Source organism: Peromyscus eremicus, chromosome 7 (assembly GCF_949786415.1).
Source record: "Peromyscus eremicus chromosome 7, PerEre_H2_v1, whole genome shotgun sequence".
NCBI lineage: Eukaryota > Metazoa > Chordata > Mammalia > Rodentia > Cricetidae > Peromyscus > Peromyscus eremicus.
The window spans coordinates 43,467,776-43,539,520 of NC_081422.1; the positions used below are offsets into that span (position 1 = coordinate 43,467,776).

A 71,745-nucleotide genomic window follows, 5' to 3' on the forward strand; every position below is an offset into this window, starting at 1 on the left:
TGCATATGTGTGACAGTTATGTAGCTTGGTCTATATGTGGGACTCCTGGCAATGGGAGCAGGGGGTGTCCCTGGTGCTTTGGCTGGCTCTTGGGAACTATCCTCACGCTGGATTGCCTTGCCCAGTCTGAGTACAGGGGGAAGTGCTTGGTCTTATGGCAGCTTGATATGTCACGCTTTGCTGATGCCCATGGGAAGCCTGCCCCTTTCTGAGCGATTATGGAGGAGGGGTAGATGGGAGGGGTGGAGTGGGGAGGGAGTGGGAGGAGAAGCTGTGGTCAGGATATAAAATAAATAAATTAATTAATAAAAAAATAAGAAAACTGTAAAAGAAAGAAAGAAAAGAAAAGCAGAGGAAAGAGATTTTGTAGTTCTGGGATCCTCAGAGGAGGCTGTACAGACCATCGTTTTATGTTCTGTATGCTTGTGTTTTGATCCCATCTAGGATCCTTCTGATGCTGGAGAGTCTGCCCCCCACCCCAATAAGCCACTCTTTAGATAGGGTGAGTGGCTAAGCCTGCAAACATATTGTCTGAATACAGACCAACTGATCCAAAGCCCACACCCTGCCCTGCAACCTTCTTATGAGTTCTTAGGCTGCTTACACTGGCTCTATTCATCCCAAAGTTGAGCATCTGACCACTAGGCATAGCCTTCCTGCCACAGAGCCACGGGAACCATTCAAAGCTAGTGCTGTCTATGTCCTCTGACTCCTCTGTTCCTTCTTGCAGAAAACACAGTTAAAGTTCTTGCTCCTTCCTTTGCCTCTGATCCCTGAGATGAAACTGAGCACTTTCTGGAATACACACCACTCCCTCTCCACTATGATGTGGTATGGCTCCCACCCATGGGAACCATGCACAATAAAATATCATCCCTGGTAGTCGGTTCCCGATCTACAGATCACACTAGCTTAGATTTTTGACTAATCCACTGTAGTATTTATTCAACAAATATTTACTTATCTATTTTATACACACATGTGTGTGTCTGAATAGATGTATGTACATCATATGCATATGGGAGCCTGCAGAGGTCAGAAGAGAGAGTCAGATCCCTGGCACTGGAGTTATAAGTAGTTATGTAGTTATGAGTGTCATGGTTACCTGCATGGAGGTCCTCTGCAAGAGCATAAGTACTCTTAACCTTTGAACCATCTCTCTAGCCTCTACGGCACTTATTTTTAAGATAGGATATCACCATGTAGCCCAGATCAGCCTCACCAGCCTCTTGCTTTTGCCTCCTCCTGGGTGCTGGGATTATATACGTGCATTACCGTGTCCAACGTAATACGTAAAACGTTATGTTTTGTTTTGCTTCTTCTTCTTCCTCTTCTTCTCCTTCTCCTTTTTTCTTTTTTCGAGACAGGGTTTCTCTGTGTAGCCCTGGCTGTTCTGGAACTCCCTCTGTAGACCAGGTTGGCCTCAAATTCACAGAAATCCACCTGCCTCTGCCTCCTGAGTGCTGGGATGAAAGGCATGTGCCACTACCACCCAGCATAATACACTGTGCTTTAAAGAGAAGGAAGGGTCTGGCTACGTGGCACAATGGCTAAGGAGCCTGATGCCGAGTCTGACAGCCTGAGTTTAATTCTTGTGACACACACATACACACACAAACAAAATATGTCTAAACCCAAGACATCCCCTCCCATTTCACGAAGTCTGCATTTTTTTATCAATACACCATTGAGTAAAATGAATGTTCTAGAAAGGGACCACACTAGCTCTGGTTCTGAGTGCACCTGGCATACTGCTCAGCTCCTCCTGGGATGTAGCCTCTCTAGACTGAAAGTTTGGTGTGAATTTGTTCTGTAGCATTTGTGCTCCATGATGGGTTAACTTTAAAGGACCATGAAGGAATTGATCCAGCTAGAAAGAACCTGATGTGTTTGGGTGTACAACCTTCAGGAAGGTGGCCTCAGGAAGGAAGACCTCAATGGGGAAGGGTCCTCGGGACGGTGTGATGGTGTAAGTGAGGAGGAGGAAGGAACAAGGGGCAACTTAGACAAACTTCGGCTGGTGTGCCATCTACCAAATTCCATCTTGTTGCTCAAAGGCTGAGTGAGGGGCTGGGGCTGTAGCAAGACACACCTAGGAAGAAGAAGGCATCTACCTAGAGCTGAGAAGCCAAGACTCGCCAAGGGAGCAGGGAAAGAAAACCTGCCTGTAGCACCTGCTCTTCCTGGCTCTCAGCCTGGAGCTCTGAAAAAAAGGATGAGCGGGTAACTAGGGACACCAAGAGCAGAGTGGTCCCTGGTGATACCCAGGGTGGCCAATAACCCCATGTAGCTCAGGTGAGCCCTAGGTCTTTGGAACTGAATGCTAGGCTGCAGGAAAAGTAAGAAAACAAGGTAAAGGTGAGCAAGTGGCTCCCTCCACCCAGCAGTGTCTTCCAGCCCCTGCAGAAAGCTGCTCTGTGATTCCCGTTTTATGGCCTCTGCCAAATGAAGCACAAATTTAACTACATCACTTCCCCAACAGGACAGGGGAGAGGATGGGAGTGTCGTGCTGGGCTCCTTCAGCCCCCTAATCTAATCACTGGTGTGGGTCATTTCAATTACGGACAGCAGAGAGCAGTAGGGGACGTGGCTGCTCATAAAAGCTTCATGCTGGGGCTCAGCTAATTATGAAGTTTCCACCATCTCTGCAGGTAAATAACTCAGAACTGAGCAGTGGCAACATCTAAGGAGTCAGAGCCGGGAGGACTGAACAGGACATAGACAAGACAGGAATAGACATAGACAAGGTGACAAGGAGAGTGAGGTGGGGTTCTTGGACAGAGGGTGGGGATTCAGAGGATAGAAGGAGGCCCGTCCTTCCCAGAGTAAACATATATAAGAACTTGAGTCTGTCCTGGGCTGACTGTGCACCATCGAAGGACTCTGTCTTGAAGCCGCACACTCCTTTCACGGCTACTCTGTGTCACCTTGTACTCTCCTTACCCTGGGAGTGAGGCCACAGGAGACTTGCTATGTAAGGAGATTTCAATGCTAAAAGGCTCAGCTTCTTTTTCTACCCGCCTCTAGAATGACTGTGAAAGGTGGTAGGGGTATCCCTTGTGTCCAGAGATACCCTCTGTCACCTCGTTATTTGCAACACAAAAGGCTGGGGAGTAGCTCAGTTGGTAGAGTGTTTCTCTAGAATGCACAGGGCCCTGGTTTATTCCACAGTACCATAAGAAACCAGGTGTGGTGGTGCATGCCTATAATCCCAGTATTTTGGAGATAGAGGCAGGAGGATCAGAAGATGAATGACATCTTCAGATGAATAGCAAGCTAGAGGTGAGTCTGGGCTGCATGAGACCCCATCTTTAAAAAAATCGAGACAACAAAACAAACCAAACAAGAACAAAACAAACAACAAACAAACCAGGCTACTAAGCTCAGGAAGGTTAGCACAGCCAGCAGCTCTCTGAAAGTTATCTTGAGATGTTAGGATGAAATAGAGGCCTCTTGGCTAGCCTGGGACCTGTGCTTCTCTCTTTGTATTCTAGACATCACCCTGGAGCTGTGATTTCTTAGATGGTGGGGACAGCAGATGGCAGGAGCAGTCACAGCTGGGAGAATCCCATTTTTGTTCTGTTCCTCAGTTTCCTTCCTCTCTGAAACAAAACTTATGAAGAGGATGAGCATGTGGAAGGGCTAAGCTAAAACTGTTCTGTAAGCCAGGGCTGCTGGCAATCCTGTTCCTTCCAGGGCAGAGCACACCCTCCCAAGACCTCTGTAGAGTCATGTACTCATAATGCTACTGCTTTGGGCTGCAGATCTGGCCCTGGGGGAGCTGCCAGTTGATATCAGGGCCATGGGACTCTAGACAGAGGTAGTCTAGTTAGTGCTCAGGTTGCACCGAGGAAGGACTGCTTCTGAAAAAAATGTTATAAACAGCCTGGGTAACTGGGATTGCAGTAAAGTGAGCCAGGCAGGATGTGGGATGGGAAGTCTCTTCCAGGGCCCTTCACTACAAAGGGGGCAGTTGATGGCATCAGCCCTTGATCTTTAGATTCCATAATAAAGCCACTCCTTGGGAGAAGCAGAGTCCATACTTAAGTCCTGATAGAGACTGCTGGAAATCAGACCCTACACCGCGAAGACTCCCGACCAGAACCTCACTCTGCTGATAGCAGGCAGACCCCTGTTCATTTTGTCATCTATTATTGACTTTTTTAAATGTCATTAAGTTGCCTCATTTTGCTCTCAGAACTCTGTGACATGGAGATAGTAAATATTTATAGCATCAATTTCAAGTAAGTCTAATTGTAGTCTGAGAAATGAAGTTCAAGCTCCCCTGAGTAAACAATGATGGAACCAGGACCAGAATCAAACCTCCTGGTTCTGACTCTGGCACTTTCTCCAGCATGCAGTGAGAGAGGAGGAGGAGGCCCCACAGCCATGCCTTCCTTACCTTCCTCTCTGTTGACAGAGGGAGAAAGTAGAGAAGGCCAGGATCAGTGTAGAGGCTAACACAGAGTACCGTTGAGGCAGAAGAGGCCAGTGGTAGAAAGTAGGAAGTGAAGAAGGAAACAGGTGGAGTTGGCATGGACACTTCCTGTTCACAAACTTTTTTGCGTTCTCCATTTCATTAACAGCAGCAGTGGAATTTCATGGACAATTGGCGTCGAGCACTAACTGGGAGGTAATGAAAGAGGGAGGCTGTTGGAATTTAAATTCTTTTTCCTCAGGGTGGGGATGGGAGGGCAGATTTTTTTTTGAAGGCAATTTTAGTCCTGGAATAGGTTCCTAGAAAACAGCTTTGGACTTTCATGGCCTGTGCTGGCAGCATCCGGGTGGATGACTGTCTCTAAACCTTGCTCTGTCTTTCTGCCCACCAGCCTTCTGAAGACTACCCTCAGTGAGGGGTAGAGATGTGAATGCCCGGGGACTGGATAGCTGACCTTGGGTAGATTTTTGTCCCTCTGACTTGGGAAAGCACATCAGATATGAGTCCATCAAGCAGTGAGCTAGAATGAAGTGCTTTGCAATTATTACTGCAGAACCCCAACATATAGAACTCTATGGACTGGGATGGGCTAGCTATGGGAGAAAAGAGAAAGATCAAACAGAAAGCCAGAAGCCCACACTCACACCAAAGACTCAGACCGGAATCCATCTCTGTCAATTGATAGCAGGCAAGTCTCAGATTTATTTTTGTCATTGATGATTTACTTTTCAAAATGTTGTTATTTTGCTCTCATTATTCTATGGTATGGAGAGAGTAAATATTAACAGCCCCTACTTTAAATAAGACATTTTAAATAATAAAATGAAGTCTGAGAAGTGAAGTTTAAGGTCTCCTGTGTGAACAGTGACAGAACCAGGCTCATCGTCAGGTCTGGAAGCATGTGGTCTACTGGGTAATCTCTGTCTGTCTGTCTGTCTGTCTGTACCTCTTCCTCCTCATATATACACATGCATTAAAGAGGATATCAAATATTTAAAGGAAGAAGGACATAAGGTAATATGAGACCAAAGACAGAATGGAGGAGACAGAGCCATAGGTTGATGATCCTGGAGGAATGAAGCTGTTTTTAGCAGGGCTCGAGGTTAAGTTGACACATAGACTGTTAAAGCAGAATATATCAAATGGAGCTGGGCATGGTGGCACAGTATGTACAATCTCAGCACTTGGAAGGTAGAGGCAGGAGTATCAAGAGTCATCCTTGGCTGCATAGTGTTCAAGGTTAGCCTAGACTACAAGAGACGTCGCTTCAAAAATCTAAAACCGAACTTTTTTGCTTAAGCCTAAGTATGAATGGTCACTAATGGTGGTTCAGGGAAAGTGAGAGCTTGCTTGTTACTGTATACTCTATTTTCTTTATACATCTTTATTATGAATATGTATGTTTACTGGTTCTGTCAATAACCAATAAGATGCTCCTCTGTGTAGTCACTGAAAAGAGACAATGGAGTCTGGGAGACATTTTTTAAACCAACTCACTCTTTCCCTTTCAACCCCTCTCCAAACACTGTTCAGCTTGCCCTAAGTGTTGTGACCCCATAGTGAGACCAGCAGTCTCCATTGTCATATGCTCCACAATGCCCAGAGAGTGCACAAGGTGACAGTATAGAGCCCCAGCACAGCAAGGTAGATTCGGAAGAGCAGCTGATCGAAGTGGTACAGGATGGCCAGCCACTCCACATCCTTCTGGTAAACCTGATCCCGAGTTCGGAGGGAGTTGTTGATGGATTGGAGCTGGAGCCAAACTTCCTTCAGGGTATCCGGCTGAACCTGGTGCTCCTGACGGACTGGGGGCTCTGTGAGATGGAGGAAAATGCTCTAGATGAACTGGAGCTACTTGTTCTTACTCTTTAAGGAAGGGTCTTTGCTAGAGTTGGGGACTCTCATCCTATCTGCTTAGGAGAGGCACAGCTGTGCTGAGGGAAGGCCCAGAGAACATGGCAGAGCTGTACTGTGTTGAGATGGGTGGGTGTAGGCTAAATCTATCTAGGAGATTTCCTGAGCTAGGATGGTTCTTAAACTCCTTTATATAAAGCAGACAGAACCCAACTCTTCATATTCCTCCACGCTTTTGTATTTGTAGCATGTGTGTAATGTGATGTGTGTGTGTAGTGGGATATGGGGTGTGTGTGTGTGTGTGTGTGTGTGTGTGTTATGATGTGTGTGTATAGTGGAATATGTGGTATGTGTGATGTGTGTGTGGTATGATGTATGTATGTATAGTGGAATGTGTGGGATGTGTGTGTGTGTATGTGTGTGTAATGTGATGTGTGTGTGTAGTGGGATGTGGTATGTGTGTGTGTGTTATGATGTCTGTGTATAGTGGAATGTGTGGGATGTGGGGTGTATGTTGTGGGATGTGTGTGTATAGTTGGATGTGTAGGATGTGTAGTGTGTGTGTGGTGTGACCTGTGTGTATGTAGTGGGATGTGTGGTGTGTGTGTATAGTGGGAATTGTGGGATGGGGTTTGTGTGTGTGTGAGTGTGTGCACATTTGCTTGTATGCCAGAATTCTACAATTTTTGAGTTTGAGGCTCAGTCACTATGGTAGAAATGAAGCAAACTAGAGGTGACTGAAGACCTGACCTTCAAGCTAAAATGATCTCCAGCAGGAAGTTGCCTTCAATCTGCAAAAGAAAGATCAAACACAGAACAAGGGCTGAAAAGCAGGTGTTTGCCATTATCCACACAGTCCAGCCATGGCCTGCTGCCCCAGTGGACCCAGGTACCGACAAAGCAAACAGGATGGGGATCTCAAGGCTTCTCACAAACCTGTTGTCTCAGCACTCGGAGCCCTGGGGTACAAGCCAGGCTCATCAGCATCAGCGTCTCCTCGAAGGCAAAGAAGAGGCCGTTCGTGCCCACTGTGTCGCTCCTCGTGGAGGAATTTGATCAACAAGATGGACTTGGATAAGCTGAGAACCAAAAGGGCCATGCAGACTGTAAAGAAGACCCCTGGGAACGGACCGGAGCAGAGAAAAGGGATTTAGCAGTAGTCTACCATCTACATGCAACATCAGATCTTGGTCATGAGAGGTCTAGGAGGGTGTCCGGTGGCACTGGGGTTGCTTACCAATGAGAGACGTGCACCCTGCACTCCTTGGCACCTCATCAGACATGTTGACCCTGAAGACTGTGTAGCCCACCAGCACATTGGTCTTGAACACAATTCTTGCACGGCAGTTGGGGGGCAGATAGAAGCTCCCCAGGTCCACGAGCATCAGGAAGATGCTGGGAATCAAGAGGCTCACAACATAGGCCAACGGGCATCTGCGAATCACCACCTGGCAGAAGACAGGGAAGCTGATCAGTCTAAGCAAACGGTCTAACACTTGGCTGAGTCCATAGTCCTGAAATCCCAGCCCTGTGTGTAATGCAAAATGGCTACATAGTTTATAGTAGAAATGTATTTGAGGCAGCTGGGTGTGCTGGTAAATGCCTGTAATCTCAGAATGTGGGGAGCTGAAACAGGAGGATTGCTATGAGTGGGAAGCCAGCTTGGACTACAAAACAAGACTCTGTCTCAAACAACACACACACACACACACACACACACACACACACACACACACACACGGCTATTTTGTGGTTCAAAAAGATGGAAAGTTTTCACATAGACTAATAATGTTTTTGTGTGTGTGTGTGTGTGTGGTTGTACAAAGTTGTAGATATATTAAAAGACAGGAAGAGTGCTCTAAGACCAAGGATTTCTGGCCCAAGCACAGAGTGTCTGTCTGACTTTTGCGCACAGACGCATGTCCATTTATATGCATGCAAAAACCAGAGCAGGATGCCAGGTGTCTTCCTTTCTCATTCTTTGCCTCATTGCCTGCTACAGGGTATCTTTCTAAACCAGAAGCTCAGTGCTTTGGCTAGGTTGGCTTGCTTGTGAGTTCTCTGGATCTGCCCATCTTTGTCCACCAATGCTGGGCTTATAACTTGGGGTTGTAGCTCAGTTGATAAAGTGCCTGCCTAACATATACAAAGCCCTGGATTCTATCCCCAAAACCGCATAAACTGGGTGTGCTGGTACACACCTGTAATCCCAGCATTTGGGAGGTAGAGGCAAGATCAAGGTCCCATCTCCAAAGTGGTGATTTCCCCTCAGGGTTGATAATAAGACCTCTCTTGTGGTGTACATTCAATAAAGCCTGATGGAGCAAACTGGTATCCTGCTCCCTTTACTGTTGGATTTACACCAGCACACTGCTTAAGATCTCCCATTCCTTGGATTTGCCAGACAATGTGACACTTGACTACTTGCTATGTGTTAGACCCTGTGCTGGATGCTTTTACATCTATCATACCATTTATCTTATTCTCATTATCAACTAGTTGGATAGATAACATCCTCCATCTCACAGACTTTCAAAGCACTGCACCCTTAAGTAAGTTGAGTCAGTGGCCGAGCTGTGAGGTAGCCCCGCATCTTCTGATCCCTGGTGCTCTTCTGCTACAGCCTAACTACAAGTCTGGATCTGCCTAGATGGGAGAGAGGAGACATTCATTTTTTTCTTTTTCACCTCCATCTCTTGCTCTGGGAGAAAAGTACAAAGAAATGAGCACACAGGGGAGGTATAGAGGCCAGTGATGGAGTGGGGCGGGGCAGCTTGGCTGGGGAAAATCACACACCTTGTTGATGAGAGCTGAGGCTCCCTAGCTATCAGATCTGGGAACTTGTCCCGACTCAGTGGAGCTTGGCACACCAGAGCTGTTTGGTGGATTGTAGTATGGCTGTTGTCTTCCACATTAAACAAAATTGGCTGCAAATATCTACACCAGATTCGGTTAGAACACATTTCTACCAAAGTGCAGCCAACAAGAGAAAAAAAACAACACATTGAACTATCTTCAATCTGCATCGCTGTTGGGCTGTGATGGAGATAGTTGTGGGAGGTGGTGGTAGGAGGAAGGGCATTGAGTGGCCAGAGCCCCTGGGAGGTTTATGTTGTGATCCAGCTTGGGATGCTGGTGATCTGGTTTCTTAGAGTAGAGGATGGAGGGATCATCCATCCTGATCAGGTGGGAGGAAGAAATGGGATCACCCTTGGAGACTTCATGACAAAAATTGCATGAGATGGGGGTATGGAGGAGTCTATGAGAATCACCCTAAAGAAAAGCACAAGGCATGTTGGTTAAGGGGGAAGGGCCCAGATCTGTAGTCAAGGAGATAGAGCCTATGTATGTAAATCTATGTGATCCTGTGTGGGGCAGCCAACCTCTCCCTGCCTCAATTCCTTCTTCCTTTCTTTTGTATGTGTGTGTGTAATGCATGTATATATGTGTGTATGGGGGGGGGTTGTGTGTACATATGAATGTGTGCATGTGGAGGCCAGAGAGAAACTTTAGGTGTCATTCCAGAGGAACCATCCTCATTTTTTTTAGACAGTGTCTGTCATTGGCTTGAAACTTACTAAATAGACTAAGCTGACTAGCTAGGGAGCCCCAGGGCTCTGCCTGTCTCTACCTCCCCCGTGATGGGATTACAAGCACATGGCCACACCAGCTTTTCATGTTCTTGGGACCGAACTCAGGTCCTTCTGTTTGCAAGTCAAGCACTCTACCAACCGAACTATCTCCTCAGCTCCTCTCCACTTCTTTTAAAGAAGCAGTATGCTTGTGCTTTGCCAAACATCCCAGGTACAATCAAGCTGTTGTGCTTCAAAATAGAGTTCTGGTGTAACAGCACAGGTAGAGATGATTCCTCTCCACCCAGATGCAGACCTGAAACATAAATCTAGGCTGAAACCAAACGTGAGTGGTGTGGTTCCTCAATGATCCTGATTTCCAAGGAAGTATAGATTTATCAGGTCAAAGGTTCCAAAGGTTTCAGGGGTTGAAAGAGGTCTGAGAAGAATTATGAGGTTCATTGGCTTTTGACCTGTGCATCTATACATGGTCCTGAACTTGGAAGGACCTTCACTGGATCTCAGTAGATGCTGCAAGCAGAAGGCAAAGACACAGGTAGCCCGTTAGGTAGTTAGCTTCTGCTGTGACATAAAACACAGAAACTCCCCTAGTCCATCTGTCTTACAAAACTGGAAAGCTGACTACGCCTTCTAAAACTACCTCACGTATATTCTCCTGTCTTTAGTAAAGATGTTACCATTCTTAAGAGACGCCAAGTAGTAGCACAGTTTGGGGTTTCTTCTAGAATAAAGGACCCGCCGGGCGGTGGTGGCGCACGCCTTTAATCCCAGCACTCGGGAGGCAGAGCCAGGCGGATCTCTGAGTTCGAGGCCAGCCTGGGCTACCAAGTAAGTTCCAAGAGAGGCGCAAAGCCACACAGAGAAACCCTGTCTTGAAAAAACAAAAAAACAAAAAAAACAAAAAAAAAAAAAGAATAAAGGACCCACATTTTTCTTTATTGTAGAGGCAATGCCTTCTAAGGATTAAATTAATGTTCTCTACAAGCCTGGCACAGCCAAAAACAAAAACAACAACAAAAAAATGAGCTAAAAACAAAACAAACCTCTAATTTTATTTTTGCTTTCTGAAACTTTTATTGTTATCTCAGCCAATCTTCAGCTTTCTTTTTCTTTGTTCAACAGACATGGAGCAGGAAGAGGCTGCTGACACACTACTGTAAATACTAGGGGCCTAGTGCCATGAGTAGGGCAAGTCCCTGTCCTTGCCTGGTCTTAGGAGTTCAGGAGCCAGACTCTGGTGGCTGATGTTTGATAAGTCTATGGGGCAGAAAGAAACCTTGCTCCAGAATGAACCAAAACCAGAGTCCCTATCTCATTTACATGATGCCACTAAAGACTTCCTAAGCTTAGCTGCTATTCTATGCAGAGATTGAACCTAGGGCTTCCTGTATGCTAGACAAATGCCCTACCAACTGAGCTACAGCTCCTTGTGCAGATTTTAATGTCTATGAAAGATACCAAGAGCCTTTCTTTCTTTTTTTTTTTTTTTTTTTTCAAGACAGAGGCCGGCCTGGTCTACAGAGCGAGATCCAAGAGCATTTCTTATTCATCTTTGTACTTTATATGTCTGTCATTGTCCTTGTTAGCTTAAATAGTCAATTTGACACAGCCTAGAGTCATCTGAGTGGAAAACCTTGACTGAGGAATTGTCTAGATCAGATTGGTCTATGGGAATGTCTGTGGGGGATTGTCTTGATTATACTTGATGCAGGAGGGCCCTGCCCATTGTGGGTGGCACCATCCCTAGGCAGGTGGTCCTGGGCTGTATAAGAAAACTAAGCATGAGCCTGGGATTGAACAAACCAGAGAGCAAGCCAGCAAGCAGAGTTCCTCTATGGTTTCTGCTTTAGTTTCCTGCCTTGAGTTCCTACCCTGACTTCCTTTGATGATAGATTGTAACCTGGAAGTATGAGCCAAATAAACCCTTTCCTTCCCAGGAGGCTTTTGGTCATAGTACTTTGCCCCAGCAACAGAGATCAAACTCTAACAATCATTGATGCTTAGAAGATGTTCACTGAGCTACATCAGAATCTGTTAATAATGCTACTTTTAGCTTCAATAGACTGGAGATGTGAGATTAGCCCAAATTGGGGGGAGGCATGCCATTGGGTCAGTCTTCATATGGGCCTCCTCTCATAGATCACATGAGAGCTAATGACTCCTGCTTCTGCTCAGGGGAATGTGTCACCTGCTCAGTGTGACACTGTTCTCTGTAAGCCTGCCCTACCCAGAGCCCATCATTCCTAATGGACTAGAGGAGCTGGTGCCTTTAAATTCCACAGAAAAGGAAGAAAAAGCACTTTAGTTTCAGCCCGTGTTCTCCATTAGACACCCTTCAGGTGTTAGCAATATTATGCCACAATTTCATTATCCATTAAAGCCAGGTAATAATAAGTACACAAAGGTATTTGGAGCCTATTGATGTTAATGAAAGAGATCAATCTAATTCAGAATGTGTGTGTGGAGAGCTCCTTGGAGATGGAATAGGCCCCAAGGTTAGCCTCTAATTGCCTCCTTGATGGTAGACCCCACCAGTACTCAATTTTGCATGACCGTCTTTATGACATACTTGGAATTTTGACGCCCAGACTCATGCTCCATACAGAAGCCCATTTTCCTCCCCTCCCAAGTCCCTCCTAACACCCCTGGTTCAGAAGGAATGGGAAAGTTGTTGCCATTTAAGTGAGAGCCTTATACCAGAGTGAGGGCTTTGGGGATGTAGATTGTAGGTTGGGCTGGATTAACAGAAAGTTTGTGACTCCTATATTCCTTGAGCAACCCTAGGATGATTCTAGAGTTTAAGATTTCCCCCCTCCCTCCCTCCCTCCTTCCCTCTCCTTCCCTTCTCCTCCTTGGAAGGCTATCCTGTCAAGTATGAGCTGCATTCACATTATTGATCAAGAGTTTTTGAAGGACATCAGAATGGATTCAATGGAAACCTCAATAAATTGCCCTAATCTAGAAAAGACATAAGAATCATGATAGAAAAGAGATTGAGCAAGGCGTCTCTCTTTCTCAAATCTCCTTTTCATTTCCCCAGTACTCTGTGAGTTTCCAGTGCCTGGTGAGTCCCTCACTCCTTGTCAGAGTATCTTGATTGGCCCTTTCCATTCAAAATGACTTCTAGATTTTCTCCCTACCTCTGCCCACTCCTGCAAGGTCATACAGAAACTGAATGTCCATCCTGCTGTTTTCTGGGAACCAGCACCTCCAATAATGTTTTGGAAGAAATCTCCCCTCCTATGGCTGTTGGATTGGGTCCCAGGCTGTACACAAACATCCTTGCAGAGAGAAGAGCTTTGTCTAGGCCCCCTATGGAATGTAGTTGGATTGTAAACCATCAATGGTACCCTGTGATAAGCAGCATGTGTCCAAGCACCAGTGGCTGTGATTGTGTTAGCTGGAGCTAATGGTATCCCAAGCATTTGATGCCAGATAAATGGTAGCCGTGTGTGTTAGCATGGGATGATGCTGTGTTTTGAAGAGAATGTTGTCTCTCTTGCCTGCTCCAACTATCCCAGCTTGGTCTAGGACACAGCAGGTGATTAGATTAAGAGGAAGATGGTCCTTTACCATCAGGACACCAGCAAGCACACTGTTGGCACAGAGTTGGACTCCAAATGATACAACACTGACCAAGGGCTTTTGAATGACACCAGGATACCTTGGGTGCTAAATGCAGAATGTCTCCTATGGTATGAAACAATGAAGCCAGGCATGGGGCACGTGGCAGCCACGGGGAAGATGTGGAGGTTGGGAGATGGAAACCAGTGAGTGTTCTGGAACATGAGAGTCTTTCCAGCGTGCCTCTGTAGAAACACCGTAACAGAGAGGAATGTGGTGATGAAGAGGGCAAAGGAACTGGACCATGGTTCCTACATGGAGGGATGCCTCCCATGAAGCAGTGCTTACCATCTCTCCTATTCCAAATGGACCCAGCTGCTCTCAAGAAGACAAGCTAATATTTAGGAGAAGGGATGACACGCAATTGCAGAGGGAGAGAGAGGAGCGAGCACACACAGGGGTATAGCCACGCTCACACTAACGTTTCCCGCCACCTCTTGCCTTTGTCTGTCTCCGTGCAGTGTAGGTAATGATGTGTGCAGCACTCCATGGAGCGCTTGGTAGGTGACTGGTTCCACCTTGCACGTGCCGTTCTCTCACGTTTCCCTTTAATGCTCTCCATTATTTGGGCTGCATTAATATGTTTGCAGGCTGATATCTTTAAAATTAATGAGGTGTTTACTCTTAGCCAAGAAACTCATTGAAATTTAAAAAAAAAAAAAAAAAAAGCTTTCTTCCCCCCCCTACTCTCTTTCTCTTACTGAAAACAAGTGGACAAGAACTAGGAATGTGGCTCAAGGGTAGAGTGCCTGCCTAGTACGAGCAAGGTCCCTGTCTGAGCCCTAGGATCACAAAACAAAGAAGAAAGAGTGGGCAGGCAGGCCACAGGCCACAGTGAACACCTCGCTGAATTCTAAGTTAGAAAGAATTCCAGTCCCAAATCCCCTGCTTCACAGGCATGTTTTCTGATGGGCTGCTAACAAACAGGTAGCTGTGAGGGAGGCTCCAACCCCATTGCTTAAGGCTCTGGTTTAATGAGAGTTCTTCTAGAAAACACACACCTTTCAGCCAATGGAGGCCACTCATGCCCCTCAAGAACAGCTAATCTCACTCTTTGCACCAGCCCTCAATCTTGTCTGCAAGGATCTCATTCCCAAGGCCTGATTCTGGAGGAATCCATGTCACCTGCACTCCTGACCTGTTTGCAGTCTCTAATTTTCAACTGGATTCATTCTTTGTCATGAATACCACCTTCACGCTGTGGAGTAAAGCAGGGCTCTCTGCCGAATTCTAGCACTGAGAGTCTATTGCTGATGTAAACCTTCCCGTGACCACGGCAGAGTGGCTTGCCAGGAAAGCCAGAGGAGCAGAAGCTGGGCAGGAAACATGGTGAGCACCACTGTCCTTCTCCCAGAGCCCCCGCAAGCCAGATAAATTTCTCTGGGCACAGTTTGGCCAAGAGCACTCCCAGGGGTGTATCAGAGCATCATGGGTTCCACCATGCCCTGGTTAGCAGTTGTTCCCTCTGACCCTGAAGCCACTAGTACCTTGCTTATTCTGTGTCTGTCAGTTTGTCTGTCTTCCTTCCTTCCTTCTTTCCTTCTTTCCTTCCTCCCTCCTTCCCTTCCTTCCTTCCTTCCTTCTTTCCTCCCTCCCTCCCTCCCTTCCTATTTCCTTCCTTCTTTCCTTCCTTCCTACCTTTTTCCTTCTTTCCTACCTTCCTCCTTCCCTCCCTTCCTTTCTCTCCTCTTTCTTTCTCTTTTTTTCTCCCTCCTTACCTCCCTCCCTCCCTCTCCTTTCTTTTTTTTTTTTTCTTTTTATGAAATAGGATCTCATGTAGCCCAGACAGGCCTCCATCCTCCTAGTGCTGGTATCACAGGTATGAGCTGTCATGCTTGGTGTATGTGTGCCAGTGATCAACCCCAGGGATCCATGTAAGTTTCCAACTCAGCTACATCCCCAGTCCTACTCGTTGTTTCTGTGGGTCATGCAGATGACTATCGGCTCATCCCTTCAGATATTCGAGTTAATAATATGATCATTTTATGCATCTGCATCTGAAATTAATTGATAATTTTCTCAATTAAAAATGGGATAATTATATTGATGAGACATTTTTGTTTTGTTTTGTGTCCAATTCGTTGTAATGCTGATGGTGTGTACATCGCTTTGGGCTTTATTCTCAGTGGCAATTAGAAGTGATAACGTTTGTGTAAGCCAAAAGGTTTGAAGACTCTGCTGTGAGGTGAGCCAGATCTCTGGAGTTCTCCACTCTCTCTGGTTGCCCTGTAAATTATGGTGGTAGCTCGGTAGCTCAGGATCTCTGCTCTCAAATACTGCAGCACAGGGGAATGGGCAGAGCCATATCCACACACTGTTCTCAGGTGACAATGAGAGTATGTAATAGAGCAGATTCCACGGCTCAATAGTGAAGGCCACGGACTGCAGAGACGTGGGTAACAGGTAGGAAGGGAGAACCTACGTTAAACCGAATCTGAGCGAAGTTTCCAACGCTGCTCCGCAGGATGTGGTATGTGGAGGACACTGACAGAAGTTGCCACTCACTGTCATTCAGAAACACCCTTTTGTCATTCTCGATGTCTTCTCTGTTCCTCAGGAAGCCCAGGTCTATGTCTTCCACTAAAAAATAACAGTAACAATGAACTTCTAGGGGGGAGAAACAGCATCCAGCATCCCCCCACTTTCCCAACCCCCAGTTTGAGCCCTTCCTTCTATCCTGACTCTCACACACAGTATTATCAGTATTTTGAGTTAGAGAGTAGAGGTGGGGGACAAAAATATTTCTAATCTTTTATTAGACTATAAATTTAGAATTGGAGCCAGCTCTCCACAGTGTATGAAGAGTGTCCTGTAGCTTTTAGAACATTCTCAGTGGTGATAGAATCCTGATATCATAATGACAAATTAACAGCTCTGGTGGGTTATAGCATTGTACCTTGTCTGAGTTCTAGAAACACCCACTACCACAAGACATTTTTCTTTTGAGGCCGAGTCTCATGTGTTCCAGCTAAACTAAAGCTCTCTCTATAACCAAGAATGATCTTGAATTTCTGATCCTCCTGCCTCCACCTCCAAAGTGCTGCTGGGATTTCAAGCATGTACTACCACATCCATCTAAAGTTTAGATTTTTTAAATAATCATGTGTAAGAGTAAAATAGATCTGAAGTTAATATCATTTCACCTATGTATGCCCACACAGCATAGTATTCCCAGCAGACTGTGTCTCTTGTGGTTTATTTACCTGTATGCAGCATGCTATTGAAGGTGAGACTGCAATTCTGGATATCAAGGGAAAAGCATACGTCTGCAAACTGCATGCAGAGACCACCTGGATGGGCTTGTGGTTACTAATGGTTCCAGAGGAGTTCACATATACATAGGGAAGGTCAGGAGATCTTTCAAGGTCCACACTATATGAAACACAAGAGAACCTGTTATGGAGAGGACCTTAGTTATTTCCAAACACACACAGAACTGACTACGAGGTGGTAGTGGCCATGAGACTCAAAGCTAGACTTAAGAAAAAAAGGATAGAGTATTTCCCATGAGATGATTCTCCTTGACACATACTCTCAGAAATGACAAGTCTCATCAATTAACTCACCTGCTACAGCTACAACATAAACAGTAACTCCAAGCACCAGTAATCAAATATGTATCTTTTTCTAAAGTATTTTATCTTAAATTATATGCATATAGGGATAGTGTGCTCACGTGAGTGCAGGTGCCCACAGAGACTAGAAAAGGGTATCAGATCCCCAGGAGCTGAGTTACAGGAGGTGATGAGCTACCCAATGTAGGTGCTGGGAACTGAACCCCTGGTCCTCTGGAAAAGCAGTCTCTCCAGCCTTCAAATCTGTATCTTAAATGGTATCAACTCATGGCAATCCATCCTGAATATTCCCAGTAGTATGACCCCAGTAACCAGAGAAAACGAAAGTATAACAACAATGACTGGAATTAAATGGCATTTTGGCCCTGAACAGGTGAACAATCCAAAGGTCACAGAAATACACCCCAGAACACTTACAACTCATAATGATGATATCAGGGGCCCAGATGGCACTGAGAGGGAGAGAGATTTCTTGAATCTCATCAAATTGGCTAGAGTTCCAGGACAAAAACTCATCATTCCAAACTGTTAGGAGTAGCCAAGTGGGAAACAACATGAGAAAGCTTAAGTGCTCTGATGTAACTGAGTCCTGATCCAATTCATCAGCCTCGTGACGCACTCTACTGGGGGAAGGAAATCCCGTCTATGGCTCCGACCTTGCATGGATTCTGATAAACTAGGCCTGCTCTAAGCTAAAGGACTATGCCTAAAGGCAGTACCTCCACCTTAGAATAACCACGTTTTGCAGTAGATCCCCATCAGGAACCCAGCATGCAGAGAGGGAAGGAGAATCAGTTACCTCTCGGTACCACACACTTGTCTTTAATTTTTGATTCTGTACATCCTGCAGAGAGAAAAAAAATAGAACATCCACACAGAATCTGAGCACATGAGCAAGCAAAGGCAAGTTCAAGAGCATCCCCATGAAATCTCAGCACATCAATTATCAGAGGCAAGCACAACCATCTGACAATTTAAGAGGGAGGAAAATCAAACGCAACCAACAAATGCTGATTTTAAAAACATTGCCTAGCTTCCTTGATACCCGAGTATTCTCAGTTCCCGCTTATCATGCACACCTGTGGCTTTGAATGTTGCTCTATTATCCAGGACAAAATAGCACTCTAACTGCACTTAACATTTTGAGTGATTTTCTAATCTCTTTTCCTGCTCTAATTAGTTACTCTGTCATTAATCAAAGTAAAAAAAAAATGATATGTATGTCTTAGCCAATATTGAGCTGAAAAGATGAGACCAAACTTCTACTTCTAATCAAGATATTATTCATAATCTTTCAATGAAATCTATCTGCACTGACACATGCAGCCATTTCTGTTAAGTTACTTTGTGTTTAAATTTATCTGCTTATGAAACAGACTGATGAGCTCAATATAGGTGAGGTGTACTTCCTTGGCAACAGATGTGATTTTCCACGTCTGCAATAACATGGTGAATATTTTTTTAATTAAAGAAAGTATTTTATGCGTATGAGACTTACACCTTCACGTATATCTGTGCACCATGTTCATGCCTGATGCCCATGGAAGCCAGAAAAGGACATTGGACTCCCTGAAATTGGAGTTACAGACGACTGTGACCTACCATGTGGGTGATGGGAATCGAATCTAGATCCTCTGGAAGAGCAGCCAGTGTTCTTAACCATTGAGTAACCTCCCAAGACCCTTGGTGATTTTTTTTATTAAGGATCCTCCCCAAACACCAGATGATGTGGAATATTAGCTGAAGATGTGTTATATTTGTTTCTGCTGTGGAACAGTTGTTTAATGATAAAAAGATGTGTTGCATTCTTTTATGTCATATTTGTTTAACTCCGTGAAGCTGTGTTACTTTGCCTGCTTACAACACCTGATTGGTCTGATAAAGAGCTAACTGGCCAATAACTAGGTAGAGAGGAATAGGCAGGGCTGGATACAGAGAGAATAAATAGAAGGGGAAATCTGGAAAGAAGGTTTGGTTCAAGAAACAAGAAAAGGAGGAGAGGAGAATTCCAGGGGCCAGCCACTCAGCTACACAGCAAGTCATGGAGTAAGAAGTAAAGAAAGGTGTATAGACTAGAGAGAGAAAAATAAAAGTCTAGAGGCAAAAGATAGATGGGATAACTTAAGTTAAGAGAAGCTGATTAGAAATAAGTCAAGCTCAGGCTGGGCATTCATAAGAAAGAATAAGACTCTGTGTGGTTATTTGGGAGCTGGGTGGTGGGCCCCTCTAAGAGTAAAGAGTAAAAATAACCAACGACAAGCAACAGCAGTAACAACAAAACCGTCTTTACCAAGATTTTTCATATCTAACCTAGTAGAGGACATTCCAAAAATAAGATGTTCTCGGGGATTAAAAGAGAAGGATTATTTCATCCATATAGTATCTAACAACTATTAACTATAAAAATGAATCACTGCTGTGGATATCACTCTGTATAAATAAAATGCTGATTGGCTAGTAGCCAGGCAGGAAGTATAGGTGGGACAAGCAGAGAAGAGAATTCTGGGAAGTGGAAGGATGAGGCGGAGAGACACTGCCAGCTGCCACCTGCCACCATGAGTACCAACATGTAAGATACTGGTAAGCCACGAGCCATGTGGCAAGGTATAGATTTATAGAAATGGGTTAATTTAAGATATAAGAACAGCTAGCTAGAAGCCTGAGCCATTAGGCCAAACAGTTTAAATAATATAAGCGTCTGTGTGTTTATTTTATAAGTGGGCTTTGGGACTGCAGGGGTTTGGCGGAACCTGGAGAGAAGCTCTCCAGCTACAAATCACAAGCCTGAATGTTGGAGCTAAGACTAAAAAACTCAGACTCTTGGGGCTTTGAATTAAGCAATGTTTTCTTAGATATGAGAGCAGAAGCAACAAATGAAAAAAGTGGGATTTTTATCAAAATTAAAAACTTTTGTGTGGGATAGAGAGATAGTTCAGCAGTTAAGAGCACTTGCTGTTCTTGCAGAGGACCTGAGTTTGGTTCCCATATCTACATCTGGCAGCTCACAACCACCTGTGACTACAGTTTCTAGAGCTCTGATGGCCTTTTCTGGCCTGCATAAATACCTGCACACATGCAGATGTGCAGGCACACACACATACATAAAAATAAAAATAAATAGGACTGGAGGGATGGCTCAACAGTTAAGAGAGCTTGTTGTCTTCCAGAAGACCCAGTTCCAGGATCTAACACCCACTTCTGGATTCTGAGGGCACCGTGTACGTGTGGTGCATGGACATATGTGCAGGCAAATACCCATACACTCTAAATAAAATTAATTTTTTTTAATTTATAAAGGCAAACAAAGTTGACAAAATGAGGCATTATAACATTTAAATATCATTATCATCATCATTTTTATTGTTGTGTGTGTTGTGTGGGCATGTATATACCATGGCACACGTGTTGAAGTCAAAGAACAACTTTCCGTAGTCAGTTCTTGTCTTCCACTGTGAGTTCTGGGGGTGGAACAAGGGCTCTGACCCACTGAGCCCATCTCACCAGCCCCAAGATGTTACAACACATATCAAAGAAACACAAACACAAACACTCCTAAGAGACTCAATGAACAACTGCATACCAAAGTATAGGAACACCTAGGGCAGATGAGTGCATTGCCAAAGTATCAAAGGTGAACCACAAGCTCACCAAAACCTAATTAGAGTAGCGCTTGGCGATCCACTCCTTGTGGTCCCATCACTTGCAAGGCGGAGATAGGAGGACCCAGTATTCAAAGTCATCCTCAGCTGTGTAAGTAGCTTAAGGCTTGCCTAAAGTATGTGAGACCATACTCAGGCTTTAAAACTTAATCAGGGAGCTGGAGAAATAGCTTAGTGGTTGAAAGCACTCTTGCAGAGGACCTGAGTTCAGTTCCTTCTGCCCCATCTCCACAGTCCTGGGATTACAGGCATGCACCACCATGCCCAGTTTATGTCAGGGTGAGAAAAAGAACCCAGGGCTTCCTGCACACTAAGCAAGCATTCCTCAGCTGAGCCACCTCCCAAGCCCTAAAGGAAACACAATAAACTTTTGGGATCTAAGTTTCCCCTTTTACAGTTAAGAAAATGGGTTGTTACCGAATATGCATCTCTAGGTACAGTGGGAAAGAAGAAAGTGAGCAGACAAGGAGCCCTGTCTCCAGGCTCCACAAAGGCTGCTTTGAACTCACTGGTTCTACAGATTTTTATGGACTTTAAATAGATACTTGAGAGAGGCAGGTTTTTAAAGTGGTATGCAAAGTGAAAAGATTGAATTCACAAATATTTCCCCAAGGAACAGCTTGTAGAAGGACCAGTGGGGACCCCCAGCCAAGATTGGCTCAGCGGGGGGTTCTGGAAGTTTGGTTGTTTTTGTTTTTTGTTTTTAAGTCCTCTATTGAGAGCACAAGATTAGAGGATACCACTCACTTCACTTCTTTGGGAAACGTATGAGCCAAGTGATTATAGAATAGGTCATGCCTTACTCACCCAAGTAATGCTAGGCTTAGTTACAATCAATGAGGATTCTCTACAAATACTATTTTTAAAACATCCAGCATGCAGTTTATACTAAGGGAAACAAAGCCGTTAACTATGCTCACAGGAATACTTTTTTTTTTATTTTTAAATTACATTTATGTTTCTGTGTCTATGTATACCCACGCATGTGCCGTAGTGTGAGTGCGCGGAGGTCAGAGGACAACCTCAGGACTGAGTTTTCTCCTTTCCAGATTCTGAGGATGGAACTCAGTTCCTCAGGCTTGGAGGCAAGCTCCTTTACCTGCTGAGGATCTCGCAGGAATATGATTTTCGTTTCAGCAACTCCCTTGTTGTTCCTGACTTCTCTGTCACTGTCTTAGCACCCTATAAATGTCTCTCATTGATCCGGATAGCTGGGAAGAGGGTCTCTCTGTTCCGATGCTTCCCTTGGCTATTCTTTGATCCAGCTGACCATGATTGCCAGCCATATTGATACTTTCTCTCGTTTCTCTCTTCCTGCCTATTGCTTTGTTGTTTTACACCTACAAATGATGTTTACACAATTTTTTTTTGTCCTAGAATTTTATGGGGGTGGCTAGGAAGATTCATCATTCAGTCCTAAAGAATGCAATGTCAAAAAGTAGTTTGAGGCTAAAACTAACAATCTTTTTTTTTTATTTTCAAAGAAACAAGTTTCCCAATGCCAGCTGGTGAGTGTAATTGGTTCTCTGGTGGCATTATTCACAGCTTTTCCCTCTGCGTGTCTCTCTTTTTTTTTCCTTTCGATACCTTCCATCTTGCTTGTTAAAGCAAAGGATATTTCCGAGAATTGGAATTCATTAGTCTTCCTAACAGAGGGAGTCTATTTAGATCTAAATTGGTGGTTAGCAAATATACAGATAATTCCCTCACATTCTTATTTATCTTTCCTAGTTCCGGAGACTATGGAAACAGATGCCTGAACGTCTGGCTGGGAGGCTCCAGTCAATGGACTGGAATACAAAGGTATCCGGGATTCAGAATTGACAAAACTCAATAGAAACAAATTGAAACTCTTCACTGTTGAGTAGATTATCTCTATAATCAGATTTCCCTAAGGTACTCATAATATTCAGAAATTCGAAGACAAGACTGTAGGCTTTTCCATAAACAAAACAGGAGGCAAAACATGAGAAGGGAGTCGAGGGGCTGTGATGGGAGCCAGCCTGGGAGTTCTTCATTCAAACACAAGTTGCTAGCAGTACAGCTGCTGGCAGAGGCAGCCGACAAGCTCGCTGTTCACAGTGGGAGATCCTAGTCTGGACAGAATCTGAGCGATTTTATCAGATCCTTCAGAACTGTTCCTAGGGTTGCAACTCACTTCGTCTGGCTCTTCTAAATATAATAGTGAGATTTGTAAAGTGCCTCTGGAATAACCTAGTCATCAATAGAGATAAACTTAGAATTAGTGTTTTTTAATTCACTACCTATTTTACAGTATTGATCGAGCATCTTGGAAGTAAAATATATTGCAATGCCTGTGGTGGGAAATAAGAATACAAGCAGCAAAGACTTTCTGTCAAGAAACTTATAACAAACTAGAGAATGTATAGATGTAGTGACCCATGCTATAACCCTAGAACTCAAAGCGGTGGGTGTTGGAGCAGCTCAGTTCAGGAAAGTGCTCGTCTGGTTGTCATATAATTTCTGTCAACTTGACACAAACCTGGGCATGAGAAGGGGGGAATCTCAGCTGAGGAAATGCCTCCATCAGACTGGTCTGTGGACATATCTGGGGGAGTGTTTTCTTAATTGCTAACTGATGAAGGAGGGTCCAACCCACTTTGGGTGGTACCATCCCTGGACAGGTGGACCTGGGCTGTGTAAGAAAGATAACTGAGCTAGGCATGATGGAGCACGCCTTTAAACTCAGCACTGGGAGTCAGAACCCGTTCTACATAGTGAGTTCCAGGACAGCTAGGGCTGTGCAGTGAGATCTTGTCTCAAAAAAAAGGAGAAGAAGAAGAAGAAGAAGAAGAAGAAGAAGAAGAAGAAGAGGAGGAGGAGGAGGAGGAGGAGGAGGAGGAGGAGGAGGAGGAGGAGGAGACAAGAGAAGAGAAGACAAGAGAAGAGAAGAAAAGAAAGAGGAGAAAAGGAAGAGGAGAAGGAAAACTGAGCAAGCCAGGCAAAGCAATCTAGTAACCCTCGGCTCCTGCCTCCATGCTCCTGCCTCCATGCTCCTGCCTCCATGCTCCTGCCTCCATGTTCCTGCCTCCATGTTCCTGCCTCCATGTTCCTGCCTTGACTTCCCTTCTTGTTGGGCTATAACCTATAAGCCCAACAAACTCTTTCCTCCCCAAGTTGTCTTTGGTCAATGTATTATCACAGCAACAAAAAGGATGCTTGTGAACATAAAGACCTGAGTTCGATCCCCCAGAACCTATGTTTGAAAAAAAAAAAAAATGCGGGCTGGAGAGTTGGCTCAGGGGTTAAGAGCACTGGCTGCTCTTCCAGAGGACCCAGGTTCAGTTCCCAGCATCCACATGGCAGCTCACAACTGTCTGTAACTTCAGTTCCAGGGAATCTGACACCTTTACACCAATGCACATAAAATAAATTTAAATTATATTTAAAAAATGCTGGAAGCAATGGCTCGCACTTATAATCCAAGAGCTATGGAGGCAGAGGCAGGTGGACTCCTAGGGTTTATCGGTGAGCCAACCTAGCCTACTTGATGAGTTCCAGATCAGAGAGACTCTGCTTTAAAAAGAAAACAGATAAAGTGACGGCATATGAGGAATGATAGACAGCTGGGCACCTGTGAGATGATGCCTGCCACAAAGCTAGGACCCACATAACAGAGAGAACTGACTCACACTTGCACATTGTGGCTCAAACACACACACACACAGAATGAATAAATAAATACATAATTTTTACATAAGGAATGGCAGTGAGGTTGCTACCTGGCTTCCAGAGGCATCCACAGCACCCACACACAGATTTGCATACATGAACATGCTTGAACATACACATGCAAAAGAAAATTTACTCTATCTAATCATGAGATACACGTAACCTAGTCTAGTAACAAACAAGTATGTGTTACAACATGGGGCGGGGGACCCGTATCTTCAGTGTTTTCCTTACCTACAATAATAATAGGACTTCGCTTGCTTTTACCAAGGCAGGAAGAGTTAGACTTTAAAAGTTCAACTTGACATGCTGGTTCCAAGGGAAAATATTAATATAAAGACTTTATTTCTTTTCTATATTTATCTCCGAGTAAGTCTCTGAAGTCAAAGCTGAGCAGTTCTACTTTATCTTAATCAATACAAAAAAAATCAGAAGAAGAAGGTGAAGGAAGCAGCTGAGAGCCGTCCTAACCCCTTCTCAGGGCTCATTATCCCCCTGCTCTGGGGGCCCATAGCATAGCTCTTGTTGTGTGCCATTTATTTGTTTGTTTGTTTGTTTGTATCTGTTGAGATAGAATTTCTTGCCATCTCTCAGGTTGGCTTCACACTCACAGCAATCCTCCTGCTTCAGCCTCCTGAGTGCCGAGATCACGGGTGTACACTACCCTGGCACTCATATTGTGTGTCTTTGTTAGGATCATGTTTAACACTGGACTTTAGGAAGCAGGATGGCTATAGTAGCCCACCGATGACTACAGAGTGAGAAACTCAATCTCTCCTAGCCAGGAAGCGTCAGCCACAGGAAATTAAGTCTCCAAAATTCTAGTTCAATATCCAATTAAAAAGAGACTTTAAAAAAGAGACCTTAAAGGGGTTATCTATTAGAAGTGTGTGACACTAGGCCTTTTATGTGGCCTAACTCCTGGCATAAAATTAAACAGTCCCAGCTAAGATCATAGGCTGGTACTTCTGCTATCTTATGGGAAAGTCAAACTGAGAAAAAAGAAATTTGAGGGCTGGAGGGATGGCTCAGAGGGTTAGTGCAGGTGTTGCTCTTCCAGAGGACTTGGGTTCGATTTCCCCCACCCACATGGTGGCTCAAGTGTCTATAACTCCGGTTCCAGAGGATCAGATGCCCTCTTCTGGCCTCCACAGGCACCAGGTTTATGCCTGTAATCTCAATACTTGGGAGGCTGAGGCAGGAGGATTTGGTAAGAACCGGAGCCCAGCTTGAGCTACATATTGAGACCCTGTCTCTAAAACAAACAAAAACAAACAAAAAACCAAATCAAACAAACAAAAGGTATCAAAGGTCAAAGGTCATGTATATGTGGTTCCATGTTTATGATTTTCTTGAAGTATAAAGGCTGAGTAGGGCTGGGGACACAGTTCAGTTACAGAAGAGTAAGGATCTGACTTGGGATCTTAGAACCCACATAAAGCTAAATACATTAGCAAGAATTGTAATCCCAGTTTTCCTGTGGTGCGATGCAGCCAGAGATAGGGGAATCCCCAGAAGCCCAAGGGCCAGTCTGGCATATGCAGAAATGAACAGCAGAGAGACCCCGTCTCAAACATGGTGGAAGGTAAGGACCAATACGCAAAGTTGTCCCTGGACCTCTATACACGTGTTGTGGCATGTATGCATCTATACACACACACACACACTCACACACACATTCACACACACTCACACGCACACACTCACACACACACTCACACGCACACACTCACACACACACACTCACACTCGAGCGCACACACATACACTCACACACTCACACACACACATTCACACAGTCACACGCACACAGGACGTTTGTAGACAGCTCAGTGGGTGGCATTTGTAGGATTTACTGGGAAAAGAGATAGGGATACTGAAAACACCACCAGAGAGCCCTAAGATGATGGTACACCAGTACAGCTTTGTTATGGTGGTGTCTGCACAAAGAGGACAGCTGAGGTTTAGACATCCAGTGTCCTCTCAAGGACAGTGTGTGTGCTGGATAGTGTTATGCCAACTTGGAACAAGCTAGAGTCATCTGGGAAAAAGGAATCTTAACTGAGAATATGCCTCCATAGCATTGGCCTGTAGGCAAATTTGTAGGATATTTTTTTTTTATTGATGATTGATGTGGGAGGGCTCAGGCCACTGTGAGTGGTGCCAACCCTAGACAGGTGGTCTTGAATGTTTAAGAAAGCAGGCTGAAAGAGTCATGAGGAGCAAGCCAATAAGCCGTATTCCTTCGTAATTTCTGTATCGGTTCCTACCTCCAGGTTCCTGCCTGCTTGAGTCCCTGCCCTAACTTCATTTGGTGTTGGGATGACCTGGCAGTTGCAAGATGAAATAAACCCTTTCCTCTCCAACTTGCTTTTGGTCATGGTGTTTTTTTTTATCACAGCAATAGAAACTCCAACTAAGCATGTTGAAGGCTGGGTCAGCAGTGTGGTGCTATTGAAAGGTCATGGTGGGGCCTGGGAAGAGGTCTCTTCCTCACTGGGATATGCCAGTGAAAAGGACCCGGACCCCTCCTCTTCTCCACGTGAGGTTAGTGCCTTTGTTCTGTGGTGTACTCCTGTGGTATGTGCTGCTGAAGGCCCCAAAGTAATGAAGCCCACTAGCTGAGAAACACAACATCTGAAAACATGAATTGAAGGAAATCTTTCTCTTTGTAAGGTTTTGTTTTTGTCTGTTTGTTTTTTAAAGATTTATTTACTTATTATGGATACAGTATTCTGCCTGCATGTATGCCTGCACATCAGAAGAGGGCACTAGATCTCATTATAGATGACTGTGATCCACCGTGGCAGTTGCTGGGAATTGAACTCAGGACTTCAGGAAGAGCAGCCAGTGCTCTTAACCACTGAGCCATTGCTCCAGCCCCTTGTTTTTGTTTTTGTTTTGTTTTGTTTTGTTGTTATTTTTGGTACAAGGTCTCAAATGAATCCTTCTTCCCATCCTCAGCGAACAGTCTAGAAAAGCCCTTTATACGTTCACGATAACCAGGGCAGAGACTTTTATTTTTTCCTTTTTCAGATTTCAGACAGTAAGTAGTGGATCTAGCAAGCAAACCCTCTCTCAACAGGCAAGTGCTCAACCACTGAGCTGCAACCCCAGAGCTGGATGTCTACTTTAATATGCCATTACTACTAACAATGGAAAAGATCAGTAAACCCACCCCATCTCCAAAAATGCAGACTCTGCCTAGTACCAGCAGTTCAACCAGCATCTCAGGAATAGAACTCTGGACAGGTTTCTGCATAAAGCACAGAACTCCACAAGAGGTTGGCTGTGGAGGTCTACACCCTCGGTCCCAGTGCTCAGGAAGCAAAGGCAGAAATATCAGAAGTCGAGTGCCATCCTTAGCCACATAACGAGTTTAGGGCCAACCTGGGCTACATGAGACCTGTCTCAATCAATCAATTATTCAATCAGTCAATTGATCAGAACAACACGAGCAAGCAAGGGCAGGGTAGTCCTTACCACATCCAATACAGCATGAACACAAAAGTCCAGGTAGACAGTGGTGGCCTCAGCCCAGTTGTAAACGGGCCTGACATCCTTGTGATACTGCTGTAAGAGCTGCCTAGTGAGACGATGCAGAGAGGAAGCCTTCGCATGGGGTGTCGCGGTGCCTGGGACACCTAGAAAAGAAAGCTGTCACTGTGAAGACGAAGATAATGAGCTTCTTTAGGGAGCTGTAGACTGTCTGGGACATGGTGGCTTTTTGTGAGCTAGTCAGCTGACTCCAGTCTGTGTAAAATCACAGCCAGCTGGTGGGCTCTCTAGCAGACATTTATTTAACATAAGCTGCCAGCCCAAGTACCCTGTGGTGGCTAATCTTGGTTGTTGGTTTGAACTTACAACTGAGGAATTGCCTCCACCAGACTGGCTTGTCAGCATGTCTGCGGGGGGTTGTCTTGACTATTAATTGATGCAGAGGGGGTACAGTTCATTGTGTGGGGGGTGGGGGGTAGGGAGGGAACTAGGCCATATAAGAAAGGCAACTGATCCAGACCCCGGAAGCAAGTCAGTAAACAGTGTGCCTCCATGGTATCTGCTCCAGTTCCTGTCTTAAGTTCTTGCCTTGACTTTCCTTGATAGTGGACTGTAACCTGTAAGATGAACAAGCTGCTTTTGGTCATGGTGTTTATTACAGCAACAGGAAAACAAACCAGGACAAGCCCTCAAAAGAGAGTGAATTGTAAAGACACATAAGGCAACTTCATCTTCAGGAATGCACACTGTCCCAAGAGTTCCATTTCACACTGCTCCTGTAATGTGCTCTGCTGGTATGATGAAGAACTCACCCACACCCTTAGCCCAAACTTAACCCCCATGTTGGTTTGTGTATGTGAGTGTGGGCAGGTGCATGCACCCACATGGAGGGCACTGGGTGTCCCAATCTATCACTCTTTGACTCACTCTCCTGAGAGAAGATCTCTCACTGAGCATGGGACCAGGCTAGCAACCAGCAAGTCCCTGGGATGCTCATTTTTTTTTTGTCCCCTACAGTGCTGAAGCATTGTAGGGGACACAGCCATGCCCAGCTTTTTTCATGTGTAATGGACAATCCATTGATCCCAGAGATCTGCATGGATTTCCACATAATGAAATTAATGAGAGTTCAATTCATGCTCTTTTGTTTCCATTGAAAAAAATCTATTTTCTCACACCATCTGTCTTTGAATAAAATGTGCTTGTCAGAAAATGAGATCTTTGCTTTGGGAAAATTCTCCCTGGTTTCAGGAAACAATCATTTCCTCTGATCCAGGCATCTTGATTTGTTAGAGGAGTCATGATTGGTGTCGAGGCAGGAGAAAGCAAACAAGAGAAACCAACACCGGGGATTGGAAGTGACAGATTTGTGAGGGCACTCCCTGAATTGCAAAAAGATATTTTGTTCGGAAGCTTCGCCAACCCTTGGGGGACTCGAAGCTTCGATAAGTCATTGGACTGTGGCAAATTGCACACCTCCTGACACGGTGCAGAATGAAAGTGTCTCCGGTGTCCGGCGTCTGGATTGGCCCTATTTTGTTGAGCCCATTTAGGTCTGAGAAATCCAGTAGGAAACTGAATGACATCACTTCTCCTTGTGCAACAATCCTGTTTGGACCCCTTTCTTTATGAATGAGGTCATGTCACCTGTCACCACAAGCAGCAATTTCTATGATTTGTCAATGTCGGGGGAGGGGGGTGCCCAAAACGGCTAATGACGACGATGCTAGAGTTGTCATCCCAGGCTGGCAGCGGGCAGCGGAACATTTGCTTTCATTACCGTCAGAACTGCGAACGTAATGAGCATTTTAACTCCCTGACTCTTCACCCATGGAGAAGCTTAGGATGGGATCAGCTATTTGTGCGTTCAGGACGAAGGTGGGTGGCTTGCACGGGACATCGTTTTTTAAGGTTTGTGTGAATCGTTATAGTCAAAACATGCAGTGTGACTCTCTGTCTGAGAACATTTCTCACTGTTGTACTCCAGGGAGGGAAGTCGGGAATATCAAACCAGGCTGGTCCCATGGTCTCCCTACAAAGTTTGCTCTGGGGAGCAGCTTTTTTTCACCTCTCTTGGGAATTCCCAGTTCACGTCTCAGTTGGAGAAATCCTGAAATGGGCACGATTCAACCCAGGAAATCAAGATGGATTTACAATACAATGCTGAAAGGTGAAGGTGTGTTCTTTGTACCCTCTGCTCATAAGAAGTCAAATCTCTCTCTTCCTCTGTCTCTCTCTGTCTCTGTCTCTCTCTATCTCTGTCTCTCTCTCTCTCTCTGCTATCTTATCGAGGAAATAGTCCATAGATCTCCTGGGAATAGAGCCATGCTTTCCACAGTGTGTCAAAAGCCTAGGTAAAAAGAGAAAGTTTTGGAGGCTAGGACTAGGAACAAAGAGAAAAAGCAAAAGGAAATGGAAGTAAACTTACATGTACGCAAAAAGAATAGAGTTCTGGCATGAGCTGGGAGGAAATAATAAATTGCATTTCTACTATGAATGCAAATTTGCCCAAGGAGAAAGATCAATTACAGGAGAGAGATTAAGGATTTAAGTGACCATTAATTAGCAGCAAATGATGCCCCCTTGAAAGCTAATGTGACATTCACACAGCACTAAATGACTCAAAGTTCAGGGCTGTTTCCATAGACACTGATGGAAGCTATCGCCGGGCTCGGGAGAGATTCCTGGTCAACCCTGCCTCCTCAGAGCCGGATAGCCAGCTTCTGTTAAGTCACTTGTACTGTTTCTGGAGAGTAGAATGTGTTAGGGACTGAGCTATGAAGGATTTGGAAGGGAAGAGATTTAAACAGACAGTAAGAATACGAAGGCAGGCATGGTGGCTCAGGTCTGGAATCCCAGCCCTCGGAGACTGAAGTGGCGAATCACAAATCTGAGGCCAGCTTGGACTACATACTGAGTCCCTACTCAAAAAATGAAAACAGAAAAGCGTTCTTTCTTTTTCACTTGTTCTTTTCTGTTTGTTTGTTTGTTTGGATTTGGTGTGTGTGTGTGTGTGTGTGTGTGTGTGTGTGTGTGTAAGATGGCACAATTACTACAGATTCAGTGAAGGTATAGATGCCCAGGGCCATAGCTTACAAATTAAAGGCTGGAGCTGAAGCACAACTGGTCTGCATTCAGAGAACAACCTCGTAGGCATGACACTATAGTGACCTGGTTGTCTAAAACTATTAGGACCAGCAACTGAGTAAGCCATCAGAAGGAAAACCGATACACCCAGCACAGTGTCTATTACTGAGCAGAAGCAGCCAGGGGTGTTTTCAGAGCCCGCGCTTCCGGGTTGATAATGTCTTACACTTGTGTTGCACATTACTCTTCCACATTCTGATCTTCATGAATACCCAAATAAAAATCAACTTAAGGGTCTGAGGGTGAGGATCAGTGAATAGGGTTCTTGCCTAGCATACATGAAGGCCTGGGTCCCTCCCTCAGCACCACATACACAGGGTGAGATGATGCACAGCTGTAATCTGGAGTTTGAGAGGTGGATGCAGGAGGATCAGAGTTGGGCGGTTAGTTACACAGTAAGTTCGAGGCTAGCCCAGCCTACCTAAGGCTCTGAAACACTGCCTAAAGAATGAATTGACTTATTTGGGTCTTGTGGCTAGTGACTAGTGAGGCTGGGGTGGACTCATCCCTAGCACACTCTCAGCACAAAGGAAAAAATAAATCAGTTCTGCTATTTACAAGTCCACTTCGTATTACCTTAGCAAAATGTCAGATTTCTTTGGCACAAACGCCCTCAGTGTGATTTATGAGGAGTCCTCGGTCATTAGACCCTGTTAAAACATTGTTCCTACCCCACTGAGAACCCAAATCAACATGAGTACAAAACATCAGAAGGAAAGCTGGTGAGAAGACTCTCCCAAGTCTTCTGGATGGCAGTTTTCTATTTTTCTTAGTTTCATGTTGATAGCTATTTTCTGCAAAGAAATCCATTTGGCATTAATGAAATTTCCTCTATTTTACTCTTAGAGTTAAGATAGGCTTTTATCTTTGACGTTAAATGTCCAGGACATCCGTAGCTATTTTTCTTCTCTACCGAGTAGAAAAATCATTTCTGGTGTTTTCTTCCTTTCTCTGTAAATTCCCAGCTTTCTAGTTACCAAATTTCTTTCTTTCCCCTTCATAACTGACTCATCCCACTTCCAGTCATATTTTAAATTTTGAGAATACAGACCCAAGTTCTAGGAGAGCCCTCGAAGAGGTAGGGTATAAAGAGAAGATAAAAGAAAGTAGTGTGTTAGGAATCACCAACAGAAATAGAACTTCTCTCTCTCTCTCTCTCTCTCTCTCTCTCTCTCTCTCTCTCTCTCTCTCTCTAAGCACGATTGGAGTGTAGGAAAAGACATTTAACAGATTAGTCCCAGTAGTTCTTAATCTTCCTAGAGCTGCAACCCTTTAATACAGTTCCTCATGCTGTGGTGACCCCCAACATAAAATTATTTTTGTCGCTACTTCATAACTGTAATTTTGCTACTGTTACGAATTGTAATATAACTATCTGATATGCAGGATGGTCTTAGGTGACCCCTGTGAAAGGGTTGTTTGACCCCCCCAAAGGGGTCACAGCCCATGTGTTGAGAACCACTGGATTAGAGAATTGGATTTAAGAAAAAGAGAATGATACATACCCACGTGTAGGTATGGGCCAACCATAGATTCTTGATTTATATACTTTTTAAAAAATCAGTTGCATCCTAAGTAAAACAGTTTAATTCAGTATAGTTAATGTTACCATGGAAATATCATTTCATACATTAAAACACATATAATCTCTAAAGTATTTTAAGAGAAATCATATACTCAAAACTTGCATGTTTTTGCACCTGCCGTTCGAAATGTACTAGCCACGTCTACAGTCTCTGTAAAGCTAGATTTAAACACAGTGATATCAAAATGATATACAGGAATCTACAGCTGAGACAAATCCATGGCACTCTTCCTCTGCTCTGCCAAAGGCTTATAATAATGCCAAGGCTATCGGGGATCCTAAAACACCTTATTCGTACATATCTGAAAGAGATTACCCCATACTTAATTGCCACAGTGAGCTGGATTTCCTCAGAAGTGAAGATTTTCCCACCAATCATAATGTTTTGGAATGAATTTTCACCTGTATAAAAAGCTCCAGTGCATGACGCTGTACAGGTAAGTATGATTGTGTGTGTATGTATGGGGGGGGGGGGGGTTGAGCGGGGGCGTGTCAGAGACTTATCACCAGTCTCTGCAAATCTTCATAGGACTAGCATTAAACAGATTATGAATAAAAAAGAACAAACCTGAGATGTTCCCGCACAGTGTGGACACCACACTGTGAGAGCTAAGACACAGTGCCAAGCCTAACCATTGACAGGACTTACCTACAGCAGCCACCAGGAGGCAGGACCACAGAAGAATCATTGCACTTTCCAATTGTTCTGGGGCAGGCACCAAAGAAGAGCAGTAAGTACTGGGTGTGCTGCTGCTCAGTTTTGCATCACTCAGCACCCCTCCACCCTGTTCTTCTCCTTGCTTTCTTGTGGTAACCTTGGTGCTATTTTGTAAACATCCCACTGGACCAAGGCGTACAAGCACCACATGGAGGTTTGGAGACTGATGCCTTCGTGAGCCCCACTAGCTTCTCCATTTGGCTCTGCCCTACGATGATGGCCGACAGTCCATCTCCCTTACAGGAGACGGCTAAGTGAATAATGCAATATAAGAGGAGCCCCTGAGGAGAGGAAATTCCTTGCTAATATGATTTCCTTTACAGCCTTTACCTAAGGCAATGTTCTTGCTGGCGTTCAGGACCCTAATTTCATTAATAATTGAGGTCCAGATAACTGTCTTAAATCAGACTCAGGCAGTAACGTCTTCAGTCTTTGGGAACAGTCACTGGGCTCTTGAGTTACAAGCAGCTAATGGGAAGCAGTATTGTCTAATGAACATCAACTATAAACAATACAGTGAAGAGAGTGCTTTTTGTTTCTGCGAGGCCCCTTTAATTAAGAGAAACATTGATTTTTGATAAATAGGAATGCTTTTTAAATTTTCACCAAGCACGGTCCACAAAGTAACTAAGATGCTTCTAGGCTTCTTGAAGATGAGAACTATTAATGTTTAACATCATTCGATAAAAGACTTTTTAAATGTCCCTTTTAAAAGATATTTTTATTTATTTATTTTGTATGCAGGGGTGGAGTGGGCATGTGCTGCAGGGTACGTGTAGGGGTCAGAGGACAACTTTTGGGAGTTAGTTCTCTCCTTCCACCGTATAGGTCCTAGGGATCTAACTCGGATTGCCAGGCTTGGGGGGAAACGCCTCTACCCAACGAGCCATCTTGCTGCCTTCCCGATAAAAGATTTGTTGCTGTGGCTGTTTGATTGACTGAATACTTGTTCATTTTTCATTTTATCAGCTCCTCCTCTCTAGCTGCAGCTTTGGTGAGAGACCCTATCTCAAGGGAGGAAGTCATGGAGTGATAGAGCAGGAGTCCTCTGGCATCTATATACCTGTGCACACAAGTGTGCAAACATTATTTGCACATACTCAAACAAACAAACAAATAAATAAACAAACAAATAAATAAAACTTCCCTGTAGGGCCCAGTGTAGCAGCTCACAATTATAACCCCAGCATTTGATAGGAGGAGGTGGGACCAGGAGTTCAAGTCCAGCCTTAGCTAACGCACCAAGTTTCTGGGCCAGCCTGAGCTAGATGAGACCTTGTCTCAAAAAATAAGAAATGAAACAAAGAAAGCAAACACCCCCACCCCACTAACAAGCAGACTGCCATCTTTGCTGTGATATCCACACCCGAGCTAGTCAAAGGTGCAGTCAACTGGCTAAGAGTTGTGTCAGTGGGGATGGGAGAAGAGGGCCTGTCTCCACCGTCCTTCTGGTTTTGTCGTACATGTGAAAACATTTCAGAAGAAAAGAAAAGCAAAAATTCACCTGCTGGAGGTTAAATCTAGGAGGTTTGTTTTTCTTGGTTTTGTGTTTGAGAAGTACCTGTTACAGACGTAGGTATTCTGGGCTTCAAGAGATTAGCTCACCTCCCTCCCCTCTTGTGCCAGTTCTGAGAGTCCGCTTTTGCCTCTGAGGAGAATCTGAACGAGAGGGAGCACATCTGTGGGTAGTGCCTCCCTTTGTGCAGAGGTTTGAACTGAGAGGGTGATCCGCATGGTATCCTGCCACACGTTCTAGTGAGCCATGACTCTGTCAGACCCTTCTGGAACGTTCTTCATCCCTTTTCTTTGCACTGTCTCATGTGTCCATCTGTTACTGCAAGGCCATTGCTAATGATGTGTAATGTAGGCACATTATGACCTTCATTAGCTGATTTAACGGCAGTCTGGCGCTGCTACCTGGTACGGCTCTTGGCTGCTGCCTCCTGCCAGGAGTTTGTGTGAGTTCCGTGTCTTTAGGGGAGTGTGTGGCCACATACTAGCTCAGCTCTCTTCTCCATGTCACCCTCCTACCAGGGTTTAGTTTATTTACTCAGTGGTTTTAGATTGGTATCATCTTACCATATAGTTCCGGCTGGCTTGGAACTCATTATGTAGACCAAGCTGGCCTCCAGCTCACAGAGATCTGTTTGCCTCTGCCTCTCTGCCTCCTGAATGCTGAGGTAAAATGTGTGCACAGCCACACCCAGCTCAACCTTTCATTTTTTTGTGTGTGGAAATTGTCTCCTCTCACTCTCCTTAAAGCCCTCCCTTCAAAGCCACATAGCTTTTTACTACCAAGGGCTTTTATGAGTCCTCTTAGAACACTTCCTAGGAAGGATAAATACGGGCTTGAATTGCAGTGAGGCCTTTCAAGCAGATTCGGTAGATTTAATTTTTTTTTCAGTTATTTTTATTTTCTGTGTATGAATGTCTTGCCTGTATGTATGTATGTATGTACACTATAGGCATGCCTAGTGCCCACGAACGCCAGAAAAGGTGTTGCATCACTGGAACTGGATGGTTGTAAACTACATTGTTGGTACTGGGAATTGAACCTGGGTCCTCTGTAAGAACAACAGGTTCTCTTAACCACTGAGCCATCTCTCCATCCCCCCAAATCAGTATATTTATGATGCAAAGCTGGAGTCATGAGGGGCTAAACATCATGTTTCATGTGTGTTGTTGTAGACGAATTTCTAAATGGTCTTATTAAATAAAAAACATGGAGCCAAATATAGGGGTGAAAGCCTTAGATCAGGGAAATAGGGAAAGCCACCAGCCAACCTTATCTCACCAACTCTGCAGCTTCCAAATGCCAGTTACTTCTTGTCTATCCACACCTTTATTGCCTTGCTGTTCTGCCCTCTCATTGGCTATCTTAGCCCAGCTACCTCACTTCCTTTTCCTACGCAACTCTGTCACTTTCTGTCTGTCTGTACAGACCTCCAGGTCTCTATGGTTGGTACTGGGATTAAAGGCGTGTGTTACCACACTTGGCTCTGTTCCCTAGTGTGGCCTTGAACACACAGAAATCCTGCCTGCTAAGGGATTAAGGGCATGTGCTGCCTGACTTCTTGTTTACCTAAAATGGCTGGCCTTTCCCCCTTGATCTCCAGGTAAGCTTTATTTATTAACACACAAATAAAATATCACCACATTTCAGCACAAATAAAATATCACCATGTATGTGTTGTGTGTGGTGTATGTGTGCATGGTGTGTTGTGTTGTGTGTGTGCTGTATGTACTGTATGTGTGTATTGTGTGTGATGTGTTGTGTGTATATTTTGTGTGGTCTGTGTGTGTACGTACCTCCTGCCTCAGCCTCTGCTGATGCTACAGGTCTGTGCCACTGTGTTCTCCGGATCCTCAGTTCTCAGGAATAACACCAGGGCGAAGTGAACCAAAATGTCTAGTTAGGTTTGTGTCTACCATTCTCTAACTGCAACTCAGGCCAGGCCCACCTTAAGAGAGTTGCTAGAAGAATATTTTTTTCAGAAGCCCCTCTCCACCACCCCAGAAAATCCAGTTCCATGCTCTTCCATTTCCAAGTAAGATGTGGCACCTTTTAGATGGACCAATGTCTTCTGGAAGAAACAGGGGTAGAGGGCTTATTATGCAAACATAATAAGGAAGTGTTTATTATGCAAACGGCAACTGAGTTATGTGTCCTTTAAGACTACTAAATAGTTTTTAATTACTGCTATATCAGTAAATCCCATAAATATGCAAATGCAATTAGTTCACAAAATAGGCCTTAAATATCTTTATTCCTCTCCAACAAAGTTCTTTGAAGTTAATCGCTAACTCTCTTTGTTCAGTCCCTTGGCAGTTGTGCTCAAATTGACAGGAATTTTGACAGATGTACATATTCAAGGAGAACCAAGGTTCTTGAACACATCTGGTCAGGCTAGATGGAGGAGGAGAGCAGATCAATGCTCTAACCAAATCAGTGTCCACTGAGTACACCCCTTCCGGCAGTTTATTTTCTGAGCTGTGTCTCAGCCTGTAGGCACTGACCTCATAGGGATCCTCCTGCTTCAGCGTCCCTGAGATTATAGACATGTACTACCTTTCCATTTGTGATTCGTTGACTTGTTCATTTTATTTTTGACAAGATCTTGTGGAGCTCAAGCTGGCCTGAGGATGGCATTGATCTTCTGGTCCTCTTGACTCTGTTTCCTGAGTGCTGAGATTACAGGTGTGCTGCGCCACATCTGTTTTTTGATGATGCTGGTGACTGAACTAGTGATTTGTGTCTGCTAGGCAAGCACTCCACCAACCTAGTTACCCCCCAGCCTCCAGCCCATATGTACTTCTCATTACTCCGGTGTAATAAATATCAACCCAAGTACTGAGGCATCTCTTCCAATCCAAGCTCACACTCTGATTTCCCTTTAGATTGGGACTTACATTTGATAATACATATTTTCTGGTCATTCATTAATCACTTAATTAACATGGGCAGTCATGATGGCTCATGTGGATAGTCACAGTCCTTGGGATACTAATGCAGGAGATTAGAGTGAGTTCAAGGCCAACCTAGGTTACAGTGCCTCTTAGGACATACCCACAGGCCAAATCAATATAGACAACCCCTTACTGAATTGAATCTCTCTTCCCAAGTGAAGCTGGGTTATGTCATGTTGAGAAGTGGAGTTAACCATCACACCATGGATATTGTGAAGGTGGTCTTGTTTGTCTCTGTGACTCCAGCACAGAGCTAGTGAATGCTCAGCAAATGTTCAGAAGGATGGAAGGAAGAAAGAGTGAACAAATGAACAGAAAGGATTTTTTTTTTTTGGCTTACACAAGAAAGAGCATCCTTAGAGGGGTCTAGCTTTCTCAGGCCCACACTCAAGATGATATCTTTTTGCCACCATCTTCTAAAGCACAGTGAGGAGGATGGCTTGAATTTGAGCCAGACTGCTGCTATTTACTGGGCTCAGTAAGCAAGCAGCCCACAGGGTAATAGGTGCAGGTGCAGGTGGATACTGCTTCTCTTGGGTCTCTGAGATTGCCCACAGTCCAAGATCTTGTAAGCCCTTGGGAGTAAGACAGACTCCACGACACAGAAGGAACAGAGCCAAGTGTGGTAACTCACATCATTAATCCCTGCTGCTTGGGAACGTGAGGCAGGGAGGATTGGCATGAATGTGAGGCCAGACTGGGCTCTGTAGGGAATTCATTGCAAACCAGAGCTACCCAGAAAGACTCTGTCTTAAAAGGTGACATGGGGGAGAGCCTGAAGAGTGGTCTGTAGTGTGAATTTTAATTGGTCTTAATAAAAACCTGGAGTCAGATGTCAGAGTGAAAGCTGAAAGATCAGAGAAGCAGAGCAGCCAGCCACTAGAAAGACTTCTTACCTCTAGGAATCCTCAGACCGAAAGGGCCGAGCTCCTGTCTCCATCCGCCTTATATTCCTGTCTCCACTTCCCTAGTAATAGGATTAAAGGCATGAGCTTCCACTCACTGGATCTGTTTCTTTTTTAGACTGGATCAATCTCGTGTAGCCCAGGGTGGCCTTGAACTCCTGATCTTCCTGCTTCCTTCTCCCAAGTGCTTGGATTAAAGGTATATGCCACCACTGCCTGGCCTCTATGGTTAACTAGTGGCTATCTCCACCCTCTGATCTTCAGGCAAGCTTTATTTGTTAGAGCACAAAGAAAATATCACCGCAGTGGTCAGTAAAGTGCTTGCCAGATGGGGTGGTTTGAACAGGAATGGCCCCACAGGCTCATCTGTTTGAATGCTTAGTCAGCAGGAAGAGGCACTATTTGAAAATGATTAGGGGGATGTGGCCTTGTTGGAGAAAGTGTGTCACTGGGGGTGGGCTTTGAGGTTTCAAAACCCCATCTCAGGTCCAGTCTCTTTCTCTGCTTATGGATCAGGATGTAGCTCCAGTGTCTGCCTGCATGCTGCCATGGTCCCCACCATAATGATAATGGACTAAACCTCTGAAACTGTAAGTAAGTCCCCAGTTAAATGCTTTCTCTTATGTAAGAGTTGCTGTGGGGGTTGGAGAGCTAGCTCAGAGGTTAAGAGCACTGGCTACTCTTCCAGTTGTCCTGAGTTCAATTTGCAGCAACCACATGGTGGCTCACAAACATCTGTAATGATATCTGGTACCCTCTTCTGGCACATAGGCATACATGCAGGCAGAACACTGTATACCAAAAAAAAAAAAAAAAAAAAAGTTGCTGTGGTCATAGTGTCTCTTCTCAGCAACAGAATAATGACCACTGCAACTATCCAGGCCCAGAACCAGGGTTATGAGCTGGCCCACCCCAACATCCACCCATCTACGATCTGCTGGAGCATGAGAAGGGACCGGTCCTGCAGACCCAAAGTTACAGGATCTCCATGACACAGAGCAACATCAGGATAACCAAGAGGAGTCCCAGTGAGAGCCCAGCATTGATAGTGCAGCAGAAACCAGGGGCCTCGAACCAGGCCAATGACTCTTTGCAATGAACACTTTCACATAAAGATATAGGGAGCCACTGCTGACTCCCCATAGGAGGCCTTACCTTGTTGGAGGAGGGAATAAGGGGCTCAGCTGGGGAGGAAGACTGGGGGGCGGGAGGAGGGGGATCTGTGGTTGGTATGTAAAACGAATAAAAATTCTTAATAAAAGAAAAAGATATATGGAGCCAGGCAGTGGTGATGCATGCCTTTAATCCCAGCACTTGGGAGGCAGAGGCAAGCGGATCTCTGTGAGTTCGAGGACAGCCTGGTCTACAGAGTGAATTCCTGGTCAGCCAAGACTACACAGAGAAACCCTGTCTTGAAAAACAAAACAAAACAAAAAAATGTATAGATAAAAGGGTTTACTTTGTGACTTGCTATGTCACACTACAGCCTCCATGAGGAGATTTTCCCTCATATTTTATTTCATTTTATTTTGAGGGGGAGGTTGCGAGGGCAGAGGGTGGACACAAAGGAACAGGAAATGAATGGGATTGAAATGCATGATGTGAAAGACAGAAAGAATAAATAAAAAGAAAGTCAGGAAAAAAGAAAGAAAGAAAAAGCAGGCTGAGCGAGTCATGTGGGGCAAGCCAGTAAGCAGCATCCCTCCATGGCCTCTGCACCAGCTCCTGGCTACAGGTTCTTGCCCTGTTTGAGTTCTTGTCCTGCTTCCTTTGATGATGAACAGTGATGTGAAAGTAAGCCAAACAAACAAACCCTTTCTTCTCCAAGTTGCTTTTGGTGATCCTAACTAAGATAGTAGTCCAGACTGTCTTCAAACTCATGGCAATCCTCCTGCTGCTGTGGGATATGTGTTGCTCTGATTGGTTGATAAATAAAGCTGTATTTGCCTATGGCAAGGCAGCTTAGAGGCAGGCAGGAAATTCAAGCAGATAGACAGGAAGAAGAAAGGAGAGGCAGAGAGGAGATGCCCGCCGTCGCCAGGAGAAGCAAGATGTAGAAATACCAGTAAGCCACAGCCACATGGCAACTTATAGATTAATAGAAATGGGTTAAGTTATAAGAGCTAGCTAACAAGAAGCCTGAGCCATTAGGCCATCCAGTTTGTAAGTAATATAAGCCTCTGTGTGTTTAGTTGGGTCTGAGTGGCTGTGGGACCAGGCGGGACACAGGAAAACATGCATACTGCCTTAGCTGCCCGAGTGCTAGGATTGAAGGCATGAGCTGTGACACCCAATTCAGAAGCTGTTTTATTTACTTGTCTATTTCTTCTCTTACTGTGCTGGACATCAAAAATGGAAAGATAAGAAAGCACCAGGGCCCTGGGGTGGAAGTTGAAGACAAATTTTGAGGGCTTTTTCTCAACCAACAGAGCAGAGGCAGCCACTCTCCTGGATTCTTCCCTAGCCAGGCAGTGGTGGCACACATCTTTAATCCCAGCACTTGGGAGGCAGAGGCAGGAGGATCTCTGAGATCAAGGCCAGCCTGGTCTATAGAGTGACTTCCAGGACAGCCAGGGATACACAGAGAAACCCTATCTTGAACCAACTCCTCCATTCCCCCCCACCCCCACCCACTCCCCACCCCCCCCACTCCCCCACCCCCGCCAAAAAAAAAAAGACCAAAAGATGGAGAAAGTAGATAGGATGAAGCTAGACAGGGCAGAGGAAAGTGGCCTTTGTAGTCAGGCTTAGTGGATCAGCCCCCCCCCCTTCCAGGGTTCCTATGAGGAAGAGAGAGGAATAAGGAATATTAGGTAGAATGATAGGCCTAGCCAACAGGAAGAAAGACAGAAACCAAGAAATAACTTCAGGAGGGCCTGGGTCGATACCCAAGGGCCCAGAACTTTATTCAAAGGGGCTTTTTATAACAATGCCAAGGGGTGGGGCAAAAGGCCTCCCCCTTGTTAGATACAACCAAGTGTAGACCCTTCCAAACACCTGGTCCAATCATCCTCTTATGCCGTCCTGCTGGGTAAAGCAAGCTCAGATCTCACTAGGAAACCTCTGTGGGCTCCCACATCTAATCCCAGCCTTTGGGAGACAAATGCAGAAGGATCACTGAAAGTTTGAAGCTAGTTTAGTCTATAAAGCAAGTTCAAGGGCAGCCTGGGCTACATAGAGAACATAAGGCAAGACCTTATCTTGGGTGGGGCAGTGGCCAGGAAGCTAGAGATATAGTTCAGTGATTGCCTAGCACATACAAGCCCTGGGGTCCCTCCAGGACACTACAGAAACTAAGAACTAATTGTTTATAGTGCATGCCTATAATTCCAGCATTGGGTGGTAGAGGATGGAGGCTGGAGAATTCAAGGCCACCTACAGCTGCATAGAAAGTTGGAGGCCAGTGCAGGCTATACAAGACCTTGGGCTTTTTGTCTTTTTAGTTTTTGTTTTGTTTTGTTTTTGTTGTTTTGTTTATTTGTTTGTTTTTGTTGTTTTGAGAGAGTGACCTTTGTCCTTAGTACAGGTGACACAGCCATAGAGAGCAGGGCAGAAAGATGAGCTCCTGGTGCCTTCCATGAGCCACAAGCACAATGGGAAATTGTGGGCAGATAATTCCACACTCACACGAGTTGAATAGATTCACAAGTTCATGACACAGAATGCTAACGGGGCTTAAAATAGGAAACCGAAATATTGTATAAGTCTGTATAAGCTCTGTGATTATAATGCTGTCTCCAAATGGCCTGTAGCAATTATTCTAAAAGGCACAACAGCTGTATTTGTCCCCTCCTTGCCATTGCTGAAATTGACACTGTCATTGCTTCAGGAGGAAGGCTTGGCACTAATGATAGGGGGGCTGACTATGGCTGGAGTGTGACAGACCTCTAGTTAGGGCCCTTAAAGACTGAGCAAGGAGTAAAAGAATAAAGCTCCCAGGAGGCCAGTCTTGCGCGATGGATGTAGTCAGAGCGCCACCGTGTGGCAGCCTTTCTGCTTGCTGTAACACATTCTGTGTAGAGAGAAAACTATAACCAACCTGTTTTGAATTATTCATTCATTCATTCATCCATTCATTTATGTATTTATTTGCTTATCTTGGCTTTTTGAAAAAGAAGTCTCGCTGTGCAGCCCTGTGTGTCTGCGAACTTGTGGACTCTCTTGCCTCTGCCTCCCAAGTGCAACAACACACCACTCTTTAAATTATGCTTGTTGTTTATTGAAGTGAGGTAGGTCTCTTGTTGCCCAAGGTGGTCTCAGTAAAGGAGGATGACCTTGAGCTCCTGATCCTCCTATGTGTACCTTCTCAGACTGGGAATACCGGCAATCCCCACACTCAGCATTAAACTATTGAATTTTTCACATTTATGTGTTTATTTGGGGTGTGTGTGTGTGTGTGTGTGTGTGTGTGTGTGTGTGTGTGTGAGCACATGCCATAATGTTCATGTGAAGATCAGAGGACAACCTTCAGGAATTGACTATCCCTTCACTGTGTGGGTCCCGGGGATCGGACTCGGGTTGTCAGGCTCCTTGGCAGGTGGGTGTCTATAAACGATGAGGCATCCTGCCGACCCCAAACTTTATTCTTTTTTTTTTAAACATAATTTCTTTATGGATTCTTTGGGAACTTCACATCATGCACCCCAATTCTGCTCATTTCCCAGTCCTCCTATATCCACCCAGTCCTCCCATATCCACCCTTCACCCTTGCTGTGTTCCCTGCCCCACCCCCTGCAATTTTAAAAGAAAAATTAAAACCAAACAAAATCAAACCAACCAACCAAACAACAGGAATAAAAACAAAATAAAGAAAGCCCTCTTGGCTCCTCCATCCTTCCCGCCTCTCCCACACCTCTTCATTCCTCCTGGTGACATTGGGAGCCTAGGTGTGTCACACAGTGTACTTTGGTTCAGTCAACTTTATTTGCAAACATTCATGGCAATGAGTCATTGGTCTGATTTAAGGCCTCTGGTTTCTGCTCCACCAGCATCACTGGACCCTCAACTTTCTTATACACTGAGTTTTTAGATGATTTGAAAGTCATGCCACTCTTCAATTTGTTCATCACTCTTTCTTTGCTCTGAATTTCCCTCTTGGAGTTTCCTAACACCAACCCACACCCACCCGTCCACTCTGCTCCCTCTCAATGGACAACTGTCAACTAGACACCCACCCCACACTAACCCCTTCACTCCTGCTCCTTCAAATCGTGATTCAAAGGAGCCTTCCAGTTTCCTTAAGTGACTTCTTCAGAGCAGAACTCCTAAGAAGAGGAATAAATAAAGCCTTGGTTTCCCCACCCCTGAAAAATTTTGAAACAGAGCTCAGAGTACAAGCCTGTAATCCCAGCATCCTGGAGGCTGGGGCAGGAGGATTGCCAAGAGTTTGAGGCCAGCATAGGCTACACAGCAAGACTGTCTCAAAACAAACATAAAAGTTACAATATTATTGAACAATATTATTAAATTCATTTTGAATTTTAACATATGTTATGAGAGATCAAATTCTATAAGGTCTTAGAAGTTCCATGCCACGAGGACCTGGCTACAACTGATTTATTTCATTTACACAATAGAAATCTGGAAATGCAAGGGATTGAGGGGAATCCAGCCATGAAAGCTGGACAAGGGGGCTGCCTTGCACACTGCCACTTACCCCACTGGTGTAAGGGATCTTTGTGGTCTAGGATCACAGGAAGGAGGGGACTCCCAGAGGTTTCCCACTATTTTCCTGGGCAGACAAAGCTTTATTGGTCCAAGAGAGGTTTCTGGCAAAAGTCAGCTGTAGGCCTTGGCAGTCAGAGCGCACAGAAGCCCAGTGGAAGCATAGAAACTGTACCAAGGGTGCAAAAAAGATCTACAGATATCGTGAAAGGTGCTCCATTGCAGAGAACAGCAAGACGTACTGGAGGTGCAGAGTTTCTAAGTCTTCAAGAGACAAACACTATGTGTCAAAGATGAACTTCTGTGATCCTCCTATCTCTAACTCTGGAGTGCTGGGATTACAGGAGTGACATCATGCCCCGTTTATTGGTCCTGGGATTGGAACCAGGGCTTCCTCCATGCTGGGCAAACACTCTTCCAGCTGAGCTACATCCCAACACCCAGAAGACAGTTAAGTTCTAAGGAACCTAAGGCCTAGCTTTTTCAGAACTCAATCATGCAGAAGTGCATTTAACTATTTGCAAATCAGCTTTACTCCTACCAGAGGATGCTCTTCTCTCTCCCAACAGCTTTGAAGATTTTTCTATAAATTTTACCATAGGCACATGGTCCATGACCTGATCACATTTTTTTTTATTGTGGGTCACTATTTCAGAGTTACAGTTCACTGAGGCTGAGAAGGTACAGTGAGAACATAAAACAGAAGCAGATATTCCCAAAGAAGATTTTCTTTTTCTTTTTCTTTTTTTTTTTTTTTTTTTGTTTGTTTGTTTTTCAAGACAGGGTTTCTCTGTGTAGCTTTGCGCCTCTCCTGGAACTCACTTGGTAGCCCAGGCTGGCCTCGAACTCACAGAGATCCGCCTGGCTCTGCCTCCCGAGTGCTGGGATTACAGGTGTGCGCCACCACCGCCCGGCCTAAAGAAGATTTTCATATGCATTAAAGCAGAAGTTAATCATTAGATGGAAATTCATCCTGGCAATATACCAGTGAGTCTGTTTGCTTTTGTTTGAGCTTCTTGTTTGTAGATGTGGCCACACATGACAGTCACCATGGAGTTTCAAACACATACTAGTGTCTGTTCCCATAGCCCATGACTTCAGAGTTGGTCAAGGTAAGCCTCGGTCATTTTGTGTCTGTGTATGTGTATGTGTGCATGCATGCAGGTACAAGTGTGTTTGAGTATATGTGTGCAAATATGTGTGTTCACATGTGTGTGGAAGCCAGAGATCAACATCAGGTCATTCTTGACTTTTTCTTTCCTTTTCTTCTTTTTTCTTGTTTTTAGTCAATGTCTTTCACTGAACCTGAGGCTCACTGACTACGTAGGCTGGCCAGCCAGTAAGTCCCTGGAGTCTTCTTGCTGCCACCATTGGGAATACACACACACACACACACACACACACACACACAGAGTATTGCTATGTTGCCCAGGCTGACCTCAAAATCTCCAGTGATCTTTTTGCCTGAGGCTCTCAAGTGGCATGTGCCACCACACCCAGCTAATTTCTTCCTCTCTTCATTCTCCTCTTTCCCCTCCCCACTCTCCTCCTCTTCCTCTTGAGACTCAGTTTCATGTAGCCCAGGCTGGCCTCACATTCTGTATCTAGCAGGAGATAACTTTGAACTCTCAATCTCCATGCTGGGAATACAGGCATGCACTGTCAAACACTGATTCATATTTTGCTCTTAAATGATATGGTTAGAAAAGCTGACATGATAGTATATACCTGTAATATCTATATCTGGGAAGCTGAGGCAGGGGGATTGCTTTGATGTGAGGTCAACCTAGGCTACATAGCAAGATCTTGTCTCAAAAATTAAAACAAAAAAGGACTTCCAGAAACCCTCAGCAACCAGAGCCATGTCCCTAGTTCTGGTGATCAATGGTGATTACCTTGTCTGTAGACCCGGGGATACGGACTTCACCTAGAAAACTGAATGGCACACAACTTTGGCTGTGACCAGCACTTCAACCCTGAGGCCAGTGTAGAAGGTGCTTGCACATACTACCCAGGTGTTCCAGTCTTTTATGATGCACTGAAGGTTGGCTCAGTGACTGCGTGTTTACCTTCCATATACAAAGCCGTCCTTAACATCACAAAAATAAAAGATATGTCTCATCCTCCTCCCATCCCCAAATACATCACCTGAGTGGGTAAAAGTCCTTGCTGAGCAAGCCTGACTAGTTGGGTTTTGAGGCCTGGAACCATTGGTGAGAGGAGAGAACTAACTTCTGAAGGTTGTTTTCTAATCTCCACAAATGTGCTTGCACACACACTAATAGTAATAATAATAATAATAATAATAATAATAATAATAATACTTTGTAAAGAATAGTGTATGTCCTGGTTAAATGGAAATACTTTCTCCAAGGCCATATCCTATCCTGGGGTGGCTTACTTCCTGTGGGTATTGTTATGGCCAGCTCTGTCTCTCTTCCCACTTAGGGCTAATCCAACACCAACAAGGTTCCGCTGAGGTCGTTACCCTATCTTGCAATTCAATGTCTCCTTTTCAGTCTTGCTTCTCTTCCTTCTCTCTTGACCCCCAAAACACTCCTCAACAGGATTTCTTTACACACGGCCCTTTGTTTACTATCGATGTAAATTGATGCCAATAGTGATCCATGATGACAGATGTCACAATGGGACTCTGCAGGTGGACAGCCTGAGGTCTAGCTAGCAGGAGGACACCATCATTGTTAATAGTACTCACACCAAGAAGAAGCAGAACTCTGCCAACGTTGCCTGGTGTTGCATTCGAATGGCACACTGAAGGAAAGAAACGGGTTGCTAGCTAAGTGCAATACCTCAGATATCTGAGGTTGGTTTGTTGCGCTGGTTTTTGTTCCTTTGTTCATCCATTTCTGCCATTTTGTTTATTTTAGATAGTCTGCCTTCAAAATTAATCACTGAGGATGACCTTGAACTTCATTTTTAAAAAATTTATTTATTTATTTATTTACTTTGGTTTTTCCAGACAGGGCTCCTCTATGTAGTCCTGGATGTCATGGAACTCACTCTGTAGACCAAGCTGGCCTCGGACTCAATGAGATCCGCCCGCCTCTGCCTCCCAAGTGCTGGGACTAAAGGCTTACACCACCACTGCCCCATTGACCTTGAACTTCAGATCTTCCTTCCTCCACCTCCTGAGTACTGGGATTACAGGAGTGGTCTTTAAAAGACATTGAGTGTCCTGGCTTAACCTAACTAAAGCTCTGGGGAAAAAATAAGGAAAAACAGAAAACAATTAACCAGCAGTTAAAAGCTTTGTGTGAATGCAGAGAGCCTCCAAGGTGGTGGGTTAAAGGTCATTATCTCCCGTGGTCAAAGGTAAATAAAATAAAATAAAACTGAGAATCGGGACTTAACCAGCAGACTAGCCGTGTTCCCAAGAAGTCAATTTCCCAGCAAAAAAACTGTTGTAAGTTCTTGCTTTTTAAATGCCAATTCATTAAGCTCTTCCTTTTAATTAGAATGTTTGATTCATTAATATTTAAAGTAATTATTGACATTAACAGATTAAGATCTCTCATCTCATGTACTTTCCAGCTTGCTGTTTGTTTTTTGTTTTTGCTTTTTTGTTTTTTTCAGACAGGGTTTCTCTGTGTAGCCCTGGCTGTCTTAGTACTTGATCTGTAGACCAGGCTAGGCTTGAACTCACAGAGATCCGCCTGCCTCTGCCTCCCGAGTGCTGGGATTAAAAGTACATGCCACCACCACCACCCGGCTCCAGCTTGCTTCTTAGTGCTTTTGTTTTTTCTTTTGATTTTTTTTTTTTTTTTTTAAGTAGGCTGACATCAAACTCAGTACACAGCTGAGGATGACCTTGAACTTCTGATCTTCCTTCTTCCACTTCCTCAGTGTTGGATTACAGGCACAGCACACCATCATGCCTGGTTTAGGAGGTGCTGGAGTTTGAACCCAGGGCATCCTGCCTACTAAGCAAGCACTCCAGCTAACCGAGGTACATTGTATATCTGCACTGTTTATATCATGCTAAGAATCAAGCCTAGGACCTCCTACTTGCTAGGCAAGCCTTCTACTAAGGGAGCTATATCCCTAAACTCCTGCCTTTGATTTGTCTACATTTCTATCTTCATTACCTATTAGCTTTTTATTTACAGGTTTTGCTTTTTTACTTAGTAGTTATTGGGATTTATACATACACTCTTTTTCTTTTCCTTTCTTTCTTCCTTTCTTTTTTTTTTTGAAACAGGGTCTTAATAAAGTTCGGGATGACCCGGTATTACTATGTAGCCCACCCACACTAGCTTGAAATTTGCAGGAATCTCCATGCCTCTGCTTCCCCAGTGCTGGGACTGCAGGGTGATGGCACCATGGCCAGCCATTCTTCTCATAGTCTGTAGCATCGGTGGATCTGGTTTGTAGTTTTTGTCTTTCTCATTGGCTTACATACCTCCCTCACTTGTGTGTGTCTGTTTTTAAGTCTTGGTTCACAGTTCCTAAAGCTAGAGGGCTAGATGCTTTTTCAACCACCAGTCATACCGTGACTGTGGCCTGCTGTTTTTGAGTAAAGCTACAAAGAGGGCATGCACCCTTTGTAGAACTTTGGTTTCTGTTTTGATTTCCTTTTCAAAACTGTGGTTGATCTCTGGAGCCTTTGTTAGCCTGTAGGCAGGTACTTTTAGAGGTAAATACCCATGCTTCAAAGGTAGGGTATGGGGAGAGGGAAGGCCGCTGCCCCTGTAGAGGACTGATTATGGCGTCTTCAAAACTGTTCACTGTTGTTATTTCAGATAATGGCCTCCTGAGAAACAAGGAGCCAACTAAAAATAGCTGGTTCATTTGGATTTACTCTTTTTAGGAGTCCTAGGATAAACTTTGCTCAATATAATACTAAATTCTCTACCCAGAGGCTTTCCTGTCTGCCTGTGTATGTTTGGGGAGGGGGTTGTGTGCACTCCCCTATGTGTGTGAGAGAGACAGAGAATTTTTATTATTACATTTATTCATTTTTGTGGATGTGTGTGGGATTATGTGCTGTGTGCCACAACAAGTGTGTGGAGCTCAGAGGGCAGCTTGCAGGGGTCTCTTCTCTCCTTCCATCATGAAGGTCTTGGGACTCTAACTCATGTCCTCAGGCTTGGCAGTAAGAGCCTCTACACAACTGAGCCGTCTCTCAGACCTCTGCCATTGTTTTGAACATGTTGTATGAGCTCAAATTGAGCACACTCAGGAATGTGCTCAATTCTGAAGGTGATGTATTTTTCCAATCTGAGTATGTGTATTTTTTTCCAACAAAAGCCTGTTTCTGCCAGGGCTGATGGCATAGGCCTGTAATGTCAGCAGTGGGAGGCTGGGGCAGTAGGATCAAGAGTTGAAGGCCAGCCTAGGAAACATAGTGACACGTTATCTTAATAAAAAACTGTTCATAGAGGCCTTGCTTTGAACTCCAGTGCATATCTTTCTTGTTTGTTGCCATCTGTCCATTCTTTGTTGAGATTGGCTTTTGTTTATGTATCCCAGGCTAGCCTTGGGCTCACTATATAGTTAGTTCTAGTCTAGTCTCAAATGTATATCAATTCTTGCCTCAGTTTCCGAAGTGCTAGGATTCTAGGTATGCACTACCACACCCAGCCCTCCTTTCAATCTCAACCCAACTCCCGTTTTTTGGTTTTTGAGACAAGAGTCTCACTGTGTAGTTTTGGCTGTCCTGGAACTCATCATGTAGACCAGGCTGGCCTTGAACTCACAGAGATCCACTTGCCTTTGCCTCCTGAGTGCTGGGATTAAAAGCATGGGTCATTTATGCTCAGCCTTCCCCAGCTCTAACACTATCATTGATGTATACTATGTGTTTTAACCATAGTCACCCTATTACCCTCTCTTCTCCCACTCTCACTGAACCCTCCCCCCTTTTTTTTACAACAAGCCCTCCTCCTAATTTCATGTCTTACCATTCTTTCAGTGATACTGTGTGTCACTATTTCTAGGGAGATGTAAACAGACATGCCACACAGAGAACTGATGACAGATCATAGTAAGAATACCAAAGTCACACTTGGCAAACCTCTGAGTTTTATTGGGGTTACTTATAGGAGTGTGAGTAGGGGCACTTATAGGGGCAGAAATAACTCACCAATAAAGCCCATGCCAGCATGGGTGACCGTCCAATAAAGCTGGAAACCTGAAGCACACTGCACACCTTGCAGGCAGCTTGACAGTTGGAGTGGGTCTCTTTCCAGGCAGCTCAGCTTACCTGAGAGCATCTCTTAGCAGTTCTGTTTATACGTGCTTGGGGAGGGTGGGACCTAGCCAATCTGGTCAGTTGCTGGTAGCTTCTGAAGCTATCGGAAGCCTTTGAGTTGTTTACTTCCTGAACTTAAGGAGCTACCCTCCAAAGTAGGTTTTCTTCTGGAGGAAATTGCTCCACAACAGTGACCCACGGAGCTCTGTCAGGGCTGCTTACATGGGAATGAGTAAAGGGGTTACTTAAAGGCACATGAACAACTTAACTGACTACATCACCGAAGAAAATGGCTCTTCTGGGGGCTGGAGAGATGATTCAGTCGTTAAAAGCATATAATGCTCTTGCAGAGGCCCTAGGGTTGAGTCCCAGCACCCATACAGTAGATGGTTTACACCTGCCAAGGCAGCTTTTTGTACTGACACCTACTGTTTTGGGATTTGGCTCTCCCATGTGTGCAGACACTGGAAACACTCATCTTTGATTGTGTAAGTCAACCTAACCAATCCCTTTGTAATTTTATAAAGCGTAATGGTTCACTTCCTCAGAGAATCCTGACAAAGATGGACCTGGTAAGCACGGTTCCCAATTCCCAGCCACATAGGAGACTAAGGCAGAAGCATAGAAAGTTCAAAGTCAGCCGGGGCAACTTAATGAGACTGTCTCAAAGTAAAACATCGTTGAGCATGACAGTACAGACTTCCCATCATACACGACCAGGTGGAGACAGAGGATCAAGAGTTCAAGGCCAGCCTTGGCTACTCCTGAGGCTAGTATTATTAGCCACGTGAGGTCCTGTCTCAAAACTCCAAACCTAAACCACCAACAATAAAACCCTCCTCCCAAACATTAAGAGGGGTGGGTGCACTAGGCTCCACACAGCTTACACACACAGGGCCTGAAAACGGGAAATTAGAACATTTGGCAACCCTGTTTAAGATCAAGGATACCATGCTGAGCTCTGTGAGTGTCCTGGCCCGCTCAGTTGTCTTTACAGAGATCACTGGAGTCAGCCTATGTCTCCCCTCGCGTCCCCAGATTAAGAAACGGCTCGAAGGCCTGGTTGAAAAGTCTGTCAGCACAGGGAACCCAGCAGCCAGCCTCGCAGGGCCTATGGAGACCTGGGGCCGGGCCGGACGCGGATGCGAGGCTCAGCCATCGCAGGATGGAGAAAGAGGGAGTCCTGGAGACCGAGAGGCCTCGCCGCCCACTTCCTGGGCACCAAATGCGGAAATGGCAACTGCGGGCGACGCGACGCTGACCCGCTAGTCAGTGCCCGGCTGCGGTCACGTGGGCCGAAGCACGCGGAGAAGCTCCGCCCTGGACTCACGCAAGCCGGGGGCGGGCCTCTGGCGCACGCTGCGGGCGTGACGGAGTGTGTGGGCGGGGCCTCAGGGGGACCTCGGGTGTGAGGGTGGGGCGTGTGGGCGGGGCCACCGGCGCAAGCGGCAGGCGGGATGGGAGCCGGCCGGCGGGGGTGTGGGTGTGGGGCCTCCCGCGCGCGCCGTGGGCGGAGCCTGTGCCGCGTGCTGCGGGTGGGGGGAGTGTTGGGAGCGGGCTGGTGTGGGCGGGGCCTCCAGCGCGCGCCGCGGGCGGGGGCGGGACGTGTGGGCGGTGCCTCCCGGTACTCCGGGGCTTCGGGGGCTGCGGCGGCGGCGGCGGCGGCGGCGACGGCGACGACGAAGACGACGAGAGTAGGGCTACGCGCAGAGGGGCGCCACGGCCATGACTGCGGAGCTGCAGCAGGACGACGCGGCAGGGGCGGCGGACGGCCATGGCTCGGTGAGCGGCGGGTGAGGGTAGCGGGGCCCGAGCTCCGGCCGAGAGGGGCGCGGCGGGCCAAGCGGGCGCGGGCCGGCGGAGGCCAGGGCCTGTGGGCTGAGGGCGGGAGCACCCCCGGGTCGCCGGGGACTTGCGAGGCCGGGGTCGCGTGCCGATGTGAGGTTGCCTGGTTGTATGGGCCAACTCAGGTTCCGAGCGGGATCGAGTGCGGGACCCGGTGCTGGGGACCCTACCGAGAAGGGTTGCACATGAGGTCGTGGGCATCGGGGTCACCCCGAAGTGTGCGCCCGGCCCTACCCAGGAGCTACAAACTTCCAAAAAGCTCGGTTGCAGTGCCTTATTCTGACTCTCAAATCAGTTTTATGGCAGTGGCTTCCCAGAGGCTTAAGCAGACTCAAGTTATCTCACTTAAAGCCGGCGTTTATCAACAAAGTGCAAACAAGACCTGGAGCCCCACTCCTCCCTCTTCCCGCCCGGCTTTTCGTTCGGTTCTTCCTTTTCTTTCGGAAACAAATCAGCTTCCCCAATTACCTCATTGATCACTGTAGATTTTGAAGGAGGGGAGAGGAACAGCACAATGAATAAAAAGGCACACCGATTAGGTTCCTAATATTTAAAAAGGTTGAAAACATTACAAGGATCTTTGGGCTGAGATGGTGAGGGTTCACAAACGCTGGCTTGGAGAACATTAATAAAAGGCTAATAATGTCTCTTGAAGAAACTTGGGAGGTGGGCAATTTGAGACTGTCATCTTGTGTTACAAAGTAACACTACATCCTCACCCCTCAGGAACTGCACTTTTTAAAAATCAGAATGGAAAATCTGTACCAAGTATTCAAATACCGTGCTTTTAAGCAAGAAAGTTCATAAAATATTTAGAATACGAAAGTCAGTTACTGCTAAGAAACCCCTTATATCTTCTTAGTTTTAATTAATTTGACGTGATGGGGGTCAAGCCTGGAGCCTATCACATGAAGTGGGGCAAGTACTATACTCCCAGACTAGGAGTTTAAAACATAGGAAGCTCTTTAAAATTTGTGCAGAAAAAAAAAGATATCTCTAAGACTTGGGCTGGGAAATGAAAGTAGGTGGATTTTTTTTCTGTGATCAGATAAAATTGCATTGTTAGATACTCACCAATGTCTTTTGAATGCTAGGATTCATATTTTTCTTTTTTTCTTTTTTCTTTTTTTTCAGAGAATAAGTCTTACTTGTTTGGGGGACAGTGGCTTAAAAACAGGTGGTGAGATTTGGTTTTGAGACAGTCGTATTGATACTATTTTAAGGGAGAGCAAGTCATATTTAAATTTGTTCCGGGCTCCGTCATTTAAGACCACATGGCTTTTAATCAGTGGCATCTTCGTTTACCTCTGCCACAGTCTGAGTAGTGACCCCTCTTTCAGCACTCCCCATTGGAGGGTTTGTATGTGAGGTGTTTGATGAGCATTGTGTATAAAGTCATAGCTATTTTGGGAAGGCTTGGCACTCCCAGGCTGTGGCTGGCTGCAGTAGCATGATTCCTGACGGACTGACGACCTGCAGAGTGATGACATTTACTGGTATTCCCAGAGATTTTGCCCCAGGCTGACAGATGATAAGCTCTGAATGCTTGATAACTGTTGCCCTTTTTGCTCAGGCTAGGATGAAATGCTTGAAGGCACACACAGGTTGGGTTGAAGGAACTTAATATGTGGAGCATAACTTTTACATTTCGGGAGAGTATTAATAACTTCTTCCTCTTGGTGAGTTCAGTGTAGGATGGCTTCTTTTCTTTTGAATTCGCGGAGGCATTCTGCCTTCCCTTAAAAGATGTTTAATGTAGTTGAGAGGCGCTATCCTCCCCCGACACTCGGGAGCTATTTAAAACCTACCATGCTTTCCCTGCCTTCCCCAGTTGGTCATCTGTACAAAGGACAGACAAAACTATGTATAGGCTCTCCATGGTTTTAGTGAGTGAAAAATAACAGTTCTCTGCAGACATGCTCTGGAGTCGGAGTGGACACTGAGTTATCTCTAAACCCCTTAGACTGGTGAGTTAAGGACAGCTTCTTGTGTTTTAATCACAAGATTAGCTTAGATAAAAACCAGCAGGAAAGTTTACTGTTAGGGTGGGATAAGCAGCTTGATGTCAGTTTGCTTCTTAGGAACCTGTCGCCCTTGGCAGCAGCACTGAGGATTCACATCACACGTTCCCCTCCCCTTCTCTCCTACTTGGAACCCCAGGGCCTTGTGCATTCTGGGCCAGCACTTCACACTACTGAGCTGTATGCCTTGTTCGCTTGCTGTCTTTTGGTTTACTGACTCCTTATTTTCCTTTACTCCATGGTGTCTTTGTATTTTTTTTGAGACCAAGGCTGGCCTAGAACTTGAAGCAATCCTACTGCCTCAGTCTCCCTGGTGCTAAGGTTAGAGATGTGAGCCTCTGCACTCAGCTCCTAGTATGCTGTGATTTTGGAGTGTTAGAAAGGTGTGACTTGGCTCCATCATTCTCCTGCTCTTTCAGCTGAAGTTATTGCTCACACTGAGAGTTCAGTATCTTGAGCTCGTTAACAGATAAGCTCTTATCAGGTGGGCGCTCTGTGTTCTGTTTTCATCAAAATGACTTTGTGTGTGTGTGTGTTTTTGAGACTGGTTTTCTTGAAGCCCAGACTGACCTCCCAATTTGTAAGGGAGGATGACCTTGAACTCTTGACGCTCCTGTGTCTGTTTTCTAACTAGTGGGATTATAGGCTTGTGTGACAGTGTCTTGTAGTCAAAGAAAATTAAAAAAAAAACCGACGCTAACAATACAAGTAATAGCTAGCTCACACCCTTTCTCTATCCACCGCCACCTTCCTCCCTGTAGCCCAGGCTGGCCTAGAACTCTTATTAACTCCCCTCCTGCCCTCCTGAGATCAGGGATTACAAACTTGGGCCATCATACCCAGGTCCAAGTTCTAGCCTCCCCTAGCCCCCTGCCTTGGCTTGTTAGTCCTCACTTCCCACCTTGTTTGGGACAGGGTCTGTCTTGTGTTTCCTCTGAATATGGCAGGCTAGCTGGTCCTGCACTGGGAGGGATTCTTGGCCTCCCATCCTTCTGTAGGTAGGAGTGCTGCGACGACGGGTGCTCCTGTTGTGTGTCCAGCTTTTATGTGGATTCTTGGGAATCAAACTCAGGCCCTTATGCTTGTGTGACGAGTGTTTTTACCACTGAGCCATCTCACACACCCTTTTAGAAAAAGGTTTACTTGTCTATTTTTACTTACGTGTGTGTGTGTGTGTGTGTGTGTGTGTGCGCGCGCAGCGCGCGCGCGCGTGCGCGCGCGCGTGCCTCGTGCATTTATGTGTACCGTGTGTGCAGAGGCCAGAAGAGGGCATCAGATCTCCTAGAACTGGAGTTAGAGGTGGTTGTGCGCTGCCTGATACAGGTGCTGAGAACTGAGCCCAGATCCGAATCTGCAAGAGCAGTAAGTGCTCTTAACTTCAAAGCCATCTCTCCAGCCTTCACCTCCATTTCGAAGACATGACAGGGTTTTTGTTTTTGTTTTTGTTTTTAGCCCAAGCTGGATGGAGCTCAGTATCTTCATGCCTTTTCTTCTGAATTACTGGTGTCTCAGCTGTGCCACTGTATTTCTCCCAACCCCCCCCCCCCTTTTTTTTTTTGAGAGAGGGCATAGGGTCTCACTATATGTCCCTGGCTGGCCTTGAACTTGTTAAAGACCAGTCTAGTCTGGATTCAGTGAGATCTCAGCCTTTTTACCCTGGGAGTATGCCACCACACCCAGCCTCTTTTTGTATTCTTGTTTTGTTTTGTTTTCCAAGACAGGGTTTCTCTGTGTAACAGTCATGGCTGTCCTGGAACTTTGTAGACCAGGCTGGCCTAGAACTCACTGAGATCCCTCTGCCTCTGCCTCTGCCTCCCAAGTGCTGGGATTAAAGGTGTGCACCCCCACCCAACCACCACCCTGCTCTTTTTATATTCATATACTTGATGGCTTTCTCTGTTGTTTGGTCTTCCCGTGCAACCCAGGCCAGCCTTGAACTTGGAATAATTCTCCTGCTTCAGTTTCCTGAGTGCTGGAAATATCTTGTGTCTTTACTTTGCAGCAACTGAGCATTTTCTGTCAGGGCAGCTTTACTCGAAACTGGGGCTTTTGTTTTTGTCTGAGGTAGTCTCTTAGTGTAGTCCTTGGCTGGCCTTGAACTTACAGAGATCTGCTTGCATTTGCCTCCCAAATGCTTTATTGAAGGACTGTGCCACTATGCTTGACTCAAATTGAGTATCTTTATTTTCTTGGTGTATTTGTGGTGCTGGGGATCAAACCCCAAGCTTCCAGCATGCTAGGCAAGCCTTTTACCCCCTGCTCTGTCCCCATTCTCATTGGTTTTTCTCCCCCCTGCTTTTGTTGTTTTGTGTTTTGTTTTATTTTGAGACAGGTTCTTGGTATATACCTTTTGAACCTTTGGTGATCTTCCTACCTCAGCCTCCCGGATCCCAGCACTGCCCAGCACTGCGGGTGTGCCCCACCACACTCAGACCTGCCCCCACAACTTTGCTTTCCCTCCCTTTCTCTCTCTTCTCTCCCCCCTCTCTCCCCTCCCCCCCCTCTTTCTTTTTATTTGCTGTTTGTTTGGTTTGGGATTTTTTTTGGGGGGGGGGTGATGCTTTTCTTTATTGAGATAGGCTATCATGTAGCCCAGTTTGACCTTAATCTTACTACCTAGTTGAGGATGCTGAGGATGACATTGAACTCCTGATCCTCTTGCCTCTACCTCCCAAGACTTGAATCATAGGTGTGCACCACACTTGGGTTCCGTAGTTCTCTTAAAGCCTTTTCTAGAACTCCTCTAGTGGTTTAAACTTTGAAAAGATTAATATAATTTTTTAACATATTTTTATGGGGGTAGGGCAGGGAGGGGCACAGGCATCCACATGGAGGTCAGAAGGTAACTTGTAGGAGGTGGTTCTCTTTTTCCAGCGTGGGTGCTGGGATTGGGCTAGGGTAGTCGGGCTTTGCAGCAGGTGGTGGTACTTGTTTTCCCAGCCCTACGTCTGTCTCAGTATTTAGTTTTCTCCAGTCTAAGAGCTGTCTGATGTTTTGTTCACTCCATTCCCCAGCATCTCATCTCTTTATTTCCATGGAAAAATTATACCTTCTTTCATCCCCCTTGTTCTTAGAGGCAAACCTCCATTAGGGGGCCTCACCAGGGATAGTTTGCACTCCAGGAGACATTTGGCAATACCTGGAGGATTTTCTTTTTTGGTTTTTTGAGACAGGGTTTTTCTGGATCTCAGTCTGTAGACCAGGCTGGCCTCAAAGAGGATTTTTTTTTTTTTTTTTTTTTTTTTTTTGGTTTTTTCGAGACAGGGTTTCTCTGTGTAGCTTTGCGCCTTTCCTGGAACTCACTTGGTAGTCCAGGCTGGCCTCGAACTCACAGAGATCCACCTGGCTCTGCCTCCCGAGTGCTGGGATTAAAGGCGTGCGCCACCACCGCCCGGCTTGAGGATTTTCTTTTTAATTGGTTTATTTTTAATGTATGTATATGGGTGTTTCGCCTATATGGATGTCTGCTCCATGTGCATGGGATGTCCAGAGAGGCTGGAAGAGAGTATCAGATCCTCTGGAATTGGAGTTGTAGATAGTTGTAAGCGGCATCGTGGGTGCTGGGAATCAAACTTAGCTGCTCTTAACCACTGAACCATCTCTCCAGCCCTGGAGATGTTTTTGATTGTGACTGTAGGGAAGGGTACTGCTGGGGTGTAGTGGGTACAGTATCTTACCTGGTACAGTTTTAGCCCCCAAAGAGTATTATGTGGCCTGTTATGTGAACAGTGTAGAAACTGTAGTCTTAAGTGATGCCAACATTTTAGCTCACCCCTGAATGATAAAAAGGAAAGAAAAGGACACGACTACTCCTAGATATGGTGGAAGAGAAAGTTTATTATAGAAATGTGGGAGAGCATGGTCAGAGGTAGGGATGTCTAGAAGAGTCTAGAGTAGACATGACCTGACTGAGTTGGGCTATATGGGAGAAGGGGAGGGGAAGGGAGAGGGGAGAGAGGGGAGCCAGGTGCAGCAGCCAGGAGGTCAAAGGTCCGAAAGGGAAGGGTAACCAAAATGTCTGGATTATATGGGGAAGGGCAGTCCAGCCCCTGGACTGGAGAGTTCAGGGTAGAGGGCAGGGTATGCAAGTCATACCCATAACAGGTAGGGACTGAGGGATGCTGGGAGAACCTGGTAGCCAGGTCCAGCTTTGACATGTTAAATAGGCACCTGGGCTGTTTGTCCCAGACAACCCCCACAAACCTTCACTGACTTCACTGTTACCTAGGAGGACCAGCAGCTTCTGCCCACTGGGAATTTAAACACGTAGAAGTCTGTGTGTGAGCTGGCCAGTCCTGCTTTCCAGCTATTGTCTGTCCAGCTCTGCCCAGCTCTGCTCAGTGGCCGTTGTTGATAGGTCAGAACACCAGGATGGAGTGTTGATCCTGTGGAATCAGGTGTATTGAAGGTCAGGACCGGCATCTGGACCTTCGCCTTAGACCTTCTAAATCAAAGTCGGCTGTGTCTTGTTTTGTTTTAGAAAGGGATTTACTCTTATCCCAGGACTGCCTGGAACACATTTTGTAGCCCAGGCTGTCCTCAAATTCACAGCAGTCCTCCTGCCTCAGTCTCCCAAGTGCTGGGATTACAGGTGTGGGCTACCACACCTGGTTTGAACAGTGCTAGAGATCAAACCCAAGGCTTCATGCAAGGCCAGCACTCTACCTTCTGAGCTACATCCTAGCCCAAATTCTGCCTTTTGATTCCGTCCCCGGGGAACTAACTCATTTGCACATTAAACTTTTAGAAGCTTAAGGATAGAATTCCCATTCTGCTGTGCACAGGAGCCCTTAATCCTGAGCACAGCAGCAGCAAACCCTCCAAACACCATGTCAACAACATTTTCTGTCCGGTCCCCCCCCCCCCTGCAGGTGGAGTCTCCTTCACTTAGATTCCAGATCAACCTGTTGTCTGTTGTCGTTCTCTTTTCAAATGAATAGAACCTCATGGTTTTATTGTCTTCTTTTCTCATCCTAGAGTAGAACCCTTCCTCCTCTTCTCTCCCCTCCTCTCCTCCCCAGGCTCTCTTCCAAGCCAGGTCTCTCTGCCTTAGCTCTGCTGACAGGCTCAGAACAGTCACCCCTCAGCAGTCTTCTTACACTTGTAGTCTTTTTCTAGAAAATAGGCTTAGTCTGCCCACTTGCTGCCAGAATTCCACTTTCCTAGTCACACAGAGAGGCACTGTGTCACTGTGGTGCTTGCCACAGTCTTACAGAAAGTTGGGAGAGTTTTAGAAATGGTCACCATTTTTGCCAGAGTGCCATTGACATTAAAAACCCTTTTCTAAAAGCTTTGCTGAAGCAGGAGGATTGCTATGAGTTTGATTCAAGCCTGGGCTACATGGTGAGTTCCAAGCCAGTATTGGTGACAAAGTGAGACCCTGTTTCAAAAACCAAGCCTTCTCCTCCCCCCCTCCCCCCCAGTGACAGTATGATTAAGAGTTAGTGTAAAAAACTTGGAAAATACGGGTAAGCAGGATTAACTAAAGCTAAGAGGAGACAGGCAGGTGGTTTCCTAGATCCTAAGCAAGGATGGAAGTGGCAAGTGCAGCTTCTTAACGTCATGTGGACTGGTCTGGGCTCCAGCAAGCCCAGAGCTGTTTAACTGACCAGGGACTTGCAGAGAGCCTGACTTGGGAACAACAGTTTGCAGGCAGTTAGTGGTTTACCTAATCAGCTTCTGCTAGGTGCCTGATGGTGAGGCTTGCCAGAAAGCCTTTAAAAACAGAGACTATCCTTGTGTGCATGCTTGGTGGGTGTGGGTGGCGGTCAGAGGGCAGCTTCGTGGGGTTAGTTCTCTCCTTCTCCCTTTATGTGGGTTCCAGGGATCGAACTTGGGCTGTCGGGGTTGCTCAGCAAGCACTTCACCCGCCAAGCCCTCTTGTTGGCCCAAATGAGGCTTTTAAGTAGAATTTGATTTGTTACTTCTTTGAAGCAGGGGCTCTCTGTATCCCAGGCTAGCCTTCACTTCACAGCAGTCCCTCTGCCTCAACTTCCCTAGTGCTGGGATTACAGGCATGGGCCACCACACTTGGTCTGCCATTGTTAGTTGTTTTATTTCGTTATGCCCCCTCATTATCATGTTTTAAACTGATACTTGTTGTGGAGTTTGAGTTTATTGTTTTCATGAGTTATTCTACTTCTTTTCTAAAAACTCTCACTATATATTTAAATCACTTGCTGTAGTCTCTTCACAGACAGAACTCTTAAAAAATAAATATTAGACCTGGAAAATTAAGTTTGGATTCAACACATTATGTATTCTTGTTTTGTTTTTGCTTTGTTTTTTGAAACTGTATCTTTTTAGCCCAGGCTGGCCTCATACTTGCAGCAGCCCTCTTGTTCCCACTGCCAAGTGCTGGGATTGCAGGAGTTCTCCACCAGGCCTGCCTAAGGCTGTTTCTTCGGTTCCTGGGGGTTGACCCTAAGGCCTCCTGCATGCTAGGCAAGCAGTGGTCCAGTGAGCTACATTCTCAGTCCTTTGCCCTTGAAAATACAGTGCCTGGTTTAGGGAGTTGATTGGCTCCCTATTGCACAGTGAGACAGAAAGAAGCCTGGCCCCTCTATCTATGCATCTGTGTGGTCTTAGCAAGCTTACTTCTTCCCTGCTCTCTTGAATCATTGGGCCCTGCGCATTATTCTGGTCGACACTTTTCTAGGGACTGTTTATTAACTGAGTCTAAATCTGTGTGTTTCTAATCCTTAGTTGCAGTTAAGTCTACTCCATTTACAGATCTGAGGTACCAACCTCTTTTACTGTGTACCTATTCTCCTGAGGGTTGTTATAGTAGGCATGGAATGCTTACTAGTGTGTGCTACCTGCCACTTACTATTGTAAGCACATTTCTGTATAGTTTTTCGTGTGTGTGTGTGTGTGTGTGTGTGTGTGTGTGTGTGTGTGTAGGTATGTAGGTATAGTGGTGGTGGTGAGGTGATTGTGCTTGTGTATATGCATTCTCACCTGTATATGGGTGCACATGGAAGCCAGAGCGATGTTGGGGATCTTCCTTAAACTTTTCCTAGCTTATTCATTGAGGCAGGGTCTCTCAGTTGACTGATGGCTAAACTGGCTAGCCAACTCGCTCCAGAGATGCCATCTCTGCCTTCTGAGTAACTGCAGTTAGGTGGGGTTTCTATTGCTGTGAAGAGACACCATGACCACGGCAACTCTTTTTTTTTTTTTTTGGTTTTTCGAGACGGGGTTTCTCTGTAGCTTTGCACCTTTCCTGGATCTCGCTCTGTAGACCAGGCTGGCCTCGAACTCACAAAGATCCGCCTGCCTCTGCCTCCTGTGTGCTGGGATTAAAGGCGTGCGCCACCACTGCCCGGCCAACTCTTATAAAGGAAAACATTTAATGGGGTGGCTTATAGTTCAGAGGTTGAGTCTATTATCACCCCAATGGAAAACATAGCAGCGTGGAGGAAGACATGGTGCTCGAGAGGTAGCTGAGAGTTCATCTTGACCTGTATGCAGCAGAAGGAAACTGTGTGCCACTCTTTAATGGAGTGGCTTACTTACAGTTCAGAGATTTAGTCCATTATTATCATGGAGGGAAGCAAGGTAGCATGCAGGTAGACATGGTGCTGGAGAGAGGTAGCTGAGAGTTCTTACATCGTGACTCATGGGCAACAGGAAGTGGTCTGTCTTATTGGGCATGGCTTGAGCATATATGAGACCTCAAAGCCCACCTCCACAGTGACATACTTCCTCTAACAAGATCACAACTCCTCCAACAAGGCCACACCTCCTAATAGTGCCATTCCCTTTGGAGGCCATTTTCTTTCAAACCACCACCACCTGGGAAATTTTAAACTGATTCCTTTACCTACATACTGCACATGACTGACATAGCCTAGCCTAAGTCGGAGCTCTAATGTCAAAGAGTTTCCCCCACTGTACCATAAGCCCCTCTAAAAACAAACTTCTTGATGCCCACTTGGTCAGAAAACACTTGAACTTAAATTCTCATTTGAACCTGCTTCATACCTATAAAGTCAAGTATGTCTAGAAAATAGAGTTTTCAGAGTGACACGTCTAGTGAGTAGTAATGCTGGGCCTGTAACGGGCCCTGTTTTTCTAGGGTATCAGTGTTCTTACTACACACAGGAGAAGACTGTAGTTGGACAAAGGGGTCACATGGCAGGTTGTCATTTTACTGACCATGGCTTTAGGTGTTTCTTTATTGACATCTTGCCAGTGCTGTCAAAGTGGATGCTGTGGACCTCATTTTCCAGGTACAAAAATCCAGTGAATGCATGGGAAGGTTGAGATTGAGAGATGAGTCTGTAGCAGTCTGGGCTGCCTCTCCACATGGAAAGGAAGGTCAGAGTATCAGTCAACCCAACCTAAAGGAATTTAGGAGTGGTACCAGCATTAGGCAGTTTAAATTTGAGTCTGCTGGGCAATGGTGGTGTACACTGTCATTCTAGCACTCAGGCAAAGCCACCCTGTGTCCCAGAGCAGGACTCTGTCTTATTTATCTTTTTTTCCCCCAAAGTCTCCAAAATTTGATTATCCTAAAAAAATTCCGTATCCATTATGCTGTCACTCTGTTTACCCTGCCCTTAATATCTGGCAATGCCAGCTGCTTTCTGTTTGAGATGTATCTGTGCTGGGTGTTTCATGTCAGTGGACTCAGGCAGCATTTAGCGTTGTGTGTATGGCATCATTGGTGTTGGGCAGTGCATTTGTGTGTATACGCGCAGAGGTTTAGGCTTGTGCTTGTGGAAGTTCAGGGTGGGCATGTCTTTCCTTGGTCACACTCTACTTTTATGTTTTCCTGTTAGTATTATTGTGTATGTGGGGGGGGGGGGGGCGGGTATCTGCATACCACAGTGCACCTGTGAAGGTCAGAGGACTACTTTGTGGAGTCCGGCTGCCAACATTTGACTAAGCTTTGTCCCCGTTCTCTGAGCTGTTCAGGTATGTTCTACCTCCTCATTGCTCCTACCAGCATCCTGTCCCTCTCCTTACTCCAGTTTGCTCAGAAGACCTGGGACTCAGCGATAAGGCCTTCTTTCCCTAGTCTCACCCCACTGTGACCAGTTGTTGACATGGGCTATTTAAATACCTTTCCCAAGGGCTGGAGAGATGGTTTGGTTAAGAGCACTGGCTCCTCTTCCCAATTTACCCAAGTTACGTTCAATTCCCAGCACTTACAAGACAGTTTACAACCATCTTGAACTCCAGTTGCAGGGGATCATATGCCTTCTTCAGTCCTCATACATGCAGCCAAAACACCAGTACATATAAAAATAATAAATAATCAAAATATTTTTAAAAAATTTGCCTTATCTGAGCCGGTGAGATGGCACAGCGAATACAGGTGTTTGCTGCCACACCTGACAACCTGACCTGAGTTTCATCCTGTGACCCATAGTGGAAGGAAAGAGCCAACTTCCACAGCTTATGCTCCTACCTCCATGCATATGTAACAGAGCATTTACACACACACATCCAAACACTTGTGCACACACAGCGTCTTCACCCCATCTGTTCCCTGCCCTTCTGTCATCACAGCAAGTCTGAACTCATCCTGACTTTAAGCCTTCAGGACCCAGCACCATACCAAGGGACACCTAAGAATCACATTTTACTGTGCCTAGATTTCTAAAACTGGGCAAAGAAACCTGATGGCTAATCTTCCTCTCCTATTTTGCCCTCACAGTACATTGTTGAATGGTGTTTTTCTTAGGTTTTGTAGGTGCGTCCATACAGCTGAGTGATGGCTTTGTGTTCGTCTTTCTCATATTTGTTTGGATGTGTACTGAAAGAATGGAGTGTTTTCTCAGGTCTTGTAGAGTAAGAAAGAAGCAAGGTGTGTAGTATGATAAATACTCATGCTCACAGGGTCTGTAGAGATCATCAGGGCAACCCCCAGGGGTTGGGTGGGGAGGAAGAGGAGGGCAGCTCCTTTTTATTTTAGGTTCTCTTGTGCTTTTGGGACTTCTTACTCCAGGGTTGTGGGGAAAAGTAAGCTGTTTAATAAGTAATAAGTTCTTTTTGTTTTGGGCTGTAAGCTAAATTATTTTAAAAAAACTTATTATAAATGCTTTAATTTTTTTTTTTTCTTTTTTTGGTTTTTCGAGACAGGGTTTCTCTGTGTAGCTTTGCACCTTTCCTGGGACTCACTTGGTAGCCCAGGCTGGCCTTGAACTCACAGAGATCCGCCTGGCTCTGCCTCCCGAGTGCTGGGATTAAAGGCGTGCGCCACCACCGCCCGGCCCAAATGCTTTAAAATTTAATTTATTATTATTGTGTGTGGGGGTGATCCATGTGGGGTGGTGCATGTCACAGTCTGTGTGGCTATCAGAGGGCAACTTGTGAAGTAAGTTCTTCCTTCCAGTTGCTGTGTGTGTGTGTTCTGGGGCCAAACTCTCACCAGATTTGCAAGACAGACACTACCAGTTGACATCCCTGAGCCTCGGATGTCTTTTAAGTTGTTCCCTCCCTCCCTCCCTCCCTCCTTTCTTTTTTTAGTGCAAGCCAGATAATTTCCAAAACAGGTATATTTCATCCCATTTTGACTTTTTGTTATCCCTGTATGACCTAGCCAAAATTTTCTTTATTTCTTTTGTTTGTGTTTTTGAGACAGGGTTTCTCTCTGTAGCCCTGGTTGTCCTGACACTCACTCTGTAGTCCAGACTGATCTTGAACTCACAGAGATCTGCCTACCTCTGCCTCTACCACCACTGCCCAGCTGAAATTTTCATTTCATTTTTTTGAGACAGTGTTTTATAGTCCAGCCTGGCTTTGACTTTAGCTAAAGCTAATCTTGAGTGCCTGATCCTCTTGCCTCAACCTCAAGTATTGATGTTACATGTAGGTACCCCTACACACCATTGTAAAGTTTTGTGTGTTTGGCTGTTTGTCCTACGTGTATGTTTGTGTACCATGTGTGTGCAGTGCCTAAGGAGGCCAGATGAGGGCATTAGATTCCCTGGAATTAATAGATGGTCCAAAGCTGCTATGTGGGTACTGGGAATTGAACCTCAGATCCTCTGGAAGAGCAGTCAGTATTCTTAGCTGCTAAGCTATATCTCCTGCCCCAACTTAAAAAATTTTTCATTATTCTATACTAATTGTATACAACAATGGGTTTCATTATGACTTTTTCATATGCATATATGTTTGATCATATTCACCCCCTTTATCCCACCTTGTTTCCTTCTGACTCCTGCTGATCCCCCTTCTTCTTAGCAACTAGTCCTACTTTGATGTCTTTTTGGGGACCCCGTGGGTTTAATTACAATTACAGGAGCATGGCTTAGGGGTTATTTACTGGTGTGTGGACAACTTACCTGTGGCTATACAACTGAAGGAAATGTCTTCCTCTCCCAGCAACCATTATCTGTTCATAGGTATTGGGGGAGGTAGGCCTTGAGCCCTTCCCCTTGTTTGTGTTTTAAGACCAGGTCCCGGCAGGCAGCGGCGCACGTCTTTAATCTCAGCACTTGGGAGGCAGAGGCAGGCAGATCTCTGTGAGTTTGAGGCTAGCCTGGTCTACAGAGCAAGTTCCAAGACGGCCAGGAATGTTACACAGAGAAACCCTGTCTTGAAATACAAACAAACGAACAAATAAGAAGACCAGGTCCCTTCTATGTGGTTAGCCTAGAACTCATTATGTAGCCCAGAACTCACTATGTAGCTCAGGCTAGTCCCAAATCCTCAGTGATCTTCCTGAGCAAGCAGTTACTGGCTTGCTCCACTTCTACTACCCACTCTTATGTTTGCACATTGGATGTCTGTAGGCCAAGGTGGGCTGGTCCAAACTAGTTGACCCTAACATGACTGCCAGAATGAGCACCAGACAACCTCTAATGCATTATGTTCCTGTCTGCATGCTGAATGATACTCCAGTTCTGTGAGAGTAGCTAGATGGCAGAGAATTATGAAAGGAGGAAAGAGTTAGTCCCCAGTTCCCAGAGGGTCTCTCCAGTCTCAGAAAAGCCACGAGTTTCTCTTTATTATCACCCTTTGATAGGTTTTTGTACCCCAATAATAGGTTTCTCCCCTGACACAGTAATAAGCCAGATCAAGCCAAATTAAAAAGACCCAAGTTTTTTGAGCCAAGCACCCTTGGTGACCTTTCCAGCCCCCAGAAGTGAGGCAGGGAAAGGGAGCAGGAGAAATCACAAGGCAGTTCCTGAGGAAGGGGCTTAAATACCCCGTAGGTACAGTCTTGAGCAGGTAGCAGCTTTGGGGGAGGAGCCTGGACTTCTGGTGGTCTTTCCACAAGGGTCAGGGTTTGGAATGGGGCCGAGGTAGAAACTCCAGCTGAACACCCTTTCCATTCATTCCTTTTATTCTGGGTCGGTACGCTTCTGACTCCCAGCACATAGGTCCAAAATTCATGTGAAGACTGTCTCCCACATTAAGACTGTGAGTTGCCTTTACTGCTTAACTGGTATTGCCTTGTTATTGACTACAATCTCCCAGAGGGAGAAAGACTCAGTTTGGGGTTTAAACATTGGTAGTATTTTACATAATTTATATAAACGATCAATTAGCTCATATCAAGATTTTATTTTGTTCACAAAAAGCTGGATCATCCCCCTTCCCCTCCCCCTCAGTCAAGTCATGTCATAATGCCTATGTTAGGTTTCTTCCCATGAATAAATTGAAGTGCTATGGAAGTATTACTGGAAGAAAAACAAAAGTAAGTTGCTGGTAAGTTTTTGTGGAGATTAGAGAGTTAATAGCAGTTTCAGTGCACTGTTAATAAACTTGAGTACAGAGAGCTGGATCAGGGGTACTGCTTTTGCAGAGGATCTGTGTTCAGTGCCTAGTACTTACTCATGTGGGGCAACTAAAAACTATCTTTAATTTCAGTGCCAGAGGTTGTGACACCCTCTTCTGGCCTCCAAAGGTACTACACACATGTGCACAAACTTCTACACATGTGTACATAATTAAAAATAAAAGTAAAATTAGTCAAAAGAAACTCTTGTTAAAACAACTGTTCACTATATCTACTATTTCAGTAAGAACTGTTGACACACACACACTGTTTTCTTCAGTACTGTTATTTTTTATTATTACCTTTTATTAAGTGTACATGTGTGGGTGTGGGTAGATGTGCACAAGCTTGTTATTGCTGGTGCTTTTTGATACAGTCTCTCCATTAACGCTAACTGGCCTCAAATGTAGCATTCATTCTGCCTCAGCCTCCTCATGCTGAAGTTGTATATGAACCAACACTTCCAGCTTACTTAGTTGTAAATTAAGGTTCTCGTACTAGACAAGATAGGGCATCATAACCATCAGAACAGGGAAAGGAGCATCACTGTTGAACAGATGGGTGTAATAGGGATTGGGGACATAGCTCAGTGGGTAGAACATGTTCTATGCATGTGTGAGGATCTGAGTTTGAGTCCACTTAGGATCCACACACAGTGAGTGTGTTATTCCAGTGTTCCTGATAGGTTGCAAGGTAGGTAACCAGAAGGAGAGACCCTGTCTCAAACAAGGTCGACCCCACTCCTGTGACATGCATGTGTGCTGGCACTTAGACACATGAGGTGGGGAGGAACTGGGAGGACTTGGAAGGGCAAAGAATATGATCAGAGTATGTTGTATGAAAAAAAAATTAAACTGAGTAAGAGAGAACTCTCTGGTTGGCTCTCAAGTCACTGTGTGGCTGAGGTCTGCAGCTTGCTTTCCCCGGAGATGGGTGGGTCTGTCTCTCTCTGCCCTCTGGGCAGGAAAAGAGAAGGTGTTGTTTGTGAAAACAATGGGAATTTAGTCAAGGAAATGCAAACTTGTTGGTTCTTGCCATCATTTGACTGCATCAGGACAGAGCCCAGATTTTGTCTTCTCTGTACTCCAGTGTGTACTTTCTGTGGTGTGGTGTAGAGTGAGTGAGTTAATATTCAAATCTACTTTCTGTGAAGTGCCAGAGAGGCGATGAGTTGGGGATACTGTGGGAGCAGCATGATGACTTTGGTTTGCCATTGTAAAAATAAAGTCTTGTTCAAAGGTGGTGGAGCATGCCTTTGATCCCAGCAGCACTCAGGAGGCAAAGACAGACAGAAATCTTCTGCCTCTGTCTCCCAAGTGCTGGGATTCAAGTTAAGAGCCATCACACCTGGTCTTGTAAAATTAACATTGAATGAGCTGGAGAGATGGCTCAGTGGTTCAGAGCACTGGCTTCTCTTTCAGAGAACCTAGGTATGATTCCTAGAACCCAAATAGCAGCTCACACTGTAATTTCAGTTCCAAGTGATGTAATCCTTCTTCTGACCTCCCCAGGCACCAGGCATGGACATATAGACATGTAGGCAAAGCACCTGTACATATAAAGTAAAACATTTACAAAATTAACACTTAATTGAATTTTGTTAATGTTTTGGGGTTAGAAATGAACTCTTGGTTGGTAGAATGCTTGTCTAGTTTTCATGAAGCTCTAGGCTCAATCCCACTATCATATTGTTATGAATAACAGTCAAGTTGTACCCACTGTTATTCCCTACATCATTTACCAGCTGTTTAAAATGTCTTTTAGAAGATTGCACTGTGATTTAGCATAAAAGCAAAAGAGAAAACAAAACTTGTGTGTGAAGGAATGAGTGGGAAGCAGGCCCACTTGTGTGTGTGTTGGCCTTCCTGTGAAACAGAACACTTAAAACACTGGAGGAGCGACCTGCAGTGTGAATTCTTGTGCAACACTGCAATCAAATGCTTTATGTTCCGGAAAATAGAAAGGTGCCAGGAGTGGGTTCAGCCATGTGTAGTTTTGTTGCTGAGAAACATGCAAAAGAATTGCCTGTTGAATGCCAGGAACTACACCTGGAATTGCTGGGTTCTTCAGCATATAGGAGAAAGTTTCAGCTGCAAGAAGCTGGGGTAAGCGACTGGGACTGTCACTAGGTCCTGGCATAATTCCAGTGGTAGCAGGGTTTCCTCTGGGAGTAATTTATGGCACCTTTGAGTCAGTCAAATGCCACAGTATTGAACCTCCTGACGTCCTGATGATAGCTTTTTAGAACACACTGTACTACTAATCACTCTTGATAGGATAAAGGGTGGCAAAATTTTAAAAACAGAAGTTTATTACCATGCAAAGTTCAAGGTCACAATACGGGGGAAAATGTTTTTTGAGGGCCTTTGCTCCTGTCTTTGTCTCCTTAGAGGCCCTTCGAGCACACTCACCTCAGCAATAACTTTGTGTAAGTTATTTCTTACACGGGTTTCTTAGGAGAGTTTGCTGTGGTAGTTGGGTGAAATCAGCATCATTTAGTGCTTACAGACCCTTGAGAACAGCACAAGGCTATAAGTAAGTGGTTATGTTAGCAAACACTTCTTGCTGAGACTGTTACTGTCTCTATGCGTCATGGTGGTTGATGGCGCTCAGCAATTCCAGATGAAGTTGTGATTATTGGGGTCTGTTTTTCATTTCCGCCTTTGTTCTAGTTTGATATTATCAGGCTCCTCCTGTCCCCTCCCATTCTTCCACAACTTTGGGGGTATGCTTGTTTTTCTTTTCTTTTTTTCTTTTTCTTTTTTTTTTTTTGGTTTTTTGAGACAGGGTTTCTCTGTGTAGTTTTGGTGCCTGTCCTGGAGCTCATTCTGTAGACCAGGCTGGCCTCAAACTCACAGAGATCTGCCTAGCTCTGCCTTCCAAATGCTGGGATTAAAGGCGTGCACCACCGCTGCCTGGCGTGGGTATGTTTGTTGATTTTTGTTTTCCAGAAAATTTTGTAGACTCTAGATTCATAGATTCACACACTTTTTTTTTTTAACATGGTGAAATCAATGGAATTAGAATTCATCTGGAAGGAAATTAATACCTTATTTTAAAAAAAAAAAAAAAAAAAGCTTACATTTTCTGTTTTTTACCAAGCCTAAATCTCAGCCCTTCTGGCCTGATAATCAGCCCATTTCTGGTGGCTGGGATTGTCAGGACCCATAGTATTGAAGACTGCTGCCTCAGTGGGAAGATTCATTTCTAGCTTCTGACCAGAGAATTTGTGACCAGAGAAAGGCTCTGATCCCTTTTCCAGGCCTGGGGAGGGCTGTCCAGTCAGTTGTTTCTAGTTGTGGTACTTAAGCGTTGCCAGCGGGCCCTCAGCTGTTGGAGACCATAGGACACTGTTTCGGTTACAGCTGGCAGTAAATGGAGCCCGCCTCTCTGAGCCATGACTGAGTGAACTTCTGGTGAGGCCTGCAGTGTTGTTCTGGCACAACCGTAGTGCAGAATAAATGAGATTGTTGCTTACTGGCATATGCTATAACTGTTCCGTTTCAGTGTTGACTGAAAGACCATCGTGTCTCATGTTGGCCAGCCCGTTGTCTCTGTTGAGCTGTCCCTGTCCATTTGTATTGTCAGAGCTTTGTCTTGGCTCTGACTGCCAAACAGGATGGAAGTGTGAGCACTTACGGCTGCGGAAGGGTTTTAAGATGATCTGTGTGGCTGGATGTTAGTTAGGTTTCTCCATGGTTCAGACTAATGGAAGCATTCATTCCATAGCTCATTCTTCTGGAATTATACGTCTTATTTGATAATTCAGAAAGTGCTAGCTTTAACTACACTCCTTTTTAAGGTAGTAGTACCAGCCATTTGTTAATTACATGGTTAGAAGCTTATTGTCAGTGAAAATGACACACACACACAAATGGCATCCACAGTAAAGCTTAAAATAGCTCATCCGCACATCCATGCAGATTCCCTGGACTCCTTATCTGACCTACTGACGCACTGTCCCAGGGAAGAGAGCCCAAGGCTCCTCAAGGCTGCCCAATTTCGACTGTCCCGTCGGTATTTGGAGTTTTCTGTGGAGTCATAGTTCTCTTGTAACTGCCCAAAGTATTTTCTGTGACAGAATGATAGAGTCTGCATTTTAGAACGTGTCTGACCATCAGTAACTGGCTTGTGGAGCTTGTCAGCGCTTTAAAGTGTAAAATGCAAGACTCGGGCTTGTCTGTCCGAGAGGTACCCAAGTCTGCTTTCCGACTGATATGATTTTATTTGTTTCTCAAAAACAGAGCTGCCAGATGCTGTTAAATCAGCTGCGAGAAATCACAGGCATCCAGGATCCTTCCTTCCTTCATGAAGCATTAAAGGTTGGTTTCCAGTCCCAGCTTAGCTGACAGGCTCTGAAGCAGCTTTCCACCTCACAGGTGTGTCAGTTCAAGCTATTTTTATACCAGGCCAGAACATAGGAACAGAAACCCTACAGGTCAGATGGTTAGTTTTCTCAATAGAGAAATGTTAAGAAGATGATGGGAACTTACAGTTGGGGAAGCCTGT

At 45.2% G+C, this 71,745-nt stretch overlaps 2 protein-coding genes across 4 annotated transcripts in view; one reads left to right on the forward strand and one right to left on the reverse strand.

Annotated features, from left to right (window-relative positions):
• Positions 1-5,972: 5,972 nt before the first annotated feature.
• Positions 5,973-33,355, reverse strand: Htr3b (5-hydroxytryptamine receptor 3B). The gene is given in 10 exon segments (XM_059269029.1): positions 5,973-6,252; positions 7,229-7,411; positions 7,530-7,740; positions 15,932-16,089; positions 16,713-16,760; positions 16,763-16,881; positions 17,486-17,609; positions 17,856-17,928; positions 27,920-28,080; positions 33,316-33,355. Coding segments are annotated over 10 exon segments (1,350 nt in total). The 3' UTR covers positions 5,973-6,019.
• Positions 33,356-52,255: 18,900 nt separating this feature from the next.
• Positions 52,256-71,745, forward strand: part of Usp28 (ubiquitin specific peptidase 28) — a 62,119-nt gene continuing 42,629 nt past the window's right edge. For 2 of the 3 annotated variants that reach the window (XM_059267816.1, XM_059267817.1), the window contains exons 1-2: positions 52,259-52,413; positions 71,481-71,558. In XM_059267816.1, coding sequence (XP_059123799.1) covers positions 52,357-52,413; positions 71,481-71,558 — 135 coding nt within the window. In that variant the 5' untranslated portion in view covers positions 52,259-52,356. Of the gene's footprint in view, positions 52,414-71,480; positions 71,559-71,745 lie in introns of all 3 variants that reach the window. The other variant, XM_059267818.1, reaches the window with a different exon arrangement.